Genomic DNA, 72089 nt, shown 5'->3' on the forward strand with positions numbered 1-72089 from the left:
AAAATTTAGATCATTAATAAAAAATAAAGAGAATTAAATAATTAAAATTTTAAACTAAACAATATAATATAATAATAAATATTCAAATGTAAATAATTAAGAAAATGTTAGATTTAATATTTAATATAACAAGATATTATTTCTAATTTTGGAATTTTGGTATGCATATTTATTTTGACCCTAGTTAATCTGGTTAGATTAAGTTACTAAGGACAATTCAAATCGATTAGAAAAGTCTAACTATTTTTACTGATACAATTCGAACCCGACAACATAAGACCGAATTTAGGGTATGAATTGAAATTAACCGTCCTAGTAGAGCCTGATATAGAGTATTTAAATAATTGATTAATTAATACTATAATTAACATTTTTTTTTATAGATATACAAATATATAAAATGACTTGAAGTAACTTGATTAAGAGGGAAATTTGATAAAATGATTCTAAAAAGGGGTTAAATGCGTTGGTGACCAGCGCATAATTTTAATTGCGCTGGTGACCACTTTAATTTTTTTTTGACAAAAATACCCTTTTCGCGTAACGCGGATGAGAGGATGGTCACGCGAAGGACCCTCATTCTTTATGTAAATACTCATTTTTTTATTTCGTTATTTTCCTTTCTCTCTATTCTCTCTACTCTGCGTTCTCTCTCGATGACGGCGAAACCCTAAACGATCACATCATACAGATCGACGACGAAAACCGTTCTAGTATTATGTGATTTGATCAATTTATATTCTTATTTCCATTATAACTTTATTAAATGTTTTTGTGTTCATCTTCAATGCAAGTTGGATGCAGATGGAACTCTAAACCATGATATTTGTAGATGCATGCAGATGCGGTTGTTTTTATTATTCATCTTGGTTGTTTATCTTGTCGATGATGATATTTGTAGATGATGCGGAAGGTTAATGTGATTCTCGCGAACGGTCGTCCCTTCTCGCGTTGGGTCATCCCTTTTAGCGATGGACCATCCCTTCTAGCGAAGGGACATCCATTCTAACCATGTTTATCAACTATTATTAAGTAAGTTAGTTAATTACTTGAGGCCACCTTCCACCCGACAGGGCCGGCCCTGAGAAGCCTTAGATTTTTGGGGCCCTATGCAAATTTAAATTTTGAGCCCCTAAAATAGTAAAAAAAAAAATATAAATAATTAATATATTATAATACGAGACTAAAAAGGAGATAAAAAATTTATTTTTATAATATATATTTAATATTAAAGGAGAAAAAAAGGAAACAATAATATTAATAATATAGTATTATTAAATATAAAAAATGGGGGCCCTATAAAAGTGGGAGCCCTATGCAAGTGCATTGGTTGCCTTACTCCAGGGCCGGCCCTGCCACCCGAATGTGTAAGAATCGAAGTATGTGATAAAAAAACATATGTCAAACACAAAAGGGTCAATCAAATCAATTCAATTCCTAAGCAGTTCAACAAAAAGTAAAATCATACTAATGGACAATAAGAAATAATGTTTGGCATCGTCCACACATTCGAGCATGGTCAAATGAAGGATCTTTGTAATAATCATGAAAGAAATTGAAACAAGTACTTGTCCATGGTACACAAAAAGCCCATACGCTGCCAGGAAGACAATAACAACCAAAGTCCCCATAGCCATTAACTTTCCAAAGTTTCTAAGAATCCCTCCACGACAATAATGGTGAAACAAGTAGACAAAATACACCGGCACAACCACGACAAACAAATGTTTAAAACAAAGAACGGAAAAAAGAAATCCCCCATCAAGTCATTCCCTTCTTCAAGAAAGGGATGACCCATCGCTAGAATGGATGGCCCGTCGCTAGAAGGGATGACCCATCGCAAGAAGGGATGGCCCATAGCCTCCAACTTTCTAAATCCCGGCTTCTTTTAAATTTTACATATTTTTCGGGATTCTATAGCATGAGCTTATAATCAGTCAAAAGGGTTATGAAATTTTAATATTTATTTCGCTCATAAAAAGTAAGTAAATAAATCTGAAACATATAAAATGCAATTAATCTTCCTGTGAATAGAGCTAGCTTTCAATTTTTCAGAAAAAATCAACTTACATTCTTCATCGATCTGGTTGGAGAGGGCTGTCTAGTAGGACTAAGCCATATTTCATTGTTCAATTCCTTAAATCCTCAGATTATTCGGGTAACATTATTTTCACTTTCAATTCAACTTAAAACTTAATGTGTTTTAAGGGTGAATTAAACCATTACTTATGGTCTCTTAAAAATCATTTTTATCACTTGAACTACTTAAGTGAGGTTATAGATATACAACTTAATTTTAAGTTTACATTTTTGTTTAATAATTTTTTTTAAAAAAAAATTGTTATTATATTCTTTTTTAACCTAATTTTGTTTAATTAGTTATTTTAAAGTTAGTTTAAAGTATATCAAATCTATATTGTTTAATATATTCAAACCATTATCAAATTCGACTAATATTTGATACATAAAATATACTAGGTACAAGGTGGATGTAGGGTTTTGATTAGTTATAACGATAGCTGAATTTAAATTTATTCTAATAGATACCACCCATAAAACTGAATACTTTCATAAGATGGACATATTTTACAATCAAAATCAGAAAACCAAAAAACAAGAAATCCCTAGAATGATGAACTGACTCTAGTAGAATTAACCTGACAAGTTTACATACATGAAAAGCTAAATGTTGAAGAAGAAGATAAGAGTAAAGTCAAGAGTTTAACTAAATCCAAACAACACACACTAAATATTGATCAAGTACAAGGGAAACAATACAAACCCACAAACAAACATCATACACAGAGACATTACATTTCTACATTAATCATCAATCATGAACCTGTTCTTCATCCTCCTCTTCATCTTCCTCGTATTCCTCATCCTCATCTGCGGTAGCATCCTGATACTGCTGATACTCCGCCACCAAATCATTCATATTACTCTCCGCCTCAGTAAACTCCATCTCATCCATTCCTTCTCCAGTATACCAATGCAAGAAAGCCTTCCTCCTAAACATAGCCGTGAACTGCTCGCTCACCCTCCTGAACATTTCCTGGATCGAAGTCGAGTTTCCTATGAACGTCGACGCCATTTTCAACCCCTTGGGAGGAATATCGCATACACTAGACTTCACATTGTTGGGTATCCACTCCACGAAGTAAGACGAGTTCTTGTTCTGAACATTGATCATCTGTTCATCAACTTCTTTCGTGCTCATTTTACCTCGAAACATGGCTGAGGCAGTTAGGTATCGGCCGTGACGTGGGTCAGCTGCGCACATCATGTTTTTGGAGTCCCACATTTGTTGGGTTAGTTCTGGGACGGTTAAAGCTCTGTATTGTTGTGAGCCTCTTGAAGTTAAGGGTGCGAAACCAACCATGAAGAAATGGAGACGTGGGAAGGGGATTAGATTCACAGCTAGCTTTCTTAAGTCGGAGTTTAGTTGTCCTGGGAATCGTAAACAGCAGGTGACTCCACTCATGGTTGCGGATATCAAGTGGTTGAGATCACCAACTGAAATTACATTAACAATGAGTAAGATTTTTGATTGATCTCAAGTAACCCACATAAAAGAAGAGAAATTGAGAGGCTTACAAGTGGGAGTAGCAAGTTTGAGAGTTCTGAAACAGATATCATAAAGAGCTTCATTATCCAAAACCATACATTCATCAGCATTCTCAACCAGTTGATGAACTGAAAGAGTGGCATTATAAGGCTCCACAACTGTATCAGATACCTTTGGAGAAGGGAAAACTGAAAAAGTTAACATCATTCTGTCTGGATACTCTTCCCTGATCTTGGAAATGAGAAGGGTTCCCATTCCAGATCCAGTACCACCACCCAAAGAATGACAAACTTGGAATCCTATATAAAATAAACAAATCCCATATCAAAAGACACAACAATCAACATACCCAACTCTAGTTCATAACAATTGAGTCATATAACACATGTTTGCAACAAATGGAAGAAAAAAGATTACCTTGCAGACAATCACAATTCTCAGCTTCCTTTCTAACAACATCAAGTACCGAATCAATGAGTTCAGCTCCTTCAGTGTAATGTCCCTTAGCCCAGTTATTACCAGCACCGGATTGTCCAAAGACGAAGTTATCTGGGCGGAAGATCTGACCGAAAGGTCCAGATCGGACGGAATCCATAGTACCAGGTTCGAGATCCATAAGAACAGCACGTGGTACGTACCTTCCACCGCTGGCTTCATTGTAATAGACGTTGATTCTCTCTAGCTGGAGATCTGCGTCGCCACTGTACTTACCAGTGCCGTCGATACCATGTTCGTCGCAGATCACTTCCCAGAACTTAGCACCGATCTGGTTACCACATTGACCACCTTGAATGTGAAGAATTTCCCTCATTTTGACGAGATTTGGAAGACTATGAGACCAGATCTGGAGAAGGAAAAAGGGTTTTTTTAGAGAGAGAGAGTGACAGGGCACCAGTGATCATAAAGAAGAAGATGAAGGATTTGTTTTGTGTTTTATAGAGGAGCGGGGTTTGTACTAAATTACCCCTGGATTTCGATATATTCACTGAAAATATCTTTAAAACCGACCTTCGAGATCTTTTTATTTTTTTTATTGTAGTGATTGTGGTTGTGCCGTTAATGTCAGGCAAAGTTAGTTGAGCTCACTCTTTTCAAATTTATTTATACTTTTTCATAAGAAAATGTTTAATCATAAAATATTAATAGATTATTTCTCTCATGTTGATGAATGTTATAAGGGGGAAATTGGACGAAATGACCATAAAGAAAGGACTATTTGCCTCCGTGGTCACCAGATAACTGAAATTGATCTGATGACCACTTAATTTTTTTTGGACGAAATTACCCTTTTCGCGTAACGCGAAGGGACTTCGCGTTTCGCGAAGTGAGACGCTGTGAAAAGTCCAGAATACCCTTACTATATAATATAATTCGGCCATCTTTTTTTCATTTCTTTTCTTCCCTTCTCTTTCTTCCCTTCCGCTTTTCTCCTCCTTCTCTCTAATCTCGCCGGCGACGGAGTTAAACGGCGTCACTCAATGAGCTCCACGACGAGCACAAGCACTGTAACACTTGGTAAATTTATGTATTTCAAGTTTATTGTTGTTCATTTATGCATTTTCGAATCACTGTGTTGTTTAGGGTTTCATCTTATGATACTTCCCGTTTCGCTAAGTACTTCCCGTTTCGCGAAGTACTTCCCGTTTCGCGAAGTACTTCCCGTTTCGCGAAGAGTTTCCATTTCACAGTATTAATTATCCCGTTTCCATTTTTTCTTGCAGCCGAAGTTTTCGTTTTCTATAATGGAGAGTGGAAAGCTGATGCTAATGGAATATTGTATTTTGATGACTCTTCAATCAAAACATTGGATTTACCCCAAAGTACTCGTTATGCTGAATTAATTGATAAACTCCATGAAAGACTTCAAGTGCAGAAATCTACGTATGATTTAGTGCTGCAAGTGAAGTATGATATTCCGAATATCACAAATCCTAAACCCGTTTTTATTGAAGAAGATGAGGATCTGAACATATATTTATCACGCTTGATTTTGGGTCGAACTGTGTCACCATTGTGTGTGTCTGTAGTAGAGAAGTCACAATTTACTAAAGAAAAGATACCACTACTTACCTACCCAACTCAAGAAAGTATTCTCCCACAATTTACTCAGAAAATTGTACCAGAAGCTTTACCCTCGGAGGTCTTTGTTGAAAGTAATGAAGCCGGAGATAACTCTTTGCCTCACATCCCACTTACTCAGGACTTGCATGCATCGATACCTACACCACATAGTGCGAGAAGAACATCAACGGGTACACCTACTAGTGCAAGAAGATCATCATTGGGTACACCATGTAGTGCAAGAAGATCATCATTTGGTACACCATCGACAGACGTATCACCGACAGACATATCACCGACAGACCCCTCATTTGTGTTGGCGTTAACTACTGAAACCGTATTGGAAGTCGGTGCCTTGTTTGAAAATAAAAAAGAACTACAACTAATGCTATATAAATATGCGATGACTAATCATTTTGAATTCAAGGTGGAGAAGTCAAGAAAACATCTTTGGTATGTGAAATGTTTGGATGAGAAATGCAAGTGGAGATTGCGTGCCGTGAAAGGTAAATTATCTGAGATGTTTGAGATCCGGAAATTCGACCAACAACACTCATGCTCAGTTCTATCGAGGCTAGAGAAAAAAATGCAAACACCAGCATGGTTTATTGGGCAGTGCGTGAAGAGTAAGTACATGGACCATCACCATAATCACTTGCCTAAGAAAATAATTGAAGACATGCAGGCAACTTATGGGGTAAATTTGACTTATAATAAGGCTTGGAGGGCTAGGGAAATGGCATTAGTGGCGGTGCGAGGAACGGTTGAGGATTCATATGAAAAATTACCCTCATACCTTTACATGTTGGAGAAGCATAATCCTGGTACCATAACAGACATCCAAACAGACGAGGTCGGGCACTTCAAGTATATGTTCATGTCCCTAGGCCTCTCTATTAGGGGTTTCAAAGCCTTTTGTCGTCCCGTATTGTGTGTTGATGCCAGTTTTCTTAAGCACAAGGTGGGAGGTCAACTATTGGTGGCTATTGCATTAGATGCTAATGAACAATTATATCCTGTCGCATTCGAAGTTGTTGATTCAGAGAATAATAACTCTTGGAATTATTTTATGCAAAAATTGAGAGAAGCAATTGGATTAGTTGATGATCTCGTCTTCGTATCCGATAGACACCAAAGCATCGCCAATGCCTTATGTGCTGTTTTTCCAGAAGCATATCACGGTGCGTGCACATATCACATAAAGATGAATATCAACGCGAAATTCAAAACTGATAATTGTCATATGGAGTTTGATATGGCTTCTCGTGCGTACACTATCCACGAATTCAATCGTTTTTTTGACAAGATAAGGGTTAAAGATCATAGGATTGCTGCCTATTTGGAAGAAATTGGATTTCAAAGATGGAGTAGAGCATTTTTCCCCGGTAAGCGATACAATCAACTAACAAACAATTATGCTAAGAGTTTTAATAGTCAGAGCAGGGAAGCCAGAAAATACCCCATTTCCTCAATGGCCGAGTATTTAAGATTGACAATACAAGGTTGGTTTAATGAGAGAAGAGAAAGAGCGTCCAACCACCGAGAAGTGTTATCTCCAACATATAAAAAGTTATTACGTGAGGGATTCGAGAAGGCTAGATTCTATACAGTATCATCGCTTAACCGATTCGAGTTTTATGTGCATGACAATGAGTCTCATTTTAAAGTCAATTTGAAAGACATGAACTGCACTTGTAGGGTATTTGAAGTTTCTGGTCTTCCTTGTACTCATGCAATGGCTGCTGTCCGTCACCGCAATTTGGTTTGTTATGACTTTTGTTCAATGTATTATTCAGCTCACATGTTCAATCTATTTAACCAATTGTTTAATCGTTTTATTTTCCATTCTTACAGGTATTACACAACTGAATCTTGGATGAATGCATATGCGGAGACATGTTACCCTGCTGGTGATGAAGACGATTGGGATATTCCCGAAATGATCAAGGAACGCGTATGTCTAAAACCACCTGTCAAGGTTAAGAAAGGGCGCCCACAAACAAAGCGTAGGTCATCTCAAGGTGAGGTACGTAAGGCTCCGAGACGATGCAGCTCATGTGGTGGACTAGGACATAATAGGGCCACATGCAAAGCAGTCATGCCTGCACCATCTACTGCAAAAACATCATCATCTAAGCATCATGACTCATCTTCTCAACAGCACGAGCCATCATCTCAACAATATGAGCCTTTAGATTGATTGTGATAAGTTGTATTATGTTTTGGATAAGTTGTATTATGTTTGGGATAAGTTGTACTCGGATAAGTGTTAATCGGATAAGTTGTACTCAGATAAGTTGTACTCGGATAAGTGTTAATCGGATAAGTTGTAATATGTTTGTTGTATCTAGTTTATCTGTGTATTGAAGGAGTACTTAACGCTTCGTTAAGTACTTAACGCTTCGTTTAGTGCTTAACGCTTCGTTTAGTGCTTAACGCTTCGTTTAGTGCTTATCGTTTCGTTAAGTACTTATCGTTTCGTTAAGTACTTATCGTTTCGTTAAGTACTTAACGTTTCGTTAAGTACTTAACGCTTCGTTAAGTTAAACTTGGTTTAAGTTAAAGTTAGTTACTTGGTATGATTTATGTACATTGATTTATATGTTCAATTCTTTGGTATGTAAATATCAGACTACCAACCAACCAGACTACATTAAAACTACAAATATTTTAACATGAAATGTAACTTAAGTTGAAGTTCTACCCAAAAAGTAATACAAGTTCAGAATACATAAGCACAAGTCAAGTTCTATCCAAAAATCAATAAAAAATTACAATACAAACTAAGGTTCTGTAATTTGATGAAATAACCGGACCGCCATCTTTTGTCGAAAAAACTCCATTTCATTGGAAGTCACCTTCTCTACACCTAAACCAGCAGTCAAGTATTCCATGTACATAAGCATAAATACACCACAATCCCCACTTTATGCTGCTCTAGGGACTTCCCCATATTTGGCGACTGCATTTTTGGCTGGGTGTGGCAACCTTTTATATGTCAGTTTCTGGAAATTGAAATTAGGATACCTTTGTAGCTCAGCATCAGTGGCTCCCATTGCATATATTCGTGGAATCATCTTACACAAAGGTCTCAGGTATGGATCGAGATTCCTATAAATACTCGAGTCGCAGTCATAAACGTCAATGTGATTATCTTGTAGACGAACGACGCACAATACCCAATGCTTGTTGCCAATGTTCAAAGGCACGTAAATATCGTCTACTAGTGGCCATTCTGGCATATGTCTATGGTCCCCACCCTGGAAGTACTGATCAAATACCTCTAATATTGGAAAATTTTCAGGATCTTTTTTAAAGTTCGGGTACTCTCGCCTCATCAAATCTCCTAATAAGCAATCCCCGATTGATACTTTACAATGTTTATATGTCTTGGGATATTGCGCAATCCTTTTTCGCAACAAGTGGCAAACTGCGTCGACTTCCTGCAAAATGGGGGAAAAGGCAGTATATATCAAAAACCTTATTCATAAGTTAAAGAATTAATATGAAATGCAAGACTTACAGGATCTTTAAGCCATGTGCACTTTATTAGAACTCTAACAAACAACTTCTTTCGTGCTTCGCAAGTAAACACACTCTTTGTCTGATCATTGGTGGCTACATCTTTCAACCAATTCTGTAATTGAACCAACAACTCATCATCAAATTTTTGAAGGGGATTGATAGTTAATGGATCATTCGTCTTTGACTGTTTTGACAAAGAAGGGTTGGTGTAGTCTTCATCTTTCTTCTGCTTCCTCACTCTTTTTTTGGAACTACTCCTTTAGGTGGAGTGTTGTATAATTGGAAATCATCATCATCGTTCTCATCCTTCCCATCCTTCCCATCGTTCTCATCCTTCCCATCCCTGGCATCCTTCTCAACCTTGACCTTGAGTTTAACCTTCCCATCCTTGGCTTTCTTCTCAACCTTCTCAACCTTGACCTTATCCTTCTTTTTCTCAATTATTTCTTGCATCATATCGGAGAGCAACATCTCCCCACCATCCACCTTCACATCAGTCTCAATCTCCCCAACATGCACCTTCACCTTCACATCAGTCTCAATCTCACCACCATCCACCTTGACATCATTCTCAATCTCACCACCATCCACCTTCACATGAGTCTCAATCTCCCCACCATCCACCTTCACATTATTCTCAGTCTCCTCCACCTTCACCACACTATCCTCCACCTTCCTATCCTGCAAAAATAGAACAACAATGTGGTCAACGTTTACTTCCCGAAACATTTGACTTCGCTAATCAAAACTTACCTCAGTTTTATCCTCCACCTTCACACTCTCCTCCTCCACCTTCCCATCCTTCATCTCCATCTCATTCGTCTTCATCTCCTCCACCTTCCCATCCTTCACCTCCATCTCATTCGTCTTCATCTCCTCCACCTTCCCATCCTGCAAAAAGAAAACAACAGTGTGGTCAGCGTTTACTTCCCGAAACAACATTTGACTTCACTAAGTAAAACTTACCTCAGTTTTATCCTCCACCTTCCCATCCTTCATCTCCATCTCATTCGTCTTCATCTCCTCCACATTCCCTTCCTGCAAAAATAAAACAACAGTGTGGTCAGTTATGAACAACAGAAGATAAGTACTTAACGAAGCGTTAAGTACTTAACGAAGCGTTAAGTATTAAACACAACGTTAAGTACTAAACAAAACGATAAGTTTCTTTATCTTACCTCAGCCTTGCCCTTCTTTTCCAATTTGCTCTTCTTCTTCTTCTTCTTCCTCTCCTCCTCCATACTATCTAATTTGCCTATTAACGTGGTCATCCTTTGGTTGGATTTGGCTAATAACTGTTCGCACATACTAACAACCAACTTTTTAATATAAGCCTTGTGATGTGTTTGAGTTTCTTCGTAAGCTGTTTTCATCTCTTTGAGCTCCTCCTTCACCTCTTTGATGAGCTCCTCCTTCAGCGCTTTTATCTCCTCTTTCAGCTCTTCACATTTACATCCAACAGAAGATGTTGGAGGTAATCCAGGACTAGTAGCGGATGGGGGACTAGGAATGTTGGCAGGACTAGATTCATAAGCAAGCTTGCTCTTCAGGTTTACTGCTTCTTTGAGATTAACCACAACCTTTCTCTTCCGGGTGTTTGGTTTGGAAGTAGGTTCTTCATGTTCATCCTCAGGTTCACTTTCCTCTTCATCATAATCCTCCTTCACTAACTTCCCTTCTGTAAATCCCTCAAAAAATTCATCAGTTGACTCATCTATTTGTTCAAAGTCCTCACCACTGTATAACCTCTTCTCCATGGAGGACTCTTCCATCTCAGTCAGATCCGTTGTCTCCAGGGCAGACTTTATCTCGATCAAGGTGTTCTTCCTGTTGGAATGATAGACTAACAACCTTGGGCGTAGAGGATCATTAAGCTCATTCTTTCTAGCAAATTTAGGGACAAAACCTTTGATGACCTCATATGTCCACACTTGAAATGCCAGTGCAAACCCATAAATGTTATAAGCAAAAGGAGCATAAGGATCAACACTCTTTTTCTTCTTCTTATAATATTTGTGACTGAGATGTCTCATGTTCTTGTTCAAACCCTTGAGGGTGGCTCTAAAGGTCACCTTCCCCCAAGGAAATCGGAGGAAACTTTCCTCGTCTTCGACCATGTGGAGGATTTTTGCAAATACCACCCTCCTTGGGTCAAATGAAAATAAGTACTGGCAAATCAGGCATACCAGCCCCATCTTCCATGCATCTTCCTTATCTCTACATTTCAAAAAAGCAGTCTCCAACTCTTGCATTACTACACTCGTCTTCCCTTTAAAATATTTTACCAACAGAGGTGGACAACCTCGGCATTGTTCTTCGTTCACCTCAGGAAACTTTCCGAAGTTTAGGCCCGTCACCAAGGCGTACTCTTTCATACCAAACACAAGTTGTTGCCCATTGATATTGAAAGTTATCTCCTTGGAGTTTGAGGTTACCCTCCTAAGCAACATGTGATGTACACTAGTTCCTGAGAACTGCAACACTGGCGCATAGACTATATATCTGAATTGGGTATTGTACACCTTCTCCACAAGATCCATTTCCTCAAACTTCATAACAATCTTCTTCAGGCAGAGGGCGCTTTTCCAAGAAATCCGTCCAGGAAAATCAGGAACGATGGTTTCTTCCATCTACAAAAGGAACAACAACAAAAATGTAAGAACAAATACATAAACCACCGCAAACGTTAAGTACTTAACGAAGCGTTAAGTACTAAACGAAGCGTTAAGTACTTAACGAAGCGTTAAGTACTTAACGAAACGATAAGTACTTAGCGAAGCGATAAGTACTTAACGAAACGTTAAGTAATTCGCGAATCCCTAAACCAGAAACAATAACCAACAACCAGAAACAAACATGCAAATATAAGGCAATAATCAATAACCAGAAACAAACACTAAACACTAAACCTAACCAAATAAACTGAAACAGCCAAAACCCTAAAACTTAACATGCAAATATGAAAACCCATAACCAAAAAAAGACATGCAACAACCAAAAAAAACAAACATGAGATTTATGGGGAATCAATGAGACGGATAGAGAGAGAGGACACGAGGGGGATAGAAGACGGGCAGATCGGCCTTGTCAAAGTCTTCAGTGAGACGGTTATAGAGAGAGAGGAATCGAGAGGATAGAAGAGGGAAAATGGAAGAAATGAATGCCGGAATGTTTTTTTTAAAATATAAGGTATGGCGCGTGGAGATACGCGCGCCTCTTCGACTTCCTACGCGCGCGTGCAGAAACGCTAAGTACTTAACGTTTCGTTAAGTACTTAACGAAGCGCGAAGTAACTAGCAGAAACGATATCATCTGCAAATATCATCATTGACAAAAGAACAATCAATAAGATGAACAAACTAATGAACCAATATGAACAAATATGAACATATATGAACAAATATGACCCAATATGAACAAATATGAACAAATATGATTCAATATGAACCAATATTAACCAATATCACCAAAAAGAACATATTTAGGGTTAGGGTTTCATTAAGAAATACAAATAAGAACATAAATTTGTTATATAAACATAGATTCGGGGATTAAGTTTCTTATCTTGTAGATTTATGGTTTAGGGGTAGCCGTCGCCGGAGTTTACGTCGCCGGCGACAAACTCAGGAGGAAAGAAATCTTGAGAGAGAAAGAAAATGAGAGAAATGAAAAAATTTGAGTATATATATCAATACTGTTTCACTTCGCGAAACGCGGACTCCCTTCGCGTTACGCGAAAAGGGTAAATTTGTCCAAAAAAAATTAAGTGGTCACCAGATCAAATATTATTACACCTGACCACGGACGCAAATAGCCCTATCTTTAGGGTCATTTCGTCCAATTTCCCTTATAAGGAGATCCAAATTGTTACATATAATGATTTTATTCATGTTGTTTTAAATAATTAGTCAATATTTTAATTTGTAAATAAGTTACTTTTTTTTTTAATTCGAATTTATTTTAGAGGCACCATTCTAACATTATTATTATTATTTTTATTTTTTAATGTTGAAAAATAACCTCAATCTTTATAATTGTAACTTTTATTTTAATTTAAGCTCTTTTTAAGTGAAAATTATCGCAACTTTTAGTCTTTTAGAACCATTTTTATCGACTATATATTTTAATGGGTTAATTCAAAATGATATAAATTTGATTTCTTAAATAAGACTATATTACAATGGAGTTACTTTAGTCTGATTCTATAGAAAAAAAAATGTGTCCCATTAAATGTTTCCTATATGTACATTAAACCACTAGTTCAAGACTAATAATATAGAACAAAACAAATTGGATAATAAAAGAAGAAAAATGACATTCTCAACGAAATTCTCACGAAAGCTAAGCCACGACTACGTGGCAGGTCAGGTGGGTAGGAGAGAGAGTAAAAAAAAATAATTAAATTAAAACTTTCCATTTTCCCCCAAAACTAAAACTCTATTCTTTCTCTCTCTTTTGTTTTATTCTCTCTTTTTCTCTTTTGTTTCATTTTTCCTAAATTCACCGGCGATTCTCTTCTTTCATTTTCATCGACTTCTTTTCCGATCAATCGAAATTGTAAGATTTTTTCCGTATATGAAACGTTACATTTTTCCCCAAAACCAAAACCCTCACGACATCTCTCTCTTTATCTTTCGTTTTATTTTCCCAAAACCCAACCCACTGTCGATCTTACTGAAACGTTTCATCGACTTCTTCTCTTCCGATCGATCGAAATGGTAAGTCTTTTTTCTTTCCTTCGTTTATCTTCCGTTCGAAATGATTGTCATATCAATATTTATGTTTAACGTTTATGTTTTAGCTGCTAAATCGATTTAGATTAGGGTTGTAAAAAATTTGGATATCAATATTCTATTTTAGCTGCTGAATCGATTTGGATTAAGGTTGTAAAAAAGAGTCTCGAAACCACTATTTCTGGTCCCAAAACTACTATTTTTAATCCCGAAACTAGCATTTCGGGGTGATTTCTTGTCCCAAATTTTGTGGGGTGATTTCGGGCCCTAAAATGGTTTCTATAAGAACTTTTATGGCTGTTTCATTTCCCCGGCGTAGACAGTGAAAAATAACAATGATCTATTGGAGAGGTCTAAAAAATATATTACATTTGAGTTGTGTTGTTGGTTTATTGTAAAGAACAAGCACATATATATATATATATATTTGTTGGTTTATTGTAAAGAACAAGCATATATATATATATATTTTTTTTGCTCAAAGAATTTCAGTAAACTTGATTGTCTATTCATTGCTTTTTTTCTATACAAAATCTCTAATACAAATGAATTAATAATGAATCATACGGACAAAAATGTCATTGATGATATAGAGATCATAAGAAGTCCATTAATGGGGAATAAAAAAAATGATCTTTATGAAAAAGAAGGTGATATGAAGAAGCGTCAACGCGTACTCCCCTGAAAACACGTTAATTTAGCTTCAATACACATTAATTGAAAACTCATCAGTTTTTTTATAAATATTTGTTTGATGTAGGATTATTTAGAATTGTTTTAAAAAAATATATTTGTTTGATTTATGCTACTTAGAAACACTTTTTTGAATATTTTTTAATCTGAAACATTATAATGAATACTAGAAAATTAAAAATAATTGAAAACAATGTTGTTATACTAGAAATTTACATAATTAAAAACTTTATTTACAATGTTACAATTTGTCCTTTATAGTACATTTAAAATACAATCTATTATACATTTCGAAAGATCTCAAATAATCTCATTTCTTCATTAACTTGATCAATAAGAAGATCTGGATTTTCATACATGACCTACAAATCAAATTAACATTAATAAGATTATTGGTTTAAAAAAGAAATAAAATAGCCATAAAAGATTATATAGAAACCATTTCGGAGTCTGAAATAACCATTTTGGGGCCCGAAAATGGTGATTTCGGAACAAAAAATGACCCTGAAATGTTGGTTTCGGGACCAGAAAAGCTGGTTTTGGGACCAGAAAGGCTGGTTTCGAGACCAAAAATGCTTGTTTTGGGACCAAAAATGCTTGTTTCGGAATCAAAAATGCTTGTTTTGGGACCAAAAATGCTTGTTTTGGAACTAGAAATGCTGGTTTCGGGACTAGAAAAGCTTGTTTTAGGACCAGAAATGTCAGTTTTGGGACCAGAAATGCCTGTTTTGGGACTAGAAATGCCTGTTTCGGGACCAGAAATGCCTGTTTCGGGACCAGAAATGCCTGTTTCGGGACCAGAAATGTCTGTTTTGGGACCAGAAATGCCTATTTCGGAACCAAAATGTCTGTTTCAGGACCAGAAAAAACTGTTTTGGGACCAAAAATGCCTGTTTCGGGGTTAGAAATGCCTGTTTCGGGGCTAGAAATGCCTGTTTCGGGACTAAAATACTGATTTCGGGACCAATATGGCTCTTTTTTACAACCCTAATTGAAATTGTTTCTGCAACTAAACTCAAAATGCAGTTAAACCCTAATCACTAAATCTTAAACCAATCATCTAAACCCTATTCATCTTAACCCTAATCCCATGCACTAAACCATCAATGCTAAACATATTCAATTATAAAAAGATGAATACATGGTGTTTTTACTTTGGAGTTGGTGTTGTTTTGCCGGATGATGAACCTGCACCAGCCTGAAGACGAGAAGAAGCATGAAATAGAAGATTAACGGAAGATAACGAACGATAGATAAACGAAAGAAGACTTACCATTTCGATCGATCGAAAAAAAAGTCGATAAAAATGAAAGAAAAGAATCGCTGGTGGGTTTAGGGGAAATGAAACGAAAGAGAAAGAGAGAGAAAGAGAAAGAGGGTTTTAGTTTTGGGGGAAAATGAAATATTTCAATATATTTTATTTTTTCTGTCTTTCTTTCCTACCCACGTGGCAAGACCACGTAGGATTCGTGATCTTACTTTCGCTAATATTTCGTTGAGTTTATCCTTCCTCATAAAAAGAATAGGTAAGAAATAATATAATATATAGAGAGAGAGTCACGTCACGGAAATAATATAATATATATAGAGAGAGTCACGGTTTGATATATATATATATATAATGCCTTTAATGTTATTATATAATTGTGGAATTTTTTTGGAAGTTAGGAATTTTCATAATACATAAACTACATAAAAACAGGTACATACATTACACTAAATAGTATTATTTAAAATATCAAATATCTGATTTTTTACTCTCTTATAGTTATATAAATTAAAGTATTGAAATGGACTTTTTTTTTTTTTTTGGGGGGGGGGAAAACGACTTAGCGTCATTTCATTAAAAATTCCCAAAAACGGGAAAAAACCACGAGTTTAAGAGATCATTCTAGACAGGCCTAGAATGATTTTGAAGTCGTAACATTCTGAATAAAAGCTAAAAACGTAAATGAATTATCTGTTTACAATGCTTTCAATTCTAGTGAGTTTAAAAAACGGTAAATTCCAGTTCCTGCAGATATTTCAGTTCTGCTCCGTGCTTGGAATTCCTCTCCACGTTCCCGCGAGGGCGCTGCAATCCGATACAATATTTTTCCATAACTCGTCAATGCTCCTGTGGGTTCTATCATATACCCTTGCATTCCGTTCTTGCCAAATGTTATACACCACTGCTCCAAAGCCGCACTTGAACACGCTTGTTGCAAATCTATTTCCCTTGGCTTTGAGTAGTGCCGCTTCTTTGATTTCATTCCATTCGCTCGGGAAACTGATCAACTCCAGGCTTTTATAGAATCTGTCACAAAGCTCCGAAGCAATACAACAGCTCCCGAATAGGTGATCTATGGTTTCTTCATTTCCAATGCATAGAAGATAGCTCGCGTCCGGGATGCTCATATACTTACTGATACGATCACGTGTGTTGAGTCTTTCCCAGAAGGCGAGCCATAGGATGAACTGGTGTCGAGGGATAATCTTCGTTGACCATACAAGAGGAGCCCATTCTACTTTCTGCGCTTTTTCCCGGATTACCTCCCATATTTTCTTCAATACCAGCTTCCCATTGTCCCCAGCTTTCCATTCATGAATATCCGGTCTGTCGTGTAGTTGTATGTTACTTATATGATCAAGTATCCTCTTTCCTTCTAGAATTCTTCTCAAGAGCAAGTTTCAATTCCCGTATTTGATGTCTCTGATTTTCGCTTTTGCGTAGTCCTTTCTGATACGAGTATTTTGAAACTGCTCCTTGTCGATGATGGGCTGGTTTTCAAACCAAGGGTCGTGCCAGAATAGAGTGCCTTTCTCGTCCCCTAGTCGGATGTCATAAAGATCTGCAATATCGCTTCTTAGTTTAAGAATCTTTTTTAGAGACCAGCTCATACCTTCGTGAATTTTGCAGGTCCAGATGCTGGTTTCGTGTTTCATAAATCTCGTATGCACTCATTTGATCCATAGTGACTCCTGATTGCGCTCCAAAGCCCACAGATGCTTGAAGGTTAGAGCCTTGTTCCACTCGATACAGTTCTTCAAGTCGATGCCTCCCTCGTCCTTCGGTTTGCATAGAGCGGTCCATTTGACTTTCTTTCCTCCTCTTCCACTATTACCCCAAATAAAGTTTCTCATCAGTGTGTCGAGTTCCTTCATTACCTTCTTCGGAATGACCATTTGCTGCGCCCAATAGCCAACTATGCCCATAACCACGGTTTTGATAAGTTCTATCCTCCCTGCATAAGAAAGTTTTTTCGCTGCCCAGCCAGATATCGTGTTTTTTACCTTTTCAATCAGCGGCTTGCAGTGTGAGATCTCGATCTGCTTTGCAGTTAACGGAATTCCTAAGTACCTTATGGGAAATCTGCCTTCCTTGATGCCCATGATGTTGAAGATGTCCTGTTTTGTTTCGTCCTTCACGCCTCCATAAAATGCCACACTTTTGCTTTCATTAATAGTTAAACCTGTTACCTCAGAAAAGAACGTTAGTGCAGCCCTAATAGTTTTAATGGAATCAACGTCCGCGTGCGCTAGAATGAACAAATCGTCAGCAAAGCATAAATGTGTTACCTCCTCTACCTCACAGAATGGGTGAAAGATGTATGGACGATTCTTTCGGAACATCGCGAAGATGCTCTCAAAGATCGCCATGATAGCTACGAAAAGGTAAGAAGAGAGGGGGTCCCCTTGCCTTACCCCGTTTTCACCATTGAAATAGCCTCTGTGGACTCCATTAACGCTAACAACAAAGTAGGATGATGAAACGCATTGCATAATCCAATCGATAAAAATCATAGGAAAAGCAGAAACAACCAGAAAGTCTCGAATGGCTTCCCATCTAACAGAGTCAAAAGCTTTCTTGATATCTATTTTGAAAGCCACTCTCGGGGATATTTTCTTTTTCCCGTAGCCTTTTAATAGGCTCTGCATGAGAAGAATATTATGAGAGATTGTCCTACCGGGGATGAATGCAGATTGATTAAGATTTGTTATTTTTTCTATAACATTTTTAAAACGTTTAGAAATGATTTTGGAAATTATTTTATAAATCACATTGCAGCAGGAAATTGGTCTGAAATCTTGTACTTTCTCAGGTACCGTAGTTTTGGGGATCAAGGTTAGGACCGCTGTATTCCATTGCTTTAACATCTTCCTGTTTTTGAAAAACTCCAGAACCCCATCAGTAACATCTTTACCCACAACCGACCAATTATCTTTGAAGAACTGTGCATTAAACCCATCAGGACCCGGACTTTTATTCCCATCAATACTAAACAGAGCTTCTTTAACCTCAACCTTCGTGACCACCCTTATCAACTCGCGACTATCTTCTGCAGAGATTTTCCTATCAATAATTTGATACAAGATATTCAGGTGACTTTGATGCTGTTTTCTTGTACCCATAAGCTGCTTATAGAAATCAATAGCCAGATCTTGGACACCCTTTTGACCCTGAACATATTCACCATCATCATTCTTCAGCCTGTACACATTGTTTCTCATGTTTCTAGCCTTGCATTTTCTGTAGAAGAAAGCTGTGTTTTTGTCACCCAACGAAAGCCAGCTCTGTCTTGATTTCTTTCTAACAAAATTCTCTTCAAGTATACTCAGTTTCCTGAAGTTTTCAAGCGCATATCTTTCTGTTTCATTGAGTTGTTCATCACTATCATCCCTTAATAACTTTTTCTGAACCTCTTCCAGTTCTTCTCTAGCAGCCAGAACTCTATTGGAGATATTACTGAACTTCTTCTTGTCAAAGCTTTGAAGATGATTCTTCAGGAGCTTAAGCTTCTCAGAAACCCTGTACATGTTGGAACCTCTGACATTTGTTGATCATACACTTTCGAGGATACCCTTGAATTTATCGTTATCCATCCAAAAATTGAAAAATTTAAAGGGCCTTTTGAACCTTTCTTCCTTTTCCCAAAACAATTTAATCGGGCAGTGATCAGATATACCCAGATTCAAAACATGAAGTTGACTTCTCGGAAATTGGTTAATCCAGTTCTCATTTACCAGACATTTGTCAATTCTACTTTTTCTAATTTGTTCATTCCCTCTCGTAGAAGACCAAGTGAAGAAGTTCCCAGAATTGGTAGGCTCGATACAACCCATATCTCTGATGCAGTCATTAAATTCAATCATATCCCGAGTAATTTCAGATTCTGGGCTACGATCAGATTCGTTTCTAGTTACGTTGTAATCACCGAGGACAGCCCAAGATTTATCAATACCGATCCAGTTTCTAAGACAATTCCAGAGGAGTCTTCTTTCCGTGCTTGAGTTGCTACCATAGATAATAGCAAGATTAAACACGATTCTTGTGATTCTGTCTTTGACCTCCACCAGGATTGCTTGATCATTCGAAAAAAGAGTCATCACCTCAGCAACTTTGTTATCCCAAATAACCCAGATTCTGCCCGTTTTGTCATTTGAGTTATGAATGATTTCCCAGCTACTATCAATACACAGTTTGCTAACCTTCTCAACGTTCCGACTTTTGACATTTGTCTCAAGAATACCCATAATAGTGATCTTCTGATTCTCAATGATCCTCCTGATTTCTTTACATTTTAGAGGGTCATTGAGTCCCCTTATGTTCCATGTCACTATATTCATGAATGAATATAAGTGTTGGGTTCCTGACTTTCCAGACTGTCCTGGACCTCTTCATCAGAAATCATAAGCATCACTTGCCTCACTATCCTCAATGGCTACAGTTTGATTACATGGAATACTATTGCCATTGAGTGAGGGTTGCCTCATGTAGATCTCATCTTCTCCCGTGATAGATTTAGTAGCTTCTGGATTCAGGATCTTTCTGCTTTGTCTTCGATTTTCATCTTGTTCTACTTTAGTAGATCTTTTCTGACTTTGAACCTCTTCACTACTAGATTCATGTTTGTTATCGGTTTTTATTCGCCCTACTTCAGAATTAAGGCTCACTGCCTTATTCAAGACCAAATTGTCTTCTTCTGCACTTGATCTTTTGATTTCACAAAAGCCAAGATTTCCCAGTCCATTTTCAAGAGCTTCTTTATTACTTATTCCAAGATTCTCCTGTTCATCATCTTGAAAGGTGGCTCTGAGCCCAAGGGTCAGGTCATTTCGAACTTTGATGACATTGTTTTTTAGGTTCCTGCTTGCATTCTTAAAACTGTGAAGAGTAGACTCACGACCTATTGGAGTGCCTTCAGATCCAATTTTGCTTGTTTCATATGGGCCAAGTATTCCCCGTCCCATAGATCTTTGAATTTCAGAAACTTTGGAACTAGGACATGTAGTTACATCAAGACCAGTTCTTTGATCAGTATTGGGATCAGTGGAGTTAGGACCAACAATAGTATCATCCACAATAATAGGACTTGTGCCAGTATTAGGACCAATATAGCCGGGATCAGCAATGGTTGCACATTTTTCATCAGGACCTGTAGTAGCAAGTCCGGTAGCTTGAGTAGTTTCATGATCAACAAGTCCAAGACCAGACTTAATATGGTCAATATGGCTAGGAACAGTAGCTTTATGAGAAACTCTAGGACCGGTGTGTCTATGTCCAGCTTTATCAGGACCGATACCCTGACCAGGACTGACATTTTGAATAGGACCTATTCTTGAGAAAACAGAATCCCTAGGACCGGTGCCCTGAACATGACCAATATGATCAACGTTAGTAGGGCCAGCTTGTACCCTTACCCACTTCATTCTTTTTCCTATCTTCTTCCTTACCCTTATCTGTTCTTGCTTTTGGTTGCCCATCTTATCATCCTTAGTGCGTTCATTGCTGTTAAGTTCAGACATGTTCACATTTCTCTCAACCTGAGCCTGGTTAGAGTCATTGATATCGCTTACTTGAGTGTTGTTATTGGCCTTCGATTTTATATTATTATTGACTGGACATTTATTCGTAGCGTGTGTGAAAGTGCTACACCATATACATCGATTTGGTTTCCATTCGTATTGTACTCCAATGTTAAATAAATTTCTCAGTCTATCTTTAAGTTCAAGCTTGATTGGAAGAGAGCTACTTGGATGGATTTCGACACTAACTCTGGCCACAGATGCACGCTCATAACCTTCCATTGCTGGGTCAAACATAAGTGGTTTGCCTATAATGCTTGAAATATAGGCCAGGCCCATCGGGTTGCACATGTGTGGTGGAACATTCTTGAGATTTACCCAGATTTGTTTAAGTTCAGGCAGTCTATGATTAATATTAAGTTCCTCGCTCCACTTGTACAACTTGAATCTTTTTCCCCTGATAAAAGTATATTCGCTCTCTATGATCGACTTTATTTCGCTTCCATTCCTGAAGGATAGAAAGTAGAATCCGTGATCATTGATTGTGATCCTCTCTAGACCAAAGGATTCCCACTGACCCATCAACGTTCTTTTAACCTCAGCAAATGGTGCTTTCATGTTGCCCATAAAATGACCAACTATGACAAACTCCCATGCCTTGACACATTTTTCTTCAATTTCGGGTGGGAGCTCAAATCGGTGAGGATGATCAAGTGTAATTACCTTTGGGAATAAGGTGTCTATCTGGAATTTTCCCTTTTCTGGATCGCTCATGGCATTTCCATTCCACACCTTTCCTTCTTGCCAAGTTTTATTTGGGTTGCTCATGATAGTGTACACCTTTGTTTTATTACATTTCGAAATTTCCTTCATGGCGTCAACCGTCCACTTGATCACTTCATCATATTGGTTTTTGTTGAAGAGATTCCAATTCTTTAGATAGTGAGTTTTGAACTGAGCATTCAACTGATCATTTCTTTCTTGGGGCATCGTAATCTCTTGTTTATTAATTTGGAAAAATAGCTTCTTCATCTGGTTTCTCAGTCCTGCCAAATTTGCTATTTCGTTTTTCCTCATTGACCACGTTGGACCAGCAGTAAGATCCTTGTTATCAGCCTGATTATTTTCTTTGCCAGGAATTGCAGTAGTAGGAGGAGCTGAGGAGGTGACTATTTCAGGGATGCTATCTTTCCTGACTTGTTTGTTCTTTTCGGCCCATCTAACCCTTATATTTCCCACAAAACCGTTGCCTTCAATTGTTCCGATCTTCTTTAGAATATCCCCTTTAGTGCTCTTCTCTTGTGTATCAGTTTTCCTCTTTTGAATACTATCAATTGGCATTTCAGGATCCAGATTAACAAGTGGAGAAAACGCACCCAAGTTCAATATCTCAGGGTTAGTCTCGGGTGTCACAGTTTCCTTGGGATTTACTTCAGCATTCTTCTTAGAACTTGAGTTATTTGCCTTCATGTTTTTCCTTTCTTTGATTTTCGATTCATTCTTACCCTTCTTAGCTGTTTTAGAATTATTCGATCTAGTTTCTTGATCGATCTTTTCAATTTCAGCACTTGTTTTGGAAGAATTATGCCTCTTTGCTTTTGGTTTGATCTTTGTTGCCGATATCTTCTTCATGGATTTATGATATTCGAGGTCGCATATTATTGTTTCATCATAGTCAGTGCTATCGTCTGATTCCAAATCAACATCTATGCTTTGGTTCTTTTGATTCGACCGGTGGCTCATAGCTTTGTTAGTAGATTTATTATCTTGGCGATTAGGACCGGTAGAAGGTGGATATGTGATGTCAGGACCGGCATTTAAAGAGATAGGACCGGCATTAGAAGAGTTAGGACTGACATTAGAAGATCTAGGACTGGCATTAGAAGAGCTAGGACCAGCATTTGAAGAGCTATGACCGACGTTTGAAGAGCTAGGACCGGCATTTGAAGAGATATGATCAATGCCATGAGTAGTTTTAGTGTATCCAGGACCGGCGTGTTCAGGATCAATGACTTGAATATTCATGTTATCCACCCTTGTTAGACCCAACTTTTTTGCAACCAAATTATCTTTTTCAGACTCAGCCAAGCGAAAACCGTTGGCTAACCCCATATTAGACCCGGCCAAGCGAAAACCGTTGGCTAACCCCTCATCAGACCCGGCCAAGCGATAACCGTTGGCTAATTCTTCTAGTTTCATACATTCTTCACCTCTTATACCCTGACTTAAATTCTGACCCAACTTATTTGTAGCTTCCATGAGATCCATACCCAGACCCAGATTGTCATTCATGATGTCATCAATCAACGAATCAATATAATTTCCAGTCAAGCTTTCACCATTGGCTATACCAATCAAGTTCAGTTCATCATCCTTTATATCTGTATTATTAGGCTTTTCTAATTTAGCTGAATTTATTTCCATTAATAGCTCTAACTCAGATCCAATTTTTTCAGTGTTTCCAGATTCTGTTAGACTATGTCCTTTAATAGTTTCAGCTAGATGTGCAGGCTGTTTAGAAGATCCTGCAATTTTAGCCTCAGTTTCAAAATTCTGGGCGCATTTAGTGTCTTCTGTCCAACCTTTTTCAAGCCTAGTACATAGTCTGGATATCTGACTTTCCATTTGATCCTTAGCAGGACAGGTAGACTTAGCATTCTAATCATTAATGGAACCCGAGACTTTTAGATTTGCAAGATTTCTCATTGTAGAACAAGACTCTGAAATTATATCCTTCTTTGGACCTAATGGACTCTGAGCAGCTGATATCTCCAACCCTGTAGAGGCAATTTTAAAATGATCTATTTTGCCCAGTTTAGCATCCTCTTTAGTAGGACCGGTAAAATTTGTTTTCTGATCTTTCTCTGCACCTGAATTACCCAAACTGTCATGTTTTCCTGCTTCTGAAACTGACCCCGACCTTGTAATATTCTTTGAACCTATTAATTCTCGATCAACAGTCTTATTCATACTTACCTCAATAGGAACACCAGTACCAACTTCAGTAAGATCATTTAAAACAGACATAAATCTCAGCATAATGTTTTCACCCGATTCAGAAACAGACCCCAATTTTGAGTTTTTAATAGGACCCAATAAACCTGTACAATTTATGTCATTTTCCTGCATTATCTTAGAGCCTTTTTGACAGATTATCTCCAACATTGGGACTGAATTTTCAGCACAAGCGACCCGATTATCATCAATTTTAACAAGACAAGATTTCAAATCCAATTTCCCAACAGAATGACCGGTCAGGTCTAGGGTACCAACCAGAGACTCTAACGGTCCATTCTGTGCAGCAAGTCCAGTAACAACAGAATTTTCTGGAATTAAAGTCCTATCATTTCTATATGCAGTACTGTCTTTTCCTATCAATTCAATCCTATCATTTCTATTATGAACATGCATATTGTTACAGTATGAATCCCCAATAGAACTATTCTCATGTAATTCATCAGCATGTGGAAAAGAACTCATACCCGATGATGTATTTGGCATAGAATCAATAGGCGCATCTTCTCCGTTGTTTAGGACTTCATCCATGATTTCTGGCTTCTGCTTCCTGGGATTGTTAAGAGATTTGCGAGTTCGTCTATCAGACCTAGCCTTGTTGCTTGTCGACGGCCCCTTCAGCACCTTCTTAGGATCATCAGGGCGGACTTGAAGGACGCCCCTTGCCCGAGTAACTACACTGGACGGGCGCGTACCAGTCATTGGAAAGATCAAGCGCAGACTGCCTAATCTTCAAAGGAGCCACAGAGGTTGGAATTCTGCAGCAAAGGGTGGGCGCAAACAGCACGATTGGAAACCAATCGCACCGGAACAGGGGCTTGAAAATAATTGCTCAAACAAGAAAGGGTTTAAGCAATTTTGGAACAGTCTGTAGCTACGAAAGCTTCCTCCAGACCGAACACTTGATTCAAACGGCGATAAAGAAGTTCAATGGAGACCTGTGGTTTGATGTCCCGACCGAGGTCCGAACTAACCTGTAAACGAAAAGTGAGAAGAGGAGGGCGACCGACGCCTATTTGACGTCAAGTCTCTGCAGAAGGGGGTTTGACGAAATGTTCCGGTAAACGGTAAGAGAAGATGACCGCGACCGTTCCTTGCACAACAGAACACGTTCCAGAGGGCGCACGACAACCGATCGAAGGTGCTGGAGGATGGCGGCTGACTTCCAATGTAGAAGCGCGGTTGCGGCAAGAATCCGTGTCGTTTGTGTTGTTCGTGCCGATCGTGCCGAACGTGCCGATCGTGCCGATTGTGCCGATCGTGCCGAAAACGACCTAAATATCCGATCTAGAAACTATAATCGTGATTTCTCCCAATTCCTCCGTTCAAATTGAAATTCATTCGGTCAGATTGTAGGGGGGAAAGAGACACCTACTGGAGAAATTTGAGATCATTCCGACGTCAAAAGCTCCGGCGGCGTTGATGTGCCGGTCGTGCCCGATGTGAGAAAAAAATCTCCAGAGAATATTTTTCTCTCTAAGTGCGTTTAATCCATATCTATCTGATTAAGCAACTTTGAAATGGACTTAAATGTTTGTGGCATCTACTATATTTTTAGATGCACTCTAGTCTAACATTCGATTTTGATTTCTCATCTCACTCGAGAGAAATGTGAGTTATGGAGCGCGTCTATCGAGTAACGAAAACATCTTTATAGAGTGGGTCGATTTTTAACGTTACATTTTTTAAATCTAATTCATCACTCATTTATAAACTTACATGTCAATATGTCCATCGAGAATTAGTTTAATAGACTCAACTTTTTTGTGCTCGGAGGTGAAACAACCCTAAAACCAAACCATGAAAAAACACATAAATCAGGATATACATAGTTTATTATTTTTCAATGTAAACTTCTTCATTGAAAGGATTATTAATTGAACATAAATTACAACTTCATCATCTTCTTTACAAAGTTGGAATACTCTGTTCATTCCTAAAAAGATTAGTAGGATCAACCGCCATCTTCACCTTCACCAATCGATCAAAATTCTTCTTCCCAAAATACTTATACCCATAAACTTTCCCTTCATTATAGCTGTTCTTCCCAAATGAATTAGTCCCAATATCAATATCCCTATAATTCAAAAACGAAGATCTAGGGTTGCTCGAAACATAAGGAGTCATGAATCTATACAATTCCCTCGTATTATTCACATTCATCTCTTCTATATCAACTCCTTCATCCTTCCAATTCGAAGAATACTGAATCTTAAACAAATTCCCAGCCCGATGAGGAAATGGAGTCGCCCATTCCTTTATCTCATCCATCTTCCCACCATATGGATTGAAAGCCAAACCTATTTTCTCCAATTTCATCATCTTCTTCCAAAGCAATTCCAGTCCCGCCTTTGGAATCGGTTTTTGAACGTAATCCGATTTCCGTTTCAAGAAATCAATTGATTTCGGTATCCTATTCAGAAGTTGGTTGGGCAAATTGATATTCATTTCCATCCATTGAAGAACGGATTGGAGCCAACTCATTTCTATACAGTCTGATTTTTTCAAACCTAATTCCGGGAATTTTGATGTCATTAAGGTTACAAGATTCTCGGCGTTTCCTAAATATAAAGCGACGAATGATGCTTTAACCGTCGGTAATATTTTAGGGTTATTCGATACAACCGGTTGAAGGAGGAGTCGAATGAATAAATTATTATCGATTTTTGGAGCGATTAGTTGCCATTTGTAAACGACATCTGTGGCGTTCTGTTCAAGTGTTTTTTCAACGCGGAAATAAGTTACGACGGTCGGAACCGTCACTAAACTGAGCTTATAACCTAGTAAAACGCCGAAACTACCTCCGCCGCCGCCTCTAATCGCCCAAAATAGCTCTTCACCCATGGCTGCCCTGTCGAGAATACTTCCATTCGCGTTCACAATCTTTGCGTCCACCACATTGTCGACCGACAACCCGTATTTCCTCAACATGTTTCCGTACCCTCCGCCGCTAATATGTCCTCCGACGCCCAACGTGGTACAAACCCCCGCCGGAAAACCCAGACCAGGGTTTTCTCCTATCTTGTAATACAATTCTCCCGTTGTCGCACCTACCTGAGCCCAGGCGGTTTTTGCGGTGGCGTTTACTGTTATCGATCTGAGATTGAACATATCAAGAACGATGAAGGGGATGCTGCCGCTGGAGACATACGATAGACCATCGTAGTCATGACCGCCGCTTCGGATCTTGAGCTGGATGTTTCCGATTGTTTTCACGCAAACGACGGCGGCCTGGACTTCGGTTTCCGTTCGTGGGGTGACGATGATTGACGGCTTTGATGTCGTCGGACGTTCGTAACGTCGGTTTCTGACGTAATCATGGAGGATTTTTGTGAATGATGGATTCTGAGCGGAGAAGACGATGGATGAGGCATTGGGAAGTTTTTTGTTCGTTAAGCATTGAAGAAATGTATCGTGAAGGGAAGCTGATGAGAGAGAGAGTAGTGAGAGAATGAGGAAGAACAAGTAAGTTAATTTCTTCATGTTTTATTATAGATGACGATGATGATGATGTGAAGAAGGTTTATTTATATCATCAATGGCGAAATCATTTCTTACTCTTATGGTAAAAAATCTTGAAGAAGAATAGCAAATAAATCCCTTAACTTATATATAAGGATCAAATAAGCTTTTCATATTTTAAAAGTCATGGAATAAGCCCTTAATTTAATTTCTTGAAAATTGTAATAAAATTATATTTAATTAGACAATATATTTTTTATTTTTTTCATTTCTTTTACTCATGATTCAAGCTCTTTTTATTTACTTAAACTACAAAAAAATTATTTATTTATTTATTTGAGTAAATAATTTATAATAAGATATTATAAAATTGTGACTACAAAAGTATTTTATTTAATAAATCAAAGATGGTAAATTATATTCTTATTAATTGTATGTTTTAATTGTGCTAATATTTTTAAAAAATACCTTGTAAAAGTATAAAAATATATATTTTGTGACTGAAAAAAAGAATTTGAGTTAATTTTAAAAGTTAAAAGAACTAAAATGAACCGAATCCAAATAAAATATCAAAATGAATGTTTGATTTAAGTTTAAGCCAAAAAACAAAGTTTATTTTTGTTGATATTTTAATTTAATATCCAATATTTAAGGAAGATGATTCACATAATCCCTTGCAATAATAAAAAAGGAAAAGAAATATATATAAGAATTATTGTAATATTTCCTTTCATAATAAACAACAACTTTAATTCATTATTATTATTTTCTTTTATTATAATGTAAAAGCATCTCTATCCATTATAAAATTATAGTTATCGGGTAACTTTTTTATATAATAATAAAAAAATTAATATAAGATAAAGTCTTTAAAATATTATATATTATTACTTAATTAAATAAATTAAATAAATTTTTTTATTTAATAACATATATGATAATATGTTATAATATTTTAATAATAATTTTTATAAAAATATTTTATATTTAATTTTTCTAATATATTTTTATATAAAATTGTTATTTTATTTTTAAGTTTTTATATTTTAATTAATTTATTGTAATTTTATTATTAATATATAATATTTAAAATTAATTATATAAAAATGATTATATTATTATTCATTATTATTAAAATTTTATTTTAAATATTTTTTGATATTATTTAAATAATTGAAATAATTTCTTTTAATAAATAAATTAAAAAATTATTATTATTTTAATTATAAAAAAATTCTAATATAATTATAAAATAAAAAATATATATAACCTTATAATTATAATTATAATTATAATTATAATTATAATTATGGGAGAGAAAATGTATACATGTGAATTATATTATTTTTTTAAAAAGGAATGAACTCATTAACCAATATTTTAACTTATTTTATTTTATTTGAAAAAATATAATATTACAGTAAAGCCTTAGTTCTCTTAATTTTTATCTCTTAAAATCACTTGTCAATTAACTTTAATTTTTAATCTTACAATAATAATGTTTTTGTTATGTCATGAAATAGATTTTGGAAAGTATATATTGTATAGATTTTGAAAGAATGTTAGAAATGAGTTATCTTAATATTGAGCCTATTTTAACATATGTATTTTAATTTAGTTTTATAATATATTTACTGAGATAATTGTAATTTTATTTTCATATATTTATTTATTTATAAGAAACATAACATAATTATTTATTTCACAGAATAAGATAATTCAAGTGAAAATTTTCTAATTTAAAATATTCTAAATTTAGTCATATTAACTTATTTTTAATTTAATATAAAATACTGTTTTTATGAGTTTTATTACTATATATTAATTATTTAAATTATTAAACATTTTCTCTTTTTGAGAAAATAAAAATTAGTGTAAATATTAGAGTAGTAATAACTGATAAATTAAGGAGAAAAAAAATCTTACTAAGTTTTATACTTTTAATACTTGTTTAAAAATTATAAACACTTTCTTTTTTTAAAAATAAAATAGTATAATTTTTCTTCTTATCCTTTCTCTCTTTCACACATAATTGATATATATATATATACCCATTTTTTTTCATTCGCAAATCTCTAAACTTATGAAGTCTTGTTTCTGTGGTGAAATAATTCGTTAACATACCTCGTTAACATACCACTGAGCCATTTTTTATTAACATAATGACATCGAGCCCCGTTTTTAGTTAAATACGACAATGACTTTATTGATAAAGTAAGCTGGCCCTATCCTCCAAAAAAAAGAAAACCATATTTTCGTGAGTCTTACCATTTTCTCAATTGTTAGATTTCCCATATATATATATATATTATAAAAATATATATATATATATAATTTTTGAAAATCCAATTATCTTTTGTTAAATTAGTGCCTATATTACAAATTAAAAATTCACTCACTTTTCTTAAATTTAAATATATATTATATATATAATTCTCGAAAAAATTCAAACATAGAAATCAAAATAAAGAATAAAATATATGATTTATTTTAAAAAATAAAGATATATAGACTAATTAAGATCAATGTACATTTCCTAGAAACAATAACTTTTAAATAAGAGTGTATGGAAAATCAATCGAATCAAACCGATATAAATTGAACCGATCAAATTTAGAATCAACGGTTTTATAAAACATTAAACAATTCAATTGATCGGTTTAGTTATTAGAAAAAGATGAAGAAAATAAGCAGCAGCATCTTATATTGAAATGCTGTTCCTTTTCTTTTATAAAGTTCCCAACAATAGTTTTCACATTATCATCACATGAATTTTTCAAGTGTTACTCATTTTCCATATACAGAAAACACACATACCTACACTTACAAACTACAGCCTCCCTCAAATTACTTAAGTATGCAACTTTTGGATGTTACTTCAAGTTCCTCCTCCTCCAGAAATTTTGCTTAAAATGGCAGTAGCATAATTGGCGATTGATGGTTCTGGGGATTGACGTAGTCTTCCTATGACTGGAAACATTTCCGATGATCGTAGAAATTCTCTGCATGGTGCATGGGCACACATTTTACCCAATGAGAAAAGTGCAATCTTGATTGGTGACTCGGTTATGGCGTCCTTTCTAGCTGGATTTAATGCTGCCCCTGAACACTCGGCCACCAGTTGAAGCAATGCCTGAAGGAAAATCCATCAGTTTCAATAATCAAACACAAATTGAATATAACTAAAGTGATGTTTTCAAACAAACATGATAGAGGAAACACTTAAAGGGTGTGTTTGTTCAGAGGTGAATTGGCATTGGAATTGGAGGAGGCAATTATGTTGTTTGTTTAAGGACTTAAATTTAGAATTTGAATTCTTATGGAATTCAAATTTTTTTAGTTTGAATTCTTTAAGTAATAGATAAAAGAATCACAATTCTATATTTTTTTTAAACATGAGAATTGAACTGTAAAACAATCCCAATTCTTATAGAATTAAATTTCTAAGTCCAATTCACCTCATCCAAATACAGCATTATTTACTTTCTAGATAAATCTGTTATAGAATCACAATTCTATGTTTTTTTCAAGCATGAGAAATCTGTTATTCAGAAATTTATTTATGTTTCTATTTTTGGAAAAGATATAGAAACAAAAAGTGCTTTCAAAAACATGGCCATTAAGAAGAAGATTACTGGGCTAACCAATTCAATTTACCTTTATGGCTCCTTTGGAGACTACGTCTTCAGAAAGCTTATTTGAGTTTCGGACAAGATTACTTAAAGCACCAGCTGCATTTGACTTTGTTTTATCCTCCTCTTCAGTTCTTAGCAACTTGGCAAGTTGAGGGATACATCTCCTTAGCTCATCATACAATAAGTCATTATGATAAGCAGCATTTCCAATCTATATAACAAAAGGGGAGTGGCAATTCTTTAATGCTTTATTAAATTCTTAAGAAAAATAGCCACATTCTTCACATATAATCAAAAGAAGTTGATCTTACAGCAAAACAAGCAAATTTCCGTGTACGTTTGTCAGAGTCGGCACAAAGATCAACCATAAGACTAATGATCCGATGTTCCGCCTAGAGTACAAAATGTGAGAATTAGCTCAATTTTAATTGAAATTTCTTAAGATCTTTTCAAAATACTTACCAATGCACTGTAAAAGTAAGAACTATGCCTGCACATATTACCAACAGCACTGCATGCTTTTGCACGGATGTTTGGATCTTCATTGGTAAGAAAATCTTTTAAGGACTCCAATATATTAGCTCTATCGATGTACTCATAGAATACCTGTATAAAAGAAAATTTTCATTATTCCACAGATAACTCAAAGTCGCATGAACTGTGGTGAAACATTCAGCCAAAGAACCTGTCATAAAACTAACATTGATAAAAGCAATAGGTAAAATAATCAACTGCATCATTAGTTATAAAGTCTAAAGATGTCGAAAACTAAAAAAAATAGAATTATTAGGATAGAGTGAGTGAGACCTTATCCATTCTAGCTAGGTCAGAAACTATCATGAGAATATCCATTATGACCTCTCTTGGACTTGAGCTATTGAGCAGCCTCTTCAATCTTTCTGGATCCAACAAGCCCTTTCTCAAAAGTTGTATTGCCAGAGGCCGATGTCCTGTCATTTTAGCGAGAAAGGCAACCGGCCTTGCTACATCCTTTAATTCCATGTATTCCATGCAATGAAGAATAATACCAGGAATTCCCACCTACAATATCAATACTAGAAAAATAAGAAACTACAATGTTTCTGTGACTTAGCTTATTAATACAAGTCTGTCTTTTTAACAACAATTTTTTTTTAAAAAAAGACTACAATCTTTTTGTGAAATTTAGGGATGATTAACGAAGGATATGGAGCTGGGCTAGATTGTTTCAGATTACTTTGAGTTTTTATGTTGCTGTTCTTTGTGGGTTTTGTATTTTCATGCTTTACAAATTCCAAAGCAAGAATGATAGAGTTGAAACATAAAAAGTCATATACATTCACCATCATTTATAACTCCAATTCTTTATTCTAAATCATCAAACACAAGGGTTTAGAATTGGACGTCCAAATTCCTATTCTGCCCAAACCAAACATAGCCAGCAGTAAGCACATATTCTATTAAATTTTGATATTTGAAAATTATGATAGTAACCAAATCCCTGAAAGCCCTTCATGAACTCAAACACTTTCTAGAAGGATATGACATTGTAAACTGCATGTATTAAAACAAGACTGAAAAACTGATCAAAAGAGGATATCATGATCTAACCTCCAAAAGGATCTGAATATACTTTCCCATGCTTGCTTCAATTGCTTTAACCATATCCTTATCTTCCAAACAAATTCTCCCACCAGAACCCATATTCAGAAGGATCCCACTGTTGACTGAAGCAGTAGCAGATGGCAAGCCTGGTGCACTCTGTACAGCCACGAAAGGAAATGCAAGAAGATCTATAACTGCATTAACTATATCTCTGATCCCATCCTTCCCACCTTCAGGACCAGTCCAGCCTTTTAAGAGCTTAAGGTGTGGATCAGATATCAAATCTGATATGAATTTGATATTTTCACTTTTAATCAACATTTGTCGAAATGTTGAAGTTCCACCTGAAAGACATTGACAGGATGCAATAACCGTCCATACAACCCCTACTGGTGATAGACCACTATGGATCTCTGATGAGTCAATCTTTTGCGAAGAACCTGTGAGGGGATTGTTTGACAACATATCAATCAAAAGCTGAGGAATACCACTTGCACACAATTGCTGAACAGCTAATGGACCTCCCCACTTTAATTTAGCCTCTATTAAGCCAACACACCCATCTTTTATACCATGCCAAAGAGATAATGCTCCATTTTCAGCACTAGGATGAATCTTGAGGTGGTCACATAAAGTAGCAGTTCGAGGGATCAAAGGCGCAGCTATTTCGGAGACGGAAGAGTCATTAGTAACACCATTTTCAAGGGAGATGATGGAAGAAAAAGCTAACATGGCAGAAGCACAATGAGTTAGAAAAGATGTTCGTGTCTTTTCGTCAGAAACAAAATAATGAGCTAGGACAGAGAGTCTAGATTGCTGCTTTTTAGATGAAGTTGTAAGCATGAAGAAAGAAGACCTCCTTCCAGATGACTTTAAAGATTGGGCAACAGTAGCTAGTAAAAGGCATGAATGCAAAACCAGGAAAGGGGTATTAGAAAATTTGTATTTGGCGCCATTGGCTTCTGTTGGTAAATCCTTATTTGAGGAGGCGCATAATGATAGTATGGAGAAGACTTCTGAAATGATTGTACCGTCTCCTCCTCCACTAACAATTGTTGTAAGTGGTAAAGAACTGGGTATGCCACAGAGAGCATTGGAGACAAATCCACTTCGCAAGCATAATCTCAACAACATCTGGTAGATAGTTAAACTTGATTACCTTTTAATAAAACTCAATAAAAAAAAAAGGTTGCAACAAAAGATAAAATAGTGCTTAATGGTACAGAAAATGATTTCACGAGCACTAAAGAAACTGACCAAGTTCAGTTTGCAGTTATATCCAAAAACAGTTTTTGGGCTCTATCACTAAACTATGAGTCTCCACTACTACTAGAACTATTACAAAGTGGAAAGGATTTAATTGAAACTTTAAAAATTTGTATACAAACCAATCCCTTTGGACCAATTCCAACTCTTTTATTAAGTTATCAAACAAACAAAGAATTTGGAAATGGATACCCAATTCCACTATAACCAATATCTTAGATAATTTGATCGATGAAGGGATAACGGGTTATTTGGATTAAATCAAAATAACCCTACATCAAACAAAGGACAAAGAAAGAACATGTACCTGGGTACATGAAGATATGCTAGCCTCAAGACGCTGACGCAAGCAGTAGTAAATAGCAACCTGTATGGGTTTAGATCTGAGGAACGCATTTGTTACAGCATCAATAATTCTTTCCAGTTCTGTGCCAGCAAATGAACTTTGATCACGGTCCTTAATCTCAAGTCGCTGCAAGTTATGGCTACGGAAGGAATGTAATGGAAACACACGAGGGTTGTTGTGCATGGAAAGAACTTCAAATGCTTCCATTAGTGAACAAAGGGCCCTACAAGCTTCAGAAACAGCACGTATCAAATGTGAAGAGCCTGATATCAGATGTGAGCCTGAAGTTGACAGACACTTGCACAAAAGGTCTCCAACATCAGATGCTTTAGCATGATGTAATATTTGTTTTAGAGTTTCATTCACGGTTTGAGCTTTAAGACCCTGAGCTACATGAGATAGAAAAACTGCAACACAAGCACTGGACTCATACAGAACTTTTCCAGAAGAATCATCAACAGTTTGAACCTAGAAAAAGAAAGAATATAAGACCTACAGGAAACCTGTAAATGACTCCAAAAGAAGCAACTAGACCAGAAGATAAATAACGGACCTGCAAATATAATTCTATCAGAGCAACCCAATGTGTGAAATACTGGTTCCCAACTGGGCCAGAATAATGGTCTTGTAGATTTCTTATGATTAAGAAACTCTGCATACAAAATCAAACTGTTTCAGCTTCCACAAATGCAATGCAGATTGCAATAGATATAAACAAAACAGGTATAATTTGCACTTAAAGATAGTTGCAACTCTGTATACTAATTTACAGAATAACTTACAAGTAAATCATCCTTATCAGTCCATTGTTAGATATAAGCTACGATTTTAAAAGAAAAGATTGTTCAGTCTTGATTTTCAAAAATTGTTCATTACAACTAGTGTCTTGCCTCTTGTAGCTTTTCTCTTACAAAATATTCTTTATACTGGATTTGTTTTTCATTTTCTAGTTATAAGTAATTTTACAATAGTTACTAATTAATTACCAAACAATAATTACGAACTATTCACTACTGATATATTATTGCTGTTGTTAAAAAGGAACAGTTTCAGTGTTACAATAAGTACCAATCCTTAAGAAAAGAAAAAAAGTAGAGAAATATAAATTGGCTATGTCATAAAACTTGTAAATTTATATGTGAACTTATTTGAAAATATTTCATTATAAATAACACTTAGCATTGTCATGTTTTATGCTTAATTCATCTCAAAACCTTGTGTTTCAGCAAAATCTTACTAGATTAAATTTTGAGTTTAGTAACTTTGAACTATAAGCATATTGGCCAAAACAACTAGGACACCATGATCAAGCCCAAGAAATACTCAAATGGTGACTATAACTTATAACCTCACACTTATAAACTATTTCCAAAATACATTTGACCATTACTGTAAGGCATTATATAACCCATATTGCAAAGTCTTTTTTGTTCATGTTTTGCAAAAATGTGATTATACTACTACTAAAAGGGTTTAAACTGACAGCAACAGAAAAGATTGATCCAAACTAGAATGGATTACCTTTGCTATTATATCATTTCCATCAGAACCCCCTTGTTTTATTAAGTCCGCAATAAAGCTGAAAAGTACTTGTAGTACTTCGTCAAGAATTCCCCGAGAATCAATGGAACCAGTTGCTACCAGGTTTGAAAGAATTTGTAGGCATTGTGCCACACTCTGCATCTCTTGATCCCTGAACAATTATTAATGAATAAAAATGTAGCTGAGCATATCAAATGGTTAAAAGGCAGTTTCCAGCTAAATGGAATGCCCAGAAAATTAGGGGAACCATGTAGCAGTAACGTAGCAGCTTCAGATGTTGCTGCCAAAGAACAGGCTAGTTACTCCATGGTACTTACCTTCCAGAAGTTTGAGATCTTTCTAAGCAGTTCTTTAGTGGTAGCAAGATTCTGGACAATGCATCATTATCGCGGCCAATTAGTTTTGCTCCCTTGACAGTCCGCGAATTGTTTTCCAGTTTATCTAAAACCTGGTGTTCTAAATAGAAAAGGAACAGTAAATGGAAATTCTAGTAATTTTCTACGGCAGCTTGTACACTACAAGCAAGTCAATATAAGAGTTCTCAAGGTACAGAGATTTAATATAGCAAATCATGTGCATGCAAATCAATAAAGACTTCTGTTGCAAAAAGAAAAGAGGGTAAACATTTATTAGAACACCAAGAAACCAGTTCTTTTGATAAAAAATAATACAAAAAAGTAACATGATTGTAACCAGGACAGTAAGTGAATGACCACAAAGAAATTATAAGTTTTATGGCAAATGAAACGCACTGGTAATATAATGTCAATCTCAAATAATAGAAAGGGAGAAGAATAACAATGGTAACAAGATCAGTAGATTGTTCCTCAGATATGTGTTGAATTACCTGACAGCTCATGATTACTTGGCACATTAAATCCTGGGAAATCCTCCATATGTGTGGGTTTGTTCGATTGTAGATCACTTTGAATGTTTACATTGCCAACCTTGTCACAATTCATCATAGATTGGGGTTTACCTATTTGAATCAACAGTAATAGTGAGAATAGCAATTGAACCATGTCTTATTAGTCTTATCACCAGAGTCAATTGAATATGACTTACTCTCAGGAGTTGCTCCACCGAATCCATCTCGCAGGTGATGATTTACTTCTTCCTTCTGGCTGCAATCTTTTGCAACAGAACTTGCACATCGAATTTCCTAAAAACATTATATCCCAAAACATTTTCAGTGTAAAAAATATGTTCATGGAATAAAAAGATCCTGAAAATATTAGGGAAATTATATAAACACTACCATAGGTTGAACTTCCTTTGGAGTTTCCTTAACAAAAGGATGTTCCAGAAGAGCAGGCCAAGTTAATCTATTTTGTGGTACCTGCACAGAGAGAAACCAAATAAATAGGTGACCCTCGCTGAAACAGAAGATCATATCGATACCAAAAAGCATCACGTAATGCAATTTAGAAGATATATATACCTTATTAAGCAATCCTTTGAGAAAACTCTTGAATTCATGGCTCATGTTATCTGGATATTTAACTGGATCCTGGGAAATGCAAACTAGGCTGACTTGCATGAAGAAATTTTTCTATGTTTACAGTGTATTTGTTCATTCAGGTAACATACCTTAATGATATGCCGAATGAGAGCATAGACTGAGTTTGTATAAAATGGTGGTTGGCCAACAAAGAGTTCATACCTGGAATAAATGAATGATCTACTTAATTTTCTGGTCAAACGTTATGAACAATAAATTCTAGCAGGAAAAATTCTAGCAGGATAAACGTTATCGTAACTTTAGACTCTGATAAAGAGTTATAGGTTTGGCATCCTTTGGGCCACCATCAATCAACAATGGTAGTTTCTAGTTATAGTATACATGAGCAAGGACTTGTGATTGTGAGAAGAGATTGTCAAATAAATTGTTAAGGCTGAAATCTTTAATATAATATGTCTCCAGGAGGAGCTTTTTTGCAGTAAAGAATTTGTATGAAATTTAATTAACAAGTGCAGCGACCTTTAATTATTAACATATTTCAAGATGGCATAATGGCATAGCATATTGGCATTTCTTACCAAGAATATACAAATGATAAAAATACAAATAGCTCGTGATACTAGTTCTTGGCATACTTCAGTTTAAAGCATGAAACAAAGTTGGTTGTTTAGGGTTCAAATGTTCGTATAGACAACTTATGAGAAAACTAATTCAATTAGTCAATAAATAATAATAATAGTTAATGAGTTCCAAGAAGAAAAAATGATCCTTCTATAGAGCAACAATACTATGATCATAGATAATGTTTGATTTAGTTACTACAACATTTATACTATTACTAATAATGTTTTAGAGAAGCAACATAATGACCTCTATGTATAAAGAGCACCTAACAAAATACAAACATCTGCTGTTTCTGATCATTTATCTAAATTATGACAGACAATTGTTCAAATTGTATAATGGAGGATATACATGTTGTGGTCTACATACTCTCCTACATATGTTCGAAATAACAAATTTCTATGGAATATTTTATATGGTGGAACAGATATAGTGATTAGTGACATATGACAGCAAGGTAAATCAAAAGGAAATCAAGGATAAAAAACTTACAGGATGACACCAAGTGACCACAAATCTGCAGTGTGATTGTAAGGTTGTTCCCTGACCAACTCTGGGGCCATGTATAGAGGAGTGCCTAAATGGAAAAAAAACACAAAATGAGAAAGCATAAATGATTTGTAATCATTAAGAATAGATTATTCAGAGGTCCATGCAATAATACCTTTTATTGATCTTAGAACCACAGTATTGGCAGACATTGCCCTTGCAAATCCAAAATCACAAAGCTGCAAAAACAGAAGAATAACCCCTTTTTAGCATCAAATTATTCAATAAGACTAAGACCTTAAGGTGAACATGCCAATGTGGGACATCAAACCAACAATAAGACAGACAACTTGTTAAGAGCTGCAGTATTTGGACCAAGGCCAAATAAGCATGTTCATACTTAGTTTAATAAATTGTGGGTATACATACCCCTTGCAGAATTCAAAAACTGTGTTTTCGTGATCTATTATAGATTAACTAATAATTTAGTAATTGAAGTACAATAAAAAATATTAATAGTTTCTACTGGCAGAAAATATAATGATGTGTTTCTTTTTATTTGGCAATTAATCAGTAAAATTACCTTCAGAATCTACACAAAATGTCTTAATAGAATATTGTTCGCATATTCAACAGCATTTTAAACAAAGTAGATCGAAAGCAGAGGCTAAATACATATTCATGTTCAATGAAGCTAAAATGAGCAGATTGTGCTATATAAACTGCTGGACCTTTACAACAGAGCCAGCACCAATGAGAATATTTTGTGGCTTCATGTCACGATGTATTATTCTGTTGGAGTGCAGATAATGTAGTGCTCTAACCTGAAAGTTATGAATCAAAATAGAATAAATAAGAGAAAAACCCTAAAACCCAAAAAAGATGCACTGTTATTAGAAACTAAACAGTTTACATGATAAAGTAACCATTTCTTTTGAGAATTAATACCAGCTGCTTTGCAATAGCCTGAACTTGTTCTTCAGGAAGGCATTTATCATCTTCAAGAATTTCAAATAGTTCGCCCTGTATGTGAATAAAACTATATATAAATTATTTCTACTTCACACTGAGCAAGACAATCTTGAGATGAAACTAGAAAGTGCATACTTGAGCAAATTCAGTCACAACACAAAATTCGGTTGCACTTTCAAAAGAATCCAGCATTTCAATGATGTTTTCATGCTGCAACTTCCTCAAAATCTGCAAACAATTTAGATAACAACAATCATTAACAAGAAACTGCAATATTGTCGGGGTTTCCAAATTTTTTTAAAAAAAAAACCTCAATTTCCTGTCTTAAATTGTGAATGTCTTTCTCACTTTTCCCATGCTTGAGAATAAACTTCATAGCAACAGTCTGAAGAAAAGATGTTAAACAATTAAAACCCATTAATAATAATAAACTCAACTAGATCCGAAACATCAATTGAATTGAAAAACTACCTGTCCAGTGAACTTCCTCCTCCCTTTATACACCTTACCAAAAGATCCTTCACCAACGAGCTCAATCACGTGGTAATTTTCAACACCCATCTCAGAAAACTGAAATTAGGTTGCTGTTTGTACTTGAATCAATCGCACACTTCGATTAAAATCACAATTAGAGCGAAATCTTTGACTATAACTCTCTCGCCAACGGACATTTGAAGTCTGGAACAAGAGACAAGACCTGAAATCTCCTCGTTTTGATGATTCTTTCTAGTTCCCCGTCGTCGGATCTGGAGTAAATAGCCTGATTTATATGAACTGTAGGAGAGAGATTTATTTGAAAATGGAAATGATAATAGGAGAGAGAGAGAAATGGTAGGTCTTTCCTTTTTGTTGCGGCCAAGAAGAAACAAGAGAGGGAAAACTTATCAACTTTTCAAATTTTAAATTTTATAAAAAAAAAAGTCAAGATATTTTAATTTATTAATTAACTATATATATTTTAATTATATATATTTATAATTATTTGATTTATAAAAGTTAAATTAATTTAAAGTTATGTTAATGGTTGTTAGCTTATTAAATTAAGATGTACTCCTCTTTTTATTTTTATTTTAGAAATTTATTATTGTCTTTTATATTTATTATTGGAAAATTACTTGTTTAATTTTAGTTTTCCAAATTAATTTCCTTCTATTTTTTAAAAAACTATGTTAGTTTATTATTTTTAGTTATGTTAATTATTATTTTATGTATTTAACATTTTTATAATGTTATAATTTATTATTAAATTTAATTATTTATATTTTATATCTATATATATATATATTTAAATTATTATTATTTTGTATAATATAATATAATTATTATCATAATTTTAAATATATTTAATTTTTCAACTTTTATATTTATACAATTTTAAATATATAATTTAATTTTAAATATAATATCAAGTTATATTTATATTAATAATTTTATTATTATAAAATTTACAGTTAATAAATAGTAATACCTAAAAAAAATACTTTTAAAAATTAATTTATTAATTTTTTATTATGAACAATTTAGGCAAACATTTATTTTATTGTGTCATCTCTTCCCAATAAATCTTAGTATATTTCATCCTTTTTATTGAGGTGTTTATTCACAACAAATATTTATTATGAATAATTTAGTCTAATTTTTTTATGTGATGAAACCCAAAATTAAATATATATTATATTCAAATAAAGAAATAATTATAATTAATTTTTTTTTATTTGAGATGATTATAATAATTATGCAATGAAACAATATCAAAATAATCAACCATTTTAAATTAAGATATTGTATTAATTTTTATTAATTATAAAATTATTGTATTAAAATTGTTTAATTGATTATGTATTAAAGATATTCATGAAAACAAATAATTAGTTATAATATTTATTATACTATATTATATAAAAATAATAATTGAATATAAAAATAATTAAATTTATAATACATTTATTAATAATAAGTTATAATATTAATAAAAAAATATATAAAATAAATAAGATAAATGAGTTTAAATAGTAAATTAAGTTAATTTAAAAAAAGAAATTAATTTTAAAATTAAGTAGGTTAGGGAGTGATAAAAAAAAGTTTAATTGAATTTACTAATTAGATGTTTCATTTCAAGTTGGATTTGCATGAAAATAAAATTGAAATGAAAATCATTTTAAGCATTTAAAATTAATCATAATAGTTAATCACGAGAATAATCCAGAATCTAAAAATAAATAAAAACTAGATATTTTATTTTTATAATATTTCAAAAAACATTAAATACCAGCTATATTTCAAATATACCAACAATTATTCAAATAACCCAAGATATCTTTGAACACAAGTTTAAGAAGACATTTTTTTGCTCATAGAGGAAGCCTGGTTGATCCTTATTCTCATTTCTTACAAGAAAAAAACACGCATCCCATAAACCCTAAACACACATCCCATAAACCCTAAACACACATACTAGGTAAACACATAAATATTCATCTAAAACCGAGAAAGGAAGTAATTGCAAAGAAAGATTAAGCGCAAGAAGTACCAGCCACTGTTATAACATAAACAAACACATGAAAAATAAAGTAGAAAAGCAAAACAAAGACAACAAGTGCCAAATAAGCTAACATTGTACCCATTTTTTTGAATTACTCCAAGAACTTATGATATCCAGAAACATTAACAGAACCAGAAAGGATTCTCTTGTTTCCTTGAAGCAAAGAAAGTGTCGCGAGAACAACTAGATTTGCTTTGATCTCTAGTCAACCCATCATCATTCTTCTGATCCATTTTAGCATCCTTCTGATCCATTTCAACCCTGTTAATAGCATCCTTCATCGCAAGATCGTCGTACTCTTCATCCGACTTAGTTGATTCCTCGTCAACAGAACCCTCCATCTGCACAACACAGCCGATAAGAAGAAAAAATCGCACATAAATCTAGTTACAATCATCAAATAGTCTTCCTTCTATTAGAGAATACTCTTACCTCATCTTGCTCAATTTGATTGTCGCTAGAATCTTCTTCGCTCTCCATCTCATCGTGTTCTTCAACCTCCTCATCACTTCCATATACACAACACTCTTCCTTGACCTACACACAAAATGGAAGTATTATTGAGTTCAAGATATATGCATTGGGTCTTTTGGCATCAATTGCTTGTTGCAACTTAACGAGTTTATTTTAGAATCATCATAACATATAACTTCTTGTTGACGAGAAGTATAGAAACCTTTCGTAATTTCATTGAATAATCATAAATTGTAAATATATATGCTTTTTCTCCATTATGTATCAAGAATTCAAGATGATAATTCATTTGCCAAGCCTCACTCAGTATAGTTTGTTTGGGCTTCAATACAATTCACTGTACTCCACCTAGAGGACAAATTGTAGAAATATGTGGGAGATAACATAGTGAATGACAATACAATGGCCCGTTTGGAAACATTTATGTTTTGGGATCCGAATGAGAAACTGTGAACAATTAAGTCTTGTTTCCAAATGTGATCTCATCTAGATCCACATCCTGATGAAATATCTAACCTAACATAAAATGTTTTTCCAAATGGGTTAAATTTATTTTATAAAAAGATATAGTTAGAAAATTTTCTAAAGCTTCCGAGATCTAATGTACTCAATGCATATGAAGAAATATGATACAAGAGGAAGGGTTAGGGTATGAGCATGGCTGAGTTGGTATGTGCGGTTGAAGTAGGGTGGTTAGCGGTAGAATAGTATAAAGTGATAATGAGTTGTTTAGGTTGGTAGGGTGAAAATTTAGTTGTGATTTTAACTCCCTCATTTAGTTCTCTCCTAATGGATATTTTCCTTTGTCATCTCAAATTGTATTCTCATCCTAGAGTTAGGGTTTTCTCTTCTAATCTAATCTAAGTAGAATCAAGTTCTTTTCTCATATAATTATAGTTCACCACCTATCAAAATTCAAATTGAACAGGTTACACTTGTTTTTCCTCTCTTGTGCACTCTATTTCTCAACTTATTCATAAAGCCCTTAGCATCATGGTTGAGTTTGAAGAATAAAACTATACTCCACTAGAATTTTTGTTGTTGGATAGAATGAAAACCTAGGAAAGGGAAAAGTGTTTTTTGAGAGATACCTCCTTAGCAGATCCATTGAGCATCCGAGGTGAGCTGCAGCACGAAGAGTAATATCTACTACCGTTCTCAATTCCATCAATAACCCTAGATCCATCAATACTGTTGGAATAACTTGTGCCACCTGATTCACTCGTCCAATCACTTATTCCAAATTGTCCAAACTGAATATTGATGGGTTCAGCTATACCAATCTGCAAAGGATCATATTCCGTGAAACCCATTTCACCCTCAATGGAATCACCCAAAACCGGCTTCCCATTGCTGTCAACAGGCCAAGCCTTAGCCACCGAGCCATCATTGTTCATGAGAGCCATCAGATTTCTAGACGAACCCTTTCTTTGAATCAATTGGAACATACCTTTAGAACTCAAAGAATTGGCAGCACACTGATTCCTTCTGAATTCCTCATCAATTACCATAACTGTATTCGAGGCAGGATCGTAAAGTTGTTCTCCCATTGTATGCCTTCTCAGGCAACTGAAGACTGTTGCATGAATGGCCGCCACACTCTTATCGACATTTGTGTTATTGATTTTTGGGACTAAATACTTGTCGGCACGCTTACATAAATATTCTTGAATCGACCTGATGTTTTTGATGTATTTCGCGTACTTGTTCTTAGTGGGATCTAGAGTCATGTACTTTGCTCGAACTGCAAATCGTTCCAAGTGTTTATCCTCGTTGCTTATGTAGACCATGAATGGTATAACAGAGGGGTGTTTCTTCATCAATCCCACCTGCAAAAATTAACAATGAAGTCAGTTGCCAAAATGGGAACAAGCAAATGAAATAATATTAGTTACCACAAAATTAAGGCTTAAATGGACTCCCTCGACAATCACTGATTCTTTTTGTTCTTCCCATGCAGTGATTAGACGATCAAGACTGTCGATAACCATTTCGCTCTGTGCCTTGTATCCTTCAACGGCTATTTGCTTTGGACTTAGTTCAAACTGTTGGTTCTTTCTGGATTTCGCCTCAGCCACGGCTGTTAAATCTAAGTGCTCTCCGGCGTGGTATGTCGAAGCCCAAAGCAAAGGGTTGTGTTTTTCATCCACAAAGCTCCTCATCATATGGCGAATGGAGTCTGTGGAGATCACTGTCGTCACTCCTAATCTACTTCCCTGAAAGAATATTCAAAATAAAAGATTCTCAAAATAATCTAAAAAATAATCTGATTATACCAAATGAATCAAACAACCACACTATAGCTTGGATCATGATAAAAAAAAAATGATACCAAATGAAGCCAAAAAATTACACATAATCTGGATTATGATCCAAAAAACATTATGATGATTATCCAAAACCCGGTTTTCTAATGAGATCATGATTGTGACGAAATACTATTTTCCAAATAGGCTCAATTTATTAGACGCGGAGGAATAAAAACGCCGTGACATACCAACAGCGACGACAAGGTAGATTTGCCACAGCCACTAGTCCCACACAAAAGGATGGTCATTGACTCCTTCCTTTCACGAATCCTTAAGTATGAAAATAATATCAATAGCTACAAGTTTGAGAAACTTTCAATATTGATCTTTCTTTTTAAATTCCGGTATACCTGCAAGCTAAAAGAAGATCGGCTCTTTGGTTAGGCCCCATATACTTGTATTCCGCAAGAGCATCGCAAACAATCTTGGTGAAAGTATCTCTCTTAACCACAATTGTTGTCCGCCTTTTATAAAGTTCAAACTGCTCAGTACTGCTTTCGACATGTTTCTCTGAACCACCTTCTATGTTAGTGGAATCAATCCCAATACAAGGATCATTTTTTCCGTGAGTTTGCACAGGTAATGTTGAATGCAACTTTGTCATCTCTAATGTTCTTAATGAAACCAATGGATTAGCATGGCATTGGTTCTTCATCATATCAAATACCCTTTTGCTAATCTAATAAAAAACAAGGATAAAGTTAGATATACCATCGTTTGATTGTCATGACAAACAACATAACTTACAAACACAACCTTATAACAGCACAAAATATTAAACTGCTTCAAGGAAGCATGAACATTGAAATGAGACAATTAATGTGTTACTTACAGAAATTATCTTAGGACAGGCCAAGGGAAGCAACAATTTTCTCTTTTGACAGAATTTGATTATAATTTTACATAAAACTCTTACTATGTCAAAATTTTAAGTGATTGTGAAGTGATGACAAACAATAGTTATGAAATGGACTTAATCAAATAAGAACTAATACATTTAGAATAAGTGATAAGTTAAGTTACCAAATACAGTAAGTCTTTAGTGAAGACCATAATACATGGAATGGTACACATTCACCTTGATGTGGGAAAAGAAAGTGAAAGTTCTACATGTCAAAAATCCATACAACCATGTAAATGTATACACAAAAATAAACTGAATAAAATATTTCAATAAACCACAAACAATGCTATAACAGATATGAAAACATATATTGCTTTAAATGAGAATGAATTTGAAACTTAGGGGTTGTATGCTAATAATTCCAAGCATCTTGCCATCTGAGTTACCCGGGTTGGGTTGGGTATACAAACCATATATATGTTACCATAATGTGCATAGAGAATTAGAGATATCCTTAACTAGTATAGTTCATTATGTATAAACTAGACATCTCATCTGTAATACAACATATCAATACAATAATCCTCTATTCATTAAAATTTAACATCGTATCATAGCAACATTCTTGTCATTCCGGCCATTAGTGGAGGGCTCTAATAACTCAACTTATTTTCAGCTAAATTTATTCCTAATAGGCTTCAAGCAGTCGTCTTATTCCTAGAAGCTCAAAATGTTACAAAATTTATATTAACTATTCGGAGACCTATTGTTTCCTTTGTTAAGAATAATTTAGGTATGGGCTCATATCTATTTAGAGTTGTAAGTTTAAGAGTAATTTAGTCCTTCTAACTAAATGTATTCCTATAAATAATGTACTCTTATGAATAAAAACGTTCATTATTCCATGAAATATCTATAACATGGGTCATGGGTGACTTTAAAAAAATGAAAAATGATATAAAGGTTGCTTGTCTTAGATGTTTATCTTGTAGATGCATCCACATTTGACACCATCATTCATTTCTGCCATGAAGGTCAAAAACAGCCGAAGAGAGCAAAACTCTTATTCGTCAAAAGTGTAATCTGAATGAAGGCAAAGATCCTCGACTTCCACAGCTGAACTTCTTTACAAGATCGAGCCAAAGCAGGCAAAAAAAGGCAACAAGTTAAAAGGGCAAGGAAGACAACAACTCCATTGAGGACTTAGATTTATTTATGTCATTCCCTTGTATTGTATTGAATGAAAATTTTTCTTTGCTTATTTTTGTACAATGTTTGGGCCATATCTAATTTTAAGTTTAAGAATAGTTTAGTCATTCTGACTTGATCTACTCCTATAATACTATAAATAAATTAATAAAGATGTTGTAATTTAGGGTCCCTTTCACTGTTATTCTATAAATATCTATAGAATGAGTGACTCCTTAAATATTGTGTTTCTATTGTTTTAGATTGGCGATATTATTGCGATTTGTTAACATCTTCAAACGTTAATCATTATGTGCCTAAACAAATGCTTAATCAGAATCACATTTCCACCGCATGCAGAAATGGAAAGCAATAAACAGAGGCTGATAATCATCATAGTACCTACCTTAAATGCATGTCGAGCTTTACAGCCCATTAGTTGAAGGGTGTTCTGCAATACATGACGTGTGTAACGAAACGACTCCTTCCCTTTAACTCTCTTCTCTTCCGGGTCCATTACAACTATATACAACAGCTTCGTCACCTCCGCCATATCTATTCCCCCACCAACAAAACAAAACAAAACAAAACAAAAACCCATTTAAAGTCTCAATTCAACAAAATAGACAACTTGGTTTTTCTCTTTAGTGGACCACAATCAAAGCAAAAGGCACCTTAAAACACGTTAATTGAAATAAATGAAAGGAAAAGAAGGGTGAAAACGATAGGAACATGCAATGTTGACCAAAGATGGACTAGATTTGAAAGGATATTCATATTCTACCTGGGTATTCGATTAATGGCTGCCGTGGTAATGAAAACGGCAATTGGAGAGAGATAAGAAGACGTGGGAAAGGTTAGGGTTTGGAATGAGATAGAAATTGGCCATTTTAAGAGCATCTTCTTCGAGAAGTGTTTCGCCATTTTCACACTTGTTCAGTATCTGCGAGCTCCACGAGTCTTCACTGTAAAGAGCTCACTGTCACGCTTTCTCTCTCTTACCCTGCTTTGGTCCAAACTTTTTTGTAAGTTTTCAATGGATTGACGTATTTGGGTTCCCATTGTGAAGAATTTCACGATCAACCCATACCACCGACCGCGATGTCGGTAGATTTTAATTTATCCCAATTTGGAAGAGGAGTATGCAATCCAGTTTGTTTAGCTGAATTTTTAAACTCAATATATAATAAATCAATTAAAGATGATAAAAACAGATAATTAAACCTATTAAACTCTTTCATTGGAATAATTTAAAAGAATTGTATTGAATAATATTGAGATTTTTCGATAATATTTTTTTTCAAACATAAAGTTCGATCATTTAACCATGTAAATGTGAATTAGCATGATTTTATTTTGCAAATTATTTTAAGAATTAAAAATATTTTTTATAGGGACTTTTCTTATGGTAACGTGTGTTTCCATCAAGAAATTATTACCACCAAATAATTTAAAAGACTATAGGTGTAAATATAAATAATAATCATATTTAATTTAATTATATAAAAATTCTTCATGAAAAGTATAACTCTTGTAAAGTTATCAAATAAAATCATTAGTGTGTGTTTATTTATTTATTTGAGTAACTAATTAAATTATTAGCTTGTTTTATTTTATTCCATAATTTTGTGTTTTATGTGCAAGTAATTATTCTTTATATAAGACATGTAAAAATACTTTATGTGACTTGTATCTTATTAGAATGCAAGTTTTAACAAGCTTATGTTTAATATTGTGACTTTATATATTTTTATTTGAACTATTATTATACAAAATATGTATAGAATGAAACATTCAAGATATATTTCATTATATATTCTTTAGTTGGTCTTATTTCTATCATTTTAAATTAATGGTATCATGAATTTTTAGACAATTAACTTAATCTAATTAAAGAAAAAAAGAGTATTAAACAGACAATGAAGTATTAGAGATTTCTTCAACATGATTTTTGGTATACTCTTATAGTCTTATTTGAGATGGTTAGCAGAGTTGTGGAGGAGTTTTCTCGCCCGGTTTTTTATTTTTGTTACGGTAGAATATGATTCATCTCTAATTTATTTTTTTTAATTTAATTCATTATTATCTAATTTATTTATTTAAAAAAAATCACATTCATTTACTTGTTTACCCGTAATTTTCTTTTATTTTTTTTTTAACTTATCCCATTTTTTTTTGAAAAATAACCCAAACTCTAGTTTATGATCCGTCCATAAATTAAACTAACTTTGTCTCTAATAGTAAGTCATTTCTAAAAGCAAGCCAAATAATGAATTGATGCTAGTATTATTTGAACAATTATTTCATAAATTATTTATAGAACGAGCGATTATTTGAAAATAATATATTATTGGTCGAATCTCGTTAAATTTTATAATTTTTATCTTATCTAATTTAGATTAACGGTTATTAAACTATTTCTCAACCATTTTGATCATTTTGAATACAGATATTAAAAATGAAGATTGATTAGTTTTATATATTGAAGAAAAAAATACTAGCTTATTTCATCATTAGGTGACTCCTTCCAACCTACTCGCCTTGTTTCATCATTTATTAATTGAATGGATTATTAAGTCAAATACGTGTTTTAAAATAAAGTCTTATATGACCTATTAAATTCATAAAAAAAATCATAACTATATATTATATAAAAATATAATGTTATAATAGCACCTAGATATGAAAATCATACATTGCATCCCTAATATATATAGGCATATAGCTACCTAAACTATTTGAGTCCATCCTACTGTTTTAAAAATAAAATTGACTTTGAATCATTTTATTAAATCATCGATTTCATCATGAATAACATATTGCTTAGATCACAAACATATTTTTTTATATAACAAATAGAAAGCAAATAAGACGAGTTCAACAAAAGAAAATATAATAATTACAAATAAATTCAAAACAAAGAAAGTAAGCTCTTTAAAATCTTGCAACTCTAATGACTTTATTAATGTTGACTATTCATTCTTGAGTCTTGACGCATCAAATATTTTAAATCACTCTAAAATTAATATAATTGCATTTCTCTCATTCTAATGCCTCTTAAAAGAGGTAAATAAAAAAAAATCTTTTACAGGAATTGTTCAAATAAAACTGAATATCAAACCGATTTCATTACGATTTATTTTTATAAAATCGATTACAACGGTTCGATTTGTCGGTACAACGTCCTTTAAACCGTTAAAACCGCTTAAACCGTTCAACCGATATTTACAAAAAAAAATGGTGACAAATCGAACATTAAACCGACAATGATGGGTAATATTTTATAAATATTAAGTGATAACATAATCAGAAAATATTATGAACTTAAATATTTGTTGGTAGACTATTAAAAAAATATTAACTATTATTAGTAATAGACAAATTTAATTTCATAGTTGACTTATTTTTAGTGTAATGTTTAGTAAAAAATCCATAATATATGTATTTGTGTCAATAAAAAAGAAAAAAGAAAAAATAGGTATAGATTGTTATTGATATATATTTGAATAAATTTGTCAATAAATCAAACCGATCTAATAATCGTTCAAATCGAACTGATAAAACCGACTATTTAAAATTTAATAAACAGGTCAATGAATGATATTTGTATATATTTTTGGTCAATTAACCTACTAAGCAAACCGTTTACATCCTTATAACACTCATATATCATAGAGCCTAAGTGACATTTGAACACTGCCACTTAACTATGTTTTTTATCACCATGTTTTCCTTGATCTCTTGCCATTCTAATGAAACATTTGTGATTATTTAGGTTAGAATTGCCATTCAATTTTTATTCTTTATTAAGAAAATGACAAATTTAACTCTATTTACAAAGATGACAAAATCAAAGTTTTAAATCACAGATCGAGACATGTTTGATTATAAAACGAGGACAACTCATGCACACCACATTCAACCTTATTTTGGAACAAAAATTGACATAACATTGTCTCATAAATCTCCTTTTAATATCGTTTATAAGACCTGAAATTATTTAAAAAATGAAAGAAAAATCAAATTGAGTATGTTGATTTAATCAAAAATTTGTAACTCTATCTCTATTAACAATATTATCTACTTATTTCTTTTTGTAAAAGTGGGATCCATCATTATTCAATATAATATTATACCAAAGAGAAGAACTCCCATCTTATTCATGGTCCAAAAAGACCAAAAACTCCCCACTATCACCACTCATGTCTTTATCATTTGAAATTATTTTTTTCACCTATATCCAATAAAGATCTCATTAGAATATATAATAAGAAAAAGTAATGATCCCATTTAAAATTACATTTTTCTTTCTTTATCTATATATCCTTTATGAAATTCTAAACATAAATTAAAATGAGATCAAAATTATCAATTTGAAGTTAGCCACATCTTTTAAAATCTATTAAGATCCCCAATACATAACAAAAGTGTATCCATTAATTAATCTATACTCAAACTATATTTTGTTACCAAAATTTACAATCTTGGATAAATCAAAAATCACTAACCTTTAACCTAATCTCGTGACAAACAATCATCATCGAGGACCCAATGACATGGTAATCTCGGTAGGAATTCTCATATGATCCGTCCATTTTCGAGATGCCAAATAAATCTTCGATATTTTTCCAGCAACTCGATTCATATCAGGCCTATCGTTTGGATCATAACTCACACATTCCAGCGCAAGCCTCAACATCTTCTCCGCTTCCACCACAGGAAACGAGTCGTTCAGTCTCTTATCAATCCAACTTCGTATCCTCCCTTCCGTAGTCGTACCTTCGCCCCCTTCTATCATTTGCCTCGCAGTTTCTATCAAAGACACCAACTTATAATCGCGTGTTTCTACATCAAACGTATACTTCACCGGTTCTTTACCCGTTAGAAGCTCGAGCACAACTACGCCAAATGAATACACGTCTGACTTTTGTGTCGCGATTCCGGTTGATCGAAACTCCGGCGACATGTATCCTGTATATAGTTATATAATACAACATATTGAAAATTCAATCTGTTTGAAAAATCATATAGTTGAAATTAAAATATATTTTGTTCAATAACCCATATCTAACAAAAGAAAAAAAATGAATTTTTAATTTATATTTGATACCAAAAATTAGATTATTTTATATATAATATATATATATATATATATATATATATATAAAATTAAAAGGAAAACAAAAATAAATAAAATGATCCATACCTGTAACTCCTTCGAACTGAATCGTCCGGCTGCCGGATTTCCGTAACGCCGCCTGCGGCGATTGCGTTTGCGATTGCGATTTCTTCGCATCTTCTTCTTCTTCAATCTCGTTGAATTCCTTCGTCTTGGAAGAAATTAGGTATCCGCCATTACAGATCGCTTCAGCACCAAAGTGACAGATCTTAGCATTGAAAGAAGGTTCAGTGATAATCACACTACTGCTCTTGATAAACTTATGAACAAGATTCACATTCTGACCGCTATTATTATGTATATAATCAAGTCCATGAGATAGATCCGTCGCAACTTGAACACGAGACATCCAAGTCGGCAACGCAGTGAAATTAGGGATTCTAGGATTCCGTAAACAATCAGATAAATTTCCACCGCGGATGAAATCATAAACAAGATAGATACTATCACCAGAGATCGAAGCACCTAATAACTTAATTATACTAAGATGATGACTACGACAAATTAACCCTAAATTTTCCTTCAATTCCGATGTCTCCAATCTCCTTCGAAATTTCCGTTGAAAAACGATTACATCCTTACCGCGTAGAGTACATCGCCATGACGGTGTAGAGGATGAGCTTCCGGAGTATCGTTTCGCGAGGAAGTTGTTAGTGGATGAGCGGATTTCGGAGAAATCGTATATATTAGGGTTTTCAGGTAGAGATTCACGGAGACTGGATAAGGATGTACGGCTGGAGATCGAGGATGTACCTAAAGTACCTGATGTGCCGAGTTTGTAACTAGATCCGGTTGATGATGATGAAGGACGATCGAATGATAGATGTGATTTTGGTGTTCGAGGCGTTGTAGCAATGCTTGAGGCGGTGGCGGTTGTTTGTGAGGGTTTTGGTTTGCGGTGGTGGTTGGAAATTGGCTCTTGTGCGGCCGTGTCCATTTTGGATTTGCACATTAAGGAGGGGAGGAGGTGGCGCCGGCGCCGGCGATGAGAGAACTCCGGCGGCCGATGAATTTTAGGATGATTTGGTGAATTGTGATTTGAACATGATAGTATTATTTGCGGCGGCGTGGATAGAGATACAACTGTCAATTTGATAACTTAACCGGCGTGGGAAAGTAGCTTTTAATTGAACATTTTGCTTTTTTAAAAGTCATGGCCAAACTTTTTTTTTGGGAAAATTAGTTGATTATTTACTTCTTTTTATTTTCTTTGGTAGAAAGTTTTCAAAATTTTATTTTATTTTTAATTTACAAACCTATAGATTATTCTTAATGCAAATTGAATTATAAAAAAAGTGTAAGAATTTGTACAAATTAAAAAAAAAATCAGGAAATTATGTATTGTTTGGCTCGAAAAAACTCGACAATTAATCGAGAAAAATATTATATGAGCTCGAATATTAAACGAGCATGTTTGAGCTCGGTCGACTTATTTGCCTTCCTAAAATAATTGAATCATGACAAAATATAAAATTAAAACAAATAAATTAAACTCACACAAATATAAATCGGATTTGTTGTCCCACAATATGTCCTCCTAACTGTTCCTGGTTTAAAATTCTTTTCAAATTATTTTCTAACTTGATTAAAAGTTAGTTTCTCTATAATTTTGAAGTATTTTGAACAAGAAAACATCTAATAGTACACATTGTGGGACAAATTCAAACTACAAATTTGTCTTTAAAAATAGTTAGAATCTCATTTTTTTCATTTTAATACTTACAATTTTAAAGACTCATTGCAAAACAGATTTGACCTTAAATAGATAGAGAGTTAAATGTGACATTAACTCTTTTATTTTGTTGAGTAAACAATTAATATTTTTAGTGAGTGATATTATTATTCTCTTATTTATTTGGTTAGAAAAATCAACAATCAATCGAGAAAGTATTATATAAGCTCGAATATTAAACAAGCTGTTCGACTTGAACTCGGTTAAAATAAAACTCAAGTCGAGCGCTTTAACTGAACAGCTCGACCAGCCCGCCCGACCAACCCTAAGATAATCTAGTCATGACAAAATATCAAATTAAAAAAAATACACTTTCACAAATTTGTCTTTACAAATAGTTAGAATCTCATTATTTCACTTTAATACTTTCAATTTAATTTTAATGGCTTATTGATTATAGATTTGACCTTAAATAGGTGGAGATTGCTTTTTTTTTTTTTTTTTTTTTTTTTTGTGTTAAATGTAACATTCACTATTTTATTTTGTTGAGTAAATGATGAATACTTTTAGAAAGTGATATATATTCTTCTTCTTTTATTTATTTATTAATTAATTGTAATAATTCAAATTTTAATAACATGTACACTATCTGGCCACACTAACTAAATTAATAAACAATTTTTTTTATTAAAGTTTAAATGATAAAATATAATATATATATATATATATATATATATATATATAAATTTGATCAATTTTTATTTAAAAAAATATATATTTTATCCAAGGTATAAACAAAATCTACAAATTTGAATCGGTCAAGTAATTAATAGTTGTGTATGAAAATATTAAAAAATGACTAGACTCATTTTTATTTCTTGGACGGTGGTAATTATTTTCTCCACTTCTACTATTATTGTTAATTATTTTTTTAATACTTACATATGCTAATTATTTTATCACTTATATTATTTATAATTATTTTATTAAATTATAAATAATTGATTTAACCAACCTAATATATATTTTTGATATTCTATATTAATTATTTTTTTAACCCATAAAAATAAGCTAAATAAGAGTAATTTAAAAAAATAAAATATCACGAGTTCTATTTATATTTATACCATTTTCATGGTTAGAGTGAATGGAATGATTATGTGTTAAGTTATCTTAATTTCTTTTTTACAAATATGTCTAGGAGTTTAAATTTGACAAATATGTTTAATATTGTTTTTATATATTTGACTTTTCTTTTTTCAACCAATAGCTACACCCATATTAGGTGTGATTTTTTTTTTTTCTTTCTATTACTTTTTTTTCTTTCTAGTGAGTACTATAATACTAAGTTGATAACTATTTGTCTTTCCCTTTGACTATTTTATGCTTTCCTCCAATGGCACAACAAAATGTATGAGACCTACAAACCTATAATTGTGACTCCATAGTCCTACCTATTTGAAATACATAGATAAGTTGAGTTTGAGAAAAAGAATCTTTATTTGTTTTTTTGTATGGGAAGAAGTATATTCTAAAACATAACTTAATTAATATACACAAATTCATTTATTTAACAACATTTAACATTTAAACCCACCAAATATTGTATTTCAAAATATGTCCCACCAAGACTTACAACCAAAATACTTTTTTTTTTCATTAGTCCAAGAATTGAAGGAAAATTTCGATTTTTAATTTAATAATTAATAATAAATAAATTTTAAAATTCTTAGGCAATATGTAATACCTTACAAAAATAAATAAATTAAAATGGTGTAGTAGATTTGTAACGAAGCCGAATAGTCTTTGAGCATCGATTATCAGATGTAAGTATGATCAAATTGGTCTGGTTGGTTCACAAAAATGTTTAATTATTTAGCGGGTGTAGTATTTTGAAAGAAATTTATTTTATGTGGAAAAATTTCGTGAGTAATTCAGATTCATTGTAAGTCAATTTTTTTGGGACGACATTTAATGTAGTGTCAAAAGTCTAATTACGATATATCTTGAGCTATATTTCATTGCTATAGGTAAAAACACCAACATTAATAACATGTTTGATCATCAAGTATAGTGGTTTCACTAGCTGAATTAAATATACAAGTAGATTAAACATTATGAAGAGTTTTCCCGATCATAATAGAGTTTTATTTTTGGTAAGATGCAATTAAGTGTCCTCATCTAACCAAGACATTATGCATTGTCAAAATATGAATAGTTTCATTTGGGTGATTAGTACAATTTGTTCGCTAAGATGAATTCATATGATTTTTGTTGGAAGAAATTTTAAGAGTAAAAAATTTCATCTAAAATTGCGTGCTTTGATGGAGCGTTATTCACGATGGAATTCTTACTGATTATATGTGTATGAATATTGTATTATGTTAAGTCGTTGTCGTATGTGTAACAATGAAGTTGAATCGACAACTCACTTACTTTTGCATTGTCGTGGAATGAGTAGTATTTGAAGGCTTTTGTGGAGTATTACTGAGATTAATTAGGTGATGCCCGAGTATTTGGATAGTTGTTGATAAATTTGGATTGATTCGACTGATATGATAGACTTAAATATTTGGGTTATTATCCCATTTATTTTCTGGTGGTTTACCTAATTTGAGAGAAATTGTCAAATTTTAATATTTGTAATCGTTTGATTCGTATCACTCATAATATTATTATTATGTCATTTTTTAAAGTTCATTTTGAAAGTCGATAGATTCGGTCGATTTATTTTTTTATAACTTACGAGTTCGAGTTCGATAACCTATTGAACAACATAGTTGTATTTTTTCATATCATTATTTGTCATTGTGTATAAACAATTTTTAATCTACCTTTATTATTTTAAAAAATAAAATATCTTACAAAACTAATAATAATTTAAATTCATTAAAAAAGTGAGAACAAATTCAAAAGTTTAATAAAACTATAGTTAGACTAAATATTTATCTGCACGGTGCATGTCTATTGATTTGAACAATTATTTATTTTTTGGTTTTTTACTGTTTTTTATTTTAAATTTATTTAACCCGAATATTCTTGAATACATATTTTACACAACTTTTTCAAGTAAGAACGACGGTATACCCGATTTAATTTGAGACAAACTAATCTCTTTTATTTATCATATTACTTAATTTATTAAAAATATATTAAAATATTTTTTACTTTAAATTATAATTTTATTATTATATATTAATATCTTTTAAATATTTTTATTAAAAATATCTCTACTTCACAAAATTATCATCAAATCATTAATTATATTTCTCTCTCCAAATTTTTTAAACTCCAACATCTAAGATAGACATATTGATTAGTTATAAAATAATTTTGCAAGTTGAAAAATTTATTTATTAAAATAAAATACTTTTAGAACATTTTATTGCATTAACTCATAGTAAAAATTAAACCCAAATTAACCCTAATAAAATAATATATAACTAGTCCGGCTTGGGCCGGTCTACATCCAAAAGTTTTGAGGCGATTGTTTCAATAATTCATTGTTCAACCATTCTTAAAACTACAATGAAATGGAAGGCCCTTTAAAAGCTGTAGTTTTTGTGAGGAACTTTTCTAAGTTTACATTTAAAGTAGTACAAACCTTAGGATTATTCGAAATCATTACAATACAAGGTCAAATATTTTCGGTAAGTTTCTTTTGTTTGCGCTATTTTCATTTAAAAAGTACAAAAATCGACAAGATGCATGTTGTTTGATTTTTGAACCGTCTTAAGTAAGGTGAATGTTGTTTAATTTATACCTGCTAATAGCCAATATTATATATAGAGCGACGGTTGAGTTATTCGTTAATATTGAACCAAAATATAATGAGAAAAATAGCTACATTCATAAGTGTTTCTATAACTTCAGTCACTAGTCCTTTCTAGTCGTCACGGTATATTGCTTTTGACACTCGATAAATATTTATTAAAATTGTTTTTTCTTGGGTCAATAGCGACGAGAAAGAAATCCCCGATGTTTTTGCACCTTTTATATCAGTGAATGTGTCCGTTACTTTGATTAAAATCTAATAATTTAGATATGTTTTTCGTTTCTTCCAAGTTAACATACAAATGGATAAAAAACTATTTAATGCTGCATGGGCGGGAGACATTGTTGCCCTAAGGAAACTAACAAAAGAAGATCCCCGAATTCTTCACTCATCGTCATTAGTAGGAGGAGACAACCCGTTACACATTGCTTGCATGGCAGGTCACCGTCATTTTGCGAAAGAAATGATAAAATTGAAGAAAAATATAGCGGAGGAACTAAATGAAGACGGTTTGAGCCCTCTTCACATTGCTGCCTCCAATGGAGACTTGGAGATCGTGAAGGAACTCCTAAATATCGAGGAGGGAGCAATATTGTGTAAGGTGAAAGGGAGAGAAGGACAAATCCCTCTTCATTGTGCGGTTATTAAAGGAAGATTTGATGTGATCAAGGAGTTGGTGACGGTTGATCCTCGATCTGTAGCTGAGGCTACAGCTCGAGATGAGACTGTTCTCCACCTAGCCGTAAAGAATAACCAATTCAAGACTTTACAGTTTTTGGTGGGACATCTCAACGGGATGAACATGAATAATCTATTAAAAAATCAAGACGATCAAGGAAATACCATTTTACATCTTGCCATTTTCAAGAAACAATATGAGGTAGTCTCTTATATTTTTGTTTACAATGAAACTTGTCTAGATAAAAAGAAATGCACTTTTCTTTTGTGTGTATTCAATTATTTGAGGTGAGTCCATGCATGCATGCATGCAGGTGATAAATTTCTTGCTTTGCAAGGATGAAAACTCTGAAGTTATGGTGGATGTGAATGCAATGAATTTGAATGGTCAAACACCTCTTGATGTTTTACTCATGCACAATGAAATTGGTGACAACAAGTATGATAAAAGAATGGAGGATATCCTACTACAAGCTGGAGCTAAAAAAGGTTCAAATCAATCGTCGACCATAGAACAACTACCTTCTGCACATGTTGAAACCGAGTCTCAAACCGAGCTCTCGGGCGAGGACATCTTATGGTACACTTATTTCAAGTACAAAGAAGGAAGGGACTCCCCCGGAGATGTTCGCAATTGTCTTCTAGTCATTGTTGCCCTAATCACCACCGCTACTTACCAAGCTATTTTAAGCCCTCCTGGTGATGCATGGAAAGACAGCTCATTTGGAAACGGGAAGCCATATATTGCTGGTCGACCAATAATGCAAACCTATAGTCCTGTTTTGTATGGCTTTTTTCTCTACTTCAATACGACAGGATTCTGTGCTTCTGTGTACATGATATATTTGTTGACGGGAGGATTTCCTTTGAAGTTTGAGTTGAATGCCGCGTTGGGTGCTATTGTGATAACTTACGAGATCGCCATTGCTGCTTTCACGCCCAAAGGAGCCGCGCCAACCGTGTTCTTAGTCTTCTCCATGATAATGCCAATCGCGATGCCTTATGCGATTGGATTTTATAGAGCATTCTTTACCGCTTGTGGGATTAGGTACATGGGCGAGCCAAGTCCATAATATTTAATCTAGTTCTTGTTATCATATCCTAAGTTTCATTCTTGTTTAATTCATTGTCTTTCAATTTCTTTATTGTTGATGTTGAATAAAAGTGTGACAATAATTGTTTTCAAAACTATTAAAGAATTGTTTCTTTAAATTGAAATTTGAAGTAAATTATGTTTCAATATAATTAGGGTGATATTTGCGCGATATATGTTTATGTTAATACTATCTTTGTTTTATTTTTTATAAGATAGTCGTATGCTTGTCTCATATTATTTGTATTAACAATTATTAATAAGATTTTTCTAATAATAATATTATTATATATGGATCAACAATATGTAAAAATATATCAGTACATGTCATGTAAAATGATTTATGATAAAAGAATACACTCGTTCAACCCAAACGACCGGGTAAATTAATATATATATTTGTTATATAATGTATATATTTTAAATAGAAATAGATAAAGGTTATGTATATATGGTGCAAATTCTAAGGTTTTGATTTTTTTTTTATTGCATTTATCCAATTAATCGCTAAGGTAACAACTAAATGGTGCAAATTCTATAAAAAAATTAACAGTTTAAGTTATGAATAATTTGTTAGCAACTCAAATAAAAGGTGCACATTAATTTTCACACAAACCTTTTATGAACGTAGTTAATATCCAAATGAAGTTTGTACGTTAATTTCTCCGTCTTTACATGGTTTGTCTTGATATTTGTCGTTTTAGTCCGCTTCACAAGCTCATCAATTAATTCTGCCCAAACATCCGAATTATGCTTCATGATAAAGTTTTCCGTAGTATCAAGTATGCCCGCTACCATCATTCGTGCTATAAATTCATTCTTCTTCGCTTGCACGTGACATTTCTTCCTCATTTTTTTTTCTATCACCCATATGTTTTACTAGTGATAACTACATCATCTTTAATCTTTAGAGTCCCCAATAATGACGGTCATATGATGTTGTTCTGTTACAGTCTCTAAATTTCTGGCCCACAACGCTCTTTCGCTCGTCTACATAGACTTCCAACTTCAAAGACTATATTAATGATTGGTCCGGTGGCCATACATGTCATATTCATATGTTGATTTGGGTGTACGTCTCAACTTGGACCTCAAGAACTAGTTTTGGTCTTGTTCGTAGTATTTTAATTAATAAATTGAGTGATGTAATAAATAAAAGGACATGATATTTTTACCGAGAAGACCTTGTCTTCGTGAGGGCCTATATGTTGTTAGTTGTTAAGACATGTGCTTTCCCATTACACATTATATACTTCTCATAAAATGAATCAACCAAAAGGCAAGTCATTTGTGACTTCCATTGACATCACAATGACTTGATCGAGTTAAGTCGCTCCCAATCCATCTTCTTAAAATAAAAAACCACTTACTTTTACCATCAAAAACAAGTTAGTTGAAGAGAAAACATATACCAAAGAGATCCCAATGAGTCATTTTCTAGGTGCAACATCTCAATCTCCCATAGGAATTTCATCTCGGAGAGTTTAAATTATCGCTTTGTCAGGTTGTGAAGTTCTTCAAGAATGAAAATATCACTTCTTTTCGCCAACACAAAGTTCTTTTCATATGGTTTCCATTTGCTGCATTAAATGGTTTCAAAAGTTCCTTTGCTCCCTTCCTATGATATTTTTGGCGTCTCTCCCTCGTATTAAAATTGTAGTTTGGACATTTCTTAACGTTGCCCACTCTTCTGAGTCTTCTCTAAACCAAGATCTTTTGATTTTCCATAATTTCATTGTAACCCACATCTTGAACGGAAATTTCAGTCTCATAAATAACAGGTTCAATATCAATGTCAACAAAATTTCTTTTGTCATCCAAATACTCTGCCACATATACCTTAGAATATTCCAAACATGGTATTTCATAAATATTCATATTAAACGGCCGAGCCTTTCCAGCAGCGGAAGTTTCCAAAGAAGACTCTATCTGGATGATTCCAATATAAGTAGAGCAACTAACCTAGACAGTAGACAGCCGAAATGTCCCAAAATAGATTAAAGTTCCAGGGGATTCGGACTTTCCGGTCACATCTTCTTCAAAGAGACAAAGAGCGATCCATTCTCACCGATTTCACCTTCTTCGAGCTCAATATTTCTTCGCCTCCCATGACTATAAGATCCCGACGTTACCATGGGTGACAATAACATCGAGTTTGAGTTATGTGTCTATAATGGCGGCTTTGTTTGGAAAGAATGAGATATCCTAGGCCTAGGGTTAATGGGCTGCGTGAAGAGAGTCTTATGTGTAATTATCATTTGTTTTTCATCTTGGTTGTCCCTGTACATTTCTACACTTAGTTGACTACCCCATTTTGTTTGGTCCCAGATATTGTTACTAGTGAAGCTCCACCATATCTTGTTTATATAAATACAAACCTTGGTCGAAATTCTCAAATATCTAATATCCATCATCTGAGTTCAAATGATCAATTAATATTTCTTTGAAAGTATTCATCTCCATCTCTTCAATCACCACTTGTAATATATTTAAGGGAGATTGGATACCATAACCAAAATAGGTATACTATACAAACTCGACCAATTATATCCCGTAAAAAATGAGGGTCTACACTAATATATCTATTTTGGTTTGATTTTTAAGTTCTCACCTCCAAGAAAACTGTACATTCTAACTTGAGGCTTCAACACACCAACAAAGAGGAGCCATGATGTGCCTTCTTGAGCCCCGAGACAAGTAGGGGCTTGAATCTGGCGACCCATTGAGATATCTTCTTCTTCACAGAAGCTATTGTCAACCTTTGTGTCTCTTTTCCTTTGAGTGCAAAAACAACGTTTTTAGAAATCCATGTCCGATCTCTTGGAAGTTGCAAGGATATCAACTTATGTACAATGGAATTTGGGGCATACCACAAAATGGTAGCAATGAGTGTGAAAGACTTATAGACTGACTAATGGTAATGCAACATATTACATATGCATAGGGTCCTCCACCTTAGATTGCCCCGATTTTTTTTTTAAATATGTTCTTCCTAAGTCTTAACCCTAGAACTGGTCGGGCCTAAGAGGTGGATATTAACTCTAAGGTTCTGGGTTCGAGTCCGTCAGGCGACAAGTTCTGTGTCTGGTTAAATTGTTAAGTGTGTTTGCGAGCTATATGTTTAATCCGTTGTCTATTTTTTTTAGAACTGGTAGGGCCTGAGACATACTTGGCGACGCCACACGACACCACGGGTGATTTGCATGCTGAAAGAGTGCTCAATTTGGCCTAAATTTGACCAAGGACATATTAAAGTAGGCATTGGTTTTTCTTAGATAATTATATAAAGAGGGCACCGTTTCTATTGCTAAATTTCAATTGTGAGTGTCTATAGGTTTAGTGGCCCATAGACGAAGAGGAGTGATAAGGGAGGGAATTTGGGAGAGAGAATGAGAGAGAATGATGTGTCACTATATCACTGATTGAAAAAATGATAAAGGATGAAGAGAGAGAAAAGTAAAAAATTTTCTTATTTTTTCGACCAATCAAATTATGCCACGTCATTCCCTTTAAAATCATTTCTCAAATTACTTATGTCAAAACAGATTTTTAATTACCAAGATGGATATAATAAGAATCTTTACAGAAAATAATATTATTTGGGCAAGATGGGGCTGAGAAGATTTTTAATTCATTCTTGGTCCATATAAATATTTGATTGAACAATTAAACAATGTTTTATCAAACAGTTATCATTTGGGGAAGATAATTGTTTGACTTATAATTGTTTTTACATCTAATCGATTTATGTCAACTCATGGAATTTTTTGATATGCCATACAATCATATTAAAAGGTGTCAATTTGCAATAAAATAATTATTTAAACCAGTTAATCTAAAATGTAATATGATTGAAAATGAAATATTTATAAATAATCGTGATTGATAGTGTGAATTAATACCTAAGTTACAACCAACATAGAAAATGAAAAATAACAAAAATTAGTTATAATTAAAATCTACTTTACATGAAAATTAGTGCATGTATCACAAAAATAAATACAATAAATTAGGGTACAACCTTTTATTTAATTAAGATGACTTTTTCTCACAAGGGTAAGGGTAATAACGACGAAAATTAGCTACTTATTTTCTGTCTTATTGACAAAAGAAAAGTAATTTTAATAACTATTTATTAAAATGTCAGAAGAAATAGCAACGAATATCCAATTGTTTGTTATTGAATTTTAACGACGATAATTTGAGAAATAGTACGACTTTTATATTACAAAACTAAATTTATTTTAGATTAACTTGAATGAAATATATAAAATAAATGAAAGTTACATAAAATCTCACTAAATATCATGAAATATATTAAGAATACTCAGTAATTTTAAATACGATAAAATTATTTTTTAAACTCTTAAAACGTTCCTCCTAAGAAAAATACTAGTTATGCGTTCCTGTTACATTTCTTTTGATCAATAGCGACAGATAATTCAACTATTGTAATTCCGTGGGCTATTAGCCATTTTTGTACTTCAACGAGATGATCTATATTAGGTTATACAATATTTTTAAAATGCCACTGACCCTCAAAAGTCTCATATTTATGCAAACCAATCAAAAGTATAGTTCATCACGAGAAATCGTCACTAATATGATATACACAACTATTTTATAATAGCAATTTGTCTTTAAAAAAGAATAAAAAATTACTTCTTAATTGGTGGGATATCCATTGACTTGGTTCTATTCTTCTAAGTCAACATTGGAAAGAAAATAGAAGGAAAAGATATGGCATTCTAAATTAAAGTCATGTTAGAATTATATTAATTAGATTCTAATTTAATGTGTGAGAAATTAAAATCTGAATGCAGCGGAAGCGTACCTTAATTAATCGCATGAATCTTTTCTTTCCTTGTAATAGAAAAAGTCTTTAATCTTCTATTTCTTTAGACTTTCTTTATGTAGAATAGTTCTTCCATTTGACGAGTAAGTCAATAGGTTTCTCCCTCTGTTGATGGGGACGCAAAGGAGAATTGACATTACTTCAAATAGGGACCATTACCATTACATATAATCAACAATAAGTTAGTTATTATGGTTTGACAATTTCTAATTTAGCCCCTTCATAAAATTAGAAATGTCACTTAGGTATCCTCACTTTATATTCATGACAAATACACCCATAAACCATAAACTTAATTTCACATTAGATCACATTATTGCACAATTATTTATTATACAAGTAAGCCTAAAAATTCCAACAAGCCATGCAATACATATTCTTTCTATGCCTTTTCATTCCACACTTAAACATATTGAGCAAACAAGATAGAGTAAGCTTAATTCCATGGACAGAAGGTTGTTTGAAGCTGCATGGGGTGGAGACCTTATCGTCTTAAAGAGGCTAGCGAATGAAGATCCCCGAATCATACACTCCTCGTCGTTAATAGGCAACGACAACCCGTTGCATATTGCTTGCATGACAAGTCACCTCGGTTTTGTGAAAGAATTGATAAAGTTGAAGAGAAATCTTGCATATGATCTTAATGCGGACGGCTTGAGCCCACTCCATATTTCAGCAGCAAATGGTGACTTCAATATCTTGAAGGAACTTTTGAGTATCAACAAAGATGCACTACATATGGTTGAAGGGAAAGACCGACGCATCCCTCTTCATTACACAGTTATTAAAGGTCGATTGAACATAGTGAAGGAGTTGATTGCGATTGATCCTCAATCCATAGAGGTGGCTACCGCCGATCGAGGTGAGACTGTTCTCCACCTAGCATAAAGAATAATAAATTCAAGACTTTGCAGATTCTAGCTAGTAGATCATCTTGTTGGAATGGACAAGCAAGATTTATTGAGAAACAAAGATGACCAAGGCAATACCATCTTGCATCTGTCCACTTCAAGGAAACAATATGAGGTATATCTATAGTTTTATATTTACAGATGTATAAGTTAATGTTACACAATAAACTCAAATAACGGTCAACCATATTTTAAATAATAAATTGAATGTCTTTAATGGTGGAGATCTCAAACGTTTCAAACGTTTTAGCAGTTTTAGTAATCAGGGGTCAGCCTTAAATGTTGCTGTTACAGTTTTTGTCTTTAATATTTGTTTTTATTTCTTGTACGTTTTGTTTTCTGTTAAGAGACTATAAATAAAGGTCTGTGTGCTGAATATGAAGTAAGAGAGAAAAGAATAATAAAAAGTTTGTTTCAGTCTTGTAGAAGAAATCCTCAAGAGTCTTTCTATCTCCTCTTCCTCCAAAAGTTTATTTTTCTCAAATTGGTATCAGAGCGCCATGGCAAACAAAGCGCTGGGGCAAATACCACTGCCGCGACTCACCAAAACCAACTTTGATAATTGGAGTATTCAGATGCGAGCTTTACTCGGTGCACAAGACGTATGGGAAGTAGTTGAAGATGGTTATGAAGAACCAGCTGAAACAGGAAATCTTTCGGCGACTCAGTTGAGGGCGTTGAAAGAAACACGAATGAAAGATAAGACCGCTCTCTACCTTTTGTTTCAAGCGGTGGACGAGTCGGGTTTCGAGAAAATTGCAGGTGCAGAAAACTCGAAGGCAGCGTGGGACATTTTAGAAAAGGTTTTCAAGGGTGCCGATCGAGTTAAACAAGTGCGACTTCAAACTCTTCGAGGCGAACTGGAGGCCATGAAGATGAAGGAGTCAGAAGGAATTTCTACCTACATCACACGTGTGCAAACAGTGGTGAATCAACTCAAACGCAATGGAGAAACCCTCTCCGATGCAAGAGTTGTGGAGAAGATTCTACGGTCATTGACCGAGAATTTCGAAAACGTCGTTTGTGCAATCGAGGAATCAAAGAGTCTGGAAGAGATGACCGTTGATGATCTTGCTGGTTCTCTTGAAGCACATGAGCAACGGAAGAATAAGAAAAAACAAGAGTTGCTCGAAGAAGCCTTACAAGCCAAGGCAACCATCAAGGAGGACAGAGTAATGTATGCGCAACACAATCGAGGAAGAGGACGCGGTCGTGGAGGTCGTGGTTATGGCCGCAGCGGAGGCCGAGGACGTGGAAACAATTATGAAGAAAATGATCAGTTAAGCCAACAAAATTGGCGTGGGCGAGGACGTGGTCGTGGGAGAGGCGGCCGGTCAAATCATCCAACTGTTGAATGCTACAACTGCGGAAAGCATGGGCACTATGCAAAAGAGTGCAAATCAAACGTCGAATGTTACAACTGCGGAAAATATGGGCACTATGCAAAAGAGTGCTATTCTGAAAAAAGGATAGAAGAGAACGCGAATCTGGTCGCGGAAGAGGAGACAAGAGAAGTCGGTGTTCTCATGATGGCCTATAAAGACACCACTTCCGATAAGGAGACGTTGTGGTATCTCGATACTGGAGCCAGCAATCATATGTGCGGGAACAAGAATTTTTTTGTGGAGATACAAGAGATAAAGAATGGGTACGTGTCATTTGGGGATGAATCGAAGGTTCAAGTAAAGGGCCGAGGTAGAATATGTTTCTCACAAGACGATGGAAAAGAAGGGACAATTGAAAATGTATACTTTGTCCCTGACTTGAAGAGTAACATTATTAGCTTGGGGCAATTATTGGAGAAGGGATACTCAGTACTCATGAAAGACCGAATGTTGCATTTAAAGAACGAAAAAGGTAGGTTGCTTACACAAGTTGAGATGGCCAATAATCGAACGTTCAAACTCAACTTGAGAAACGTTCGAGAACAATGTCTACAAGTGAAAGTGGTGGATAAAGCCTCGCTGTGGCACTTACGATTCAGACACCTGCACTACGGAGGCCTACATGAGTTAGCAAAGAAGGATATGGTTCACGGGCTACCAAACATGGATTACACCAAGAAATTTTGCGAGGGATGTGTACTCGGAAAACAATCAAGGAACTCATTCCCAAAGAAGGAGAAATATAGTGCAAGGAAGTCTCTCGAACTGATTCACACCGATATATGCGGCCCAATCACACCTAAGTCATACAGTGAGAAGAGGTACTTTATTACATTCATTGATGACTACACAAGAAAAACTTGGATTTATTTTTTGAAAGAAAAATCGAAAGCATTCGAGTCATTCAAAAAATTCAAGGTATTAGTGGAGAAGACGACTGGTTTTTTCATCAAGGCCATACGGTCAGATAGAGGAGGAGAGTACATGTCAACCGCTTTCACAGTCTATTGCGAGGAACAAGGGATCAAAAGATTCTTAACGGCGCCCTACTCACCTCAGCAAAATGGCGTGGCCGAGAGAAAAAATCGGACTATCATCGACATGGTTCGGTCTATGATGAAGAGCAAAAACATGCCGAAAGAGTTTTGGGCAGAAGCGGTGCAATGTGCCGTGTATGTCCAAAATCGATGCCCGCACGCAAAATTGGCGGATCTAACACCACAAGAAGCTTGGAGCGGACAAAAACCGACCGTATCGCATTTAAAGGTATTTGGTAGTGTGGCCTACGCGCATATACCAAATCAAAGAAGAACCAAACTAGATGATAAGAGCAAAAAATACATCTTCATCGGATATGACGAGAAAACGAAGGCCTTCAAGTTATTCGACCCAATTAAAAAGAAGGTGGTCGTAAGCCGAGATGTGCAGGTGAATGAAGAAAGTGCATGGGATTGGAATAACCAAAAGGAGGAATCTCAACAGGAAGAAAAAGGAGAGCCATCAACCACTAAACCGATATTAGCACCAACAACCTCTCAAACATCTGATGATGAAAACGAGCCTAGACAACCGAAGATGCGAAGTTTACAAGACCTATACGAGTCAACAAGTGAAGCACATTTGGTGTGTCTTTTGGCAGATGCAGAGAGCATCATTTTTGAAGAGGCAGTGAGGGATAAGAAATGGAAAGACGCGATGGATGAAGAGATACGGGCAATCGAAAGAAATGAAACTTGGGAGTTGGCGGAGTTGCCGGATGGATGTCGAGCTATCGGAGTGAAATGGGTGTACAAGAAAAAGATGAATGCCCTGGGTGAGATAGAAAGGTACAAGGCACGCCTTGTTGCAAAAGGGTATAGACAAAAAGCTGGGATCGACTACGATGAAGTCTTTGCCCCAGTGGCAAGAATGGAGACAATCCGGCTTCTTTTATCCCAAGTGGCACATTTCAAATGGTCGATCTATCAGATGGATGTGAAATCAGCATTTTTAAATGGTGTGCTTGAAGAGGAAGTATTTGTGGAGCAACCACCCGGGTACACGAAAGTCGGGAAGGAGAGTAAAGTGCTGAAGCTAAAAAAGGCGCTATATGGGCTAAAGCAAGCGCCTCGAGCATGGAACACCAGAATCGACACCTACTTCAAGAAGAATGGATTCATACAATGTCCATATGAACATGCATTGTACGCAAAGAAAGACGAAGGTAACCTGTTGTTAGTAGCTCTCTATGTTGATGATCTTATATTCATGGGGAACAATGATAAGATGATACAAGACTTTAAAATCGCTATGACTCGGGAGTTCGAAATGACAGATTTGGAGCTAATGAAATATTTCCTTGGTCTTGAGGTTAGACAGGGAAAATCTGGAATATTTGTGTCCCAAGAGGCATATGCAAAAGACATTCTGAAAAAGAATAAGATGGAAGAATGCAACCCAGTAGCAACACCAATGGAACTCGGAACAAAACTCTCTAAATTTGAGGGAGGAGATCGTACGGATGCCAGCAAATATCGAAGTTTAGTCGGAAGTCTACGATATCTCACATGCACAAGGCCTGACATTGCGTATAGTGTCGGCATAGTAAGCCGATTCATGGAGGAACCGAACTACATGCATTTGAAGGCTATTAAAAGAATTCTTCGATACATCCGAGGAACGTCGTCACTCGGGTTACTATACTCCGAGACAAAGGAATACAAGTTGATCGGTTATTCCGATAGTGATTGGTGTGGAGATATAGATGATCGAAAAAGTACATCGGGATATGTGTTTTATATGGGAGACACAACTTTTACATGGCTCTCAAAGAAGCAACCAATAGTGACATTGTCAACATGTGAGGCAGAGTATGTGGCAGCATCCTGGTGTGTGTGTCACGCAATATGGCTAAGAAGTCTACTGAACGAACTACAAATCCAGCAACACGAAGCAACTGAAATACGAGTCGACAACAAATTAGCAATTGAGTTGGCAAGGAATCCGGTGCACCATGAGAGGAGCAAGCATATCGATGTTCGTTTCCATTTTATACGGGAACATGTGAAGGAAGGTAAAGTGCGATTAAGTCATGTTGCGAGTCGTGATCAAGTGGCGGATATTTTTACAAAGGCGCTACCAACTGTGTTGTTCGAAAATTTCAAGAGGATGATCGGAATGAAAGATGGAAAAGATTTGAGTTTAAGGGAGGAATTTGTTACACAATAAACTCAAATAACGGTCAGCCATATTTTAAATAATAAATTGAATGTCTTTAATGGTGGAGATCTCAAACGTTTCAAACGTTTTAGCAGTTTTAGTAATCAGGGGTCAGCCTTAAATGTTGCTGTTACAGTTTTTGTCTTTAATATTTGTTTTTATTTCTTGTACGTTTTGTTTTCTGTTAAGAGACTATAAATAAAGGTCTGTGTGCTGAATATGAAGTAAGAGAGAAAAGAATAATAAAAAGTTTGTTTCAGTCTTGTAGAAGAAATCCTCAAGAGTCTTTCTATCTCCTCTTCCTCCAAAAGTTTATTTTTCTCAGTTAATATATATAACTTTTCTTGTTTGATTCAATTCTCCTTAAATTTTGTCAAAATACCTCTCTTGTCACAATTCTAAACTATTTCTATGCACTAGCGGCCCTAAGAATTGTATTATATATAACATTTAATACAATTTCTCTATATTCTAATACAGAACTCCAGAGTACACTTTACTCAAGTACAATAAAGGAAGGGACTCGCCCGGAGATGTATGCAATTGTCTTTTGGTTATTGTTGCCCTAATCACCACCACTACTTACCAATTTATCTTAAGCCCACCCGGTGGTGCATGGCAAGAAAACTCTAAGGAAAGAGAGCCCCATCATATTGCTGGTCAACCAATATTGCATAGCTATAGTCCTTTATTCTACGGCATCATTCTCTTCTTCAATTCGACAGGGTTTTTTGCATCGGTATACATGATAATGTTGTTGACGTTAGAATTTCCGTTGGTATCTTTGTTGTTTGTTGCCTTAATTAGCATGACAACAACTTACCTGGTCTCTATGGTTGGTTTGTTTCTCAATGATGCCGTGTCACAAACTTTCGTTCATTTAACTCAGTTGTCCATGGTGATTCCTTTTCCATTTCTATATTATGGAAGATGGTTTACAAAAAAGGGTTAATTAGGTACATGGATGAGCCGGATCCATAATCTCTCTTCATTTGATTTCTTCCTTTTGTTTTTATTAAATCAATTATTGCAATGTAATATTTGTTTCAAGGCTGTCAAAATCGATTATTTCAAGACGGTCAAAATCGAGAGTTTGTGTAGAATTGTTAGATAATTGTAAACTCGTAAAATTTAGAGTTTACGTGAAATCGAAATTGTAAGAGTTTAATTTGAAAAAATAATAGTTATATATTATTATTATTATTTATATATATAATTAAGTATTTTGTACTTAGTCAATTTAAAAAAAATTATATATTTTAATATAAAATTAATTAAAAAATTATAATAAGTAAATAACCTTATAAAAATTATATTTACAAAATTAATTAATTTAAATAAATGATAACTTTAATTTTTAATTTAATTAATATAAATTTGTATTTTTAAAAGTAAAATCGTATAAAATGGTAAAATCGAAATTATTTATAAATTCGTAAACTCGTAAAATCTTATTATCGTAAATTTAAAATCGTAAGAGTTTACATATTTAAGAGTTTACTTAAAATTAGACTCGTTAAACATATGTGAAATAGTAAAATTATAAAATTTTAAGAGTTAACTTGAGATTTTAACCCCTTTATTTGTTTCCTAAAAAACAGTAAGTGTGAGTTTGTTTAACCTTGTGTCAAATTTGCTAAAGGTCTAATCGTGAATTGACCTTTTGTCAAGTTTGTTTATTTGTCTCTCCATTTTGTCTGAGACCTTTTTGGATTGATTTTTTTAAAATAAATTTAGATTATTTAAAAAATATTGATAATTAGCGATTTTCAAACGATTTATTTTAATTTTTTTTAAATATTAATATATAACGATAAAATAAAGTCTTTTATACTGGATTATGAGTAAGGGATAAAAATTAAAAGAATAATGTGTAGTTGAGAAAATAGGTAAAGGAAAACATTTTTAAAGTATATTTTCAGAATAAAAAAATAAATAAAGCACATGGTTCTATTATAATTTCTAAGTCAACATATTGATGAACATATGGAATTATATAAGCCTTATGAGCATATTCTATCCCTTTATTAATCCACATAGTTAACCAGAATTAAAAGATAAGAGTTAAGTTTCAATGGACAAAAGAAGAAGCCTGATTGAAGAAGCTGCTTGGACCGGGGACCTTACGGTCTTAAAGAGGCTAGCAAAAGAAGATCCTAGAAGCCTTCATTCTCCTTCGTTGTTACGCGAAGACAACCCTTTACATATTGGTTGTATGGCAAG

At 34.1% G+C, this 72089-nt stretch overlaps 7 protein-coding genes and 1 pseudogene across 7 annotated transcripts in view; 3 read left to right on the plus strand and 5 right to left on the minus strand.

The window, feature by feature from the left end:
* Positions 1–2625: 2625 nt before the first annotated feature.
* Positions 2626–4462, minus strand: LOC124911183 (tubulin beta chain). The gene is made up of 3 exons (XM_047451633.1): positions 3986–4462; positions 3598–3867; positions 2626–3516 (listed from the first exon to the last, which is right to left on the minus strand). The coding sequence occupies exons 1-3, from the start codon at positions 4377–4379 to the stop codon at positions 2831–2833; spliced, it is 1350 nt and encodes a 449-aa protein (XP_047307589.1). The 5' UTR covers positions 4380–4462; the 3' UTR covers positions 2626–2830.
* A 21818-nt stretch (positions 4463–26280) lies between these two features.
* Positions 26281–27877, minus strand: LOC124912468 (annotated as a pseudogene).
* Positions 27878–30524: 2647 nt separating this feature from the next.
* Positions 30525–40577, minus strand: LOC124911680 (serine/threonine-protein kinase TIO). Its single transcript, XM_047452190.1, has 22 exons — positions 40235–40577; positions 40074–40148; positions 39899–39991; positions 39740–39814; positions 39523–39615; positions 38967–39030; positions 38795–38879; positions 37807–37879; positions 37658–37726; positions 37475–37555; positions 37282–37378; positions 37064–37195; positions 36534–36672; positions 36196–36367; positions 35228–35326; positions 34636–35142; positions 33069–34196; positions 32286–32519; positions 31941–32084; positions 31790–31870; positions 31501–31689; positions 30525–30976 (listed from the first exon to the last, which is right to left on the minus strand). The coding sequence occupies exons 1-22, from the start codon at positions 40322–40324 to the stop codon at positions 30722–30724; spliced, it is 3975 nt and encodes a 1324-aa protein (XP_047308146.1). The 5' UTR covers positions 40325–40577; the 3' UTR covers positions 30525–30721.
* A 1683-nt stretch (positions 40578–42260) lies between these two features.
* On the minus strand, positions 42261–48121 carry LOC124911146 (P-loop NTPase domain-containing protein LPA1 homolog 1-like). Its single transcript, XM_047451591.1, has 8 exons — positions 47905–48121; positions 47527–47675; positions 45439–45767; positions 45277–45358; positions 44675–44995; positions 43871–44608; positions 42738–42842; positions 42261–42646 (listed from the first exon to the last, which is right to left on the minus strand). The coding sequence occupies exons 2-8, from the start codon at positions 47671–47673 to the stop codon at positions 42428–42430; spliced, it is 1941 nt and encodes a 646-aa protein (XP_047307547.1). The 5' UTR covers positions 47674–47675; positions 47905–48121; the 3' UTR covers positions 42261–42427.
* Positions 48122–51485: 3364 nt separating this feature from the next.
* Positions 51486–53456, minus strand: LOC124912118 (lysM domain receptor-like kinase 3). The gene is made up of 2 exons (XM_047452678.1): positions 52327–53456; positions 51486–52091 (listed from the first exon to the last, which is right to left on the minus strand). The coding sequence occupies exons 1-2, from the start codon at positions 53249–53251 to the stop codon at positions 51658–51660; spliced, it is 1359 nt and encodes a 452-aa protein (XP_047308634.1). The 5' UTR covers positions 53252–53456; the 3' UTR covers positions 51486–51657.
* A 4591-nt stretch (positions 53457–58047) lies between these two features.
* On the plus strand, positions 58048–59497 carry LOC124912940 (ankyrin repeat-containing protein BDA1-like). Its single transcript, XM_047453573.1, has 2 exons — positions 58048–58626; positions 58739–59497. Exons 1-2 carry the CDS (start codon positions 58048–58050, stop codon positions 59495–59497), a joined length of 1338 nt encoding a protein of 445 aa, XP_047309529.1.
* A 5319-nt stretch (positions 59498–64816) lies between these two features.
* LOC124912941 (ankyrin repeat-containing protein BDA1-like) lies at positions 64817–65260 on the plus strand. The gene has a single exon (XM_047453574.1). It carries the CDS (start codon positions 64817–64819, stop codon positions 65258–65260), a length of 444 nt encoding a protein of 147 aa, XP_047309530.1.
* Positions 65261–71940: 6680 nt separating this feature from the next.
* LOC124912943 (ankyrin repeat-containing protein BDA1-like) overlaps positions 71941–72089 on the plus strand; it is a 2486-nt gene continuing 2337 nt past the window's right edge. The window contains exon 1 of the mRNA XM_047453576.1: positions 71941–72089. This exon is cut by the window's right edge and continues 430 nt beyond it. Within this exon, the coding sequence (XP_047309532.1) occupies positions 71941–72089 (149 nt within the window).

The sequence above is a fragment of the Impatiens glandulifera genome, chromosome 8 (genome assembly GCF_907164915.1).
Source record: "Impatiens glandulifera chromosome 8, dImpGla2.1, whole genome shotgun sequence".
Taxonomy (NCBI): Eukaryota; Viridiplantae; Streptophyta; class Magnoliopsida; order Ericales; family Balsaminaceae; genus Impatiens; species Impatiens glandulifera.

What these genes read in the sequence shown, in the direction of transcription:
- LOC124911183 (XM_047451633.1), bottom strand. Translation starts at nt 4,379, where the DNA reads ATGAGGGAAATTCTTCACATTCAAGGTGGTCAATGTGGTAACCAGATC. An exon ending in GAATTGTGATTGTCTGCAAG is followed by an intron (nt 3,868 to 3,985) that starts GTAATCTTTTTT and finishes TATTTTATATAG; the next exon opens with GATTCCAAGTTTGTCATTCT. An exon ending in CAAACTTGCTACTCCCACTT is followed by an intron (nt 3,517 to 3,597) that starts GTAAGCCTCTCA and finishes ATGTAATTTCAG; the next exon opens with TTGGTGATCTCAACCACTTG.
- LOC124911680 (XM_047452190.1), bottom strand. Translation starts at nt 40,324, where the DNA reads ATGGGTGTTGAAAATTACCACGTGATTGAGCTCGTTGGTGAAGGATCT. An exon ending in CGGTGGAGCAACTCCTGAGA is followed by an intron (nt 37,196 to 37,281) that starts GTAAGTCATATT and finishes TGATTCAAATAG; the next exon opens with GTAAACCCCAATCTATGATG. An exon ending in GGAAATTTGCTTGTTTTGCT is followed by an intron (nt 31,690 to 31,789) that starts GTAAGATCAACT and finishes TTTGTTATATAG; the next exon opens with ATTGGAAATGCTGCTTATCA.
- LOC124911146 (XM_047451591.1), bottom strand. Translation starts at nt 47,673, where the DNA reads ATGGCGGAGGTGACGAAGCTGTTGTATATAGTTGTAATGGACCCGGAA. An exon ending in AAGCTCGACATGCATTTAAG is followed by an intron (nt 45,768 to 47,526) that starts GTAGGTACTATG and finishes GTTTTTTATTAG; the next exon opens with ATTAGCAAAAGGGTATTTGA. An exon ending in ATTTAAGCCTTAATTTTGTG is followed by an intron (nt 44,609 to 44,674) that starts GTAACTAATATT and finishes TAATTTTTGCAG; the next exon opens with GTGGGATTGATGAAGAAACA.
- LOC124912118 (XM_047452678.1), bottom strand. Translation starts at nt 53,251, where the DNA reads ATGTGCAAATCCAAAATGGACACGGCCGCACAAGAGCCAATTTCCAAC. An exon ending in TCAGTTCGAAGGAGTTACAG is followed by an intron (nt 52,092 to 52,326) that starts GTATGGATCATT and finishes AACTATATACAG; the next exon opens with GATACATGTCGCCGGAGTTT.
- LOC124912940 (XM_047453573.1), top strand. Translation starts at nt 58,048, where the DNA reads ATGGATAAAAAACTATTTAATGCTGCATGGGCGGGAGACATTGTTGCC. An exon ending in TTTTCAAGAAACAATATGAG is followed by an intron (nt 58,627 to 58,738) that starts GTAGTCTCTTAT and finishes GCATGCATGCAG; the next exon opens with GTGATAAATTTCTTGCTTTG.
- LOC124912941 (XM_047453574.1), top strand. Translation starts at nt 64,817, where the DNA reads ATGGACAGAAGGTTGTTTGAAGCTGCATGGGGTGGAGACCTTATCGTC.